General features: G+C 33.7%; 2 protein-coding genes across 2 annotated transcripts; one reads left to right on the top strand and one right to left on the bottom strand.

The window, feature by feature from the left end:
* The first annotated feature begins 17,594 nt into the window (after positions 1–17,594).
* On the top strand, positions 17,595–18,821 carry LOC120090643 (GRB10-interacting GYF protein 2-like). The gene is made up of 2 exons (XM_039048362.1): positions 17,595–17,888; positions 18,324–18,821. The coding sequence occupies exons 1-2, from the start codon at positions 17,595–17,597 to the stop codon at positions 18,819–18,821; spliced, it is 792 nt and encodes a 263-aa protein (XP_038904290.1).
* Positions 18,822–28,731: 9,910 nt separating this feature from the next.
* LOC120091879 (AP2-like ethylene-responsive transcription factor AIL6) lies at positions 28,732–32,824 on the bottom strand. The gene is made up of 8 exons (XM_039050029.1): positions 32,660–32,824; positions 31,919–32,504; positions 31,546–31,628; positions 30,046–30,054; positions 29,849–29,937; positions 29,625–29,698; positions 29,386–29,513; positions 28,732–29,296 (listed from the first exon to the last, which is right to left on the bottom strand). Exons 1-8 carry the CDS (start codon positions 32,802–32,804, stop codon positions 28,857–28,859), a joined length of 1,554 nt encoding a protein of 517 aa, XP_038905957.1. The 5' UTR covers positions 32,805–32,824; the 3' UTR covers positions 28,732–28,856.
* Between the last annotated feature and the right edge of the window lie 39,265 nt (positions 32,825–72,089).

Genomic DNA, 72,089 nt, shown 5'->3' with positions numbered 1-72,089 from the left:
AAGCTAACTATTACAAAATAATCGAGTCAAGTGGTTCAAACATGACAATTGAGTCTTGAACCGCTCTGAAGAAGCCTCGTCACTTGATCGATGTAGCATCTCTTTTAGATCATCGAATAACGCTTAGCGAGTATAAACGATCATGTAGTGTTGATCGCGTGCTAAGGACTATGCGATGAGCATGAAAGTCAACGCGATCGTGCAGCACACATCGAGTAACGCATGCCATGCGATCGTGTAAACAACGACTATGTGATGAGCATGATTATCTACACGATCGAGTAGCAAGCATCGAGTATCGTATACCGAGTGATCGTGTAGCTAGTAACTATGCGATGAGCATACTAGCCTACACAATTGTTTAGCACGTATGCTATAGGTCGAGTATTATATACTTTATGATCGTTTACCCCGAGAGTCTATGCGATCGAGCAGCCAACGCAACACGATAGAGTAACCTCTTTACTCGATCGCGTAGCATTAGCTATGTGATAATTTAGCAAATACTACACGATCGAGTAGAACTTTTCTACATGATCGCTTAGCCAAATATAAATGATCGTGTAGCTCATGCGACCAACGATTCATCTTCTCCCTTGAAGCGAACAACAACTCCTTGCATCTGAAGCTTCATTACAAAAAACTCAAATAAACAAAAACTTGAATACAGACTCAATTGCAAGTTAATAATGCCCAAAAAACACAGGGGCCCTTACAAATTAACTTTTGTAAATGTAAATGAAAGCTTTAAATAGAGTCAATTACCCCGTAAACATCCATCAACAACATCCATAAACACACTTAACACTTAGACGCATTGCAGAATACATAAAACCCACCAAGATTGTAAATGACATTCAATATAGCAATGAATTTTGGAAATCAAAACAACCTGGCTCTGATACCAATTGAAGGAACTCTAATTATAGAGGACCTTAGAGCAGAAGCAGATCGTTCCAGACTCCATTGTGAACGAACTCAAACATTTACAATCATACATAAATGATTATACATTAAAGATAAATAACATCATGCTTCTATTAAAAAAACATAGGATAGAGTAACAATACTTTTGAAGAACTCTTTCTTCATGTATTTCCCTCGATCAGTCACCGCGTCGAACAGCATGAACGCAACGAGCAACTTGAACTTCCTTAATCACCAGGGAGTAAAACTCAATCCTCGAACAGAACTAGACACCACCACAAGATTACCTTGGTATTCTCGGTGTGAGAATCCAGGAGTTGTGGGCTCTGACTGATTTTGGATAGTGGAAAGGAGGAATGGAGGAGGAAACGATCGAGTAAGCTATCACACAATCGTGTAGTAGATAAAGTCTATGGAATAGACTCTACGCTCGATCGTTTAGGCTCTGTAAAGCTATCGTGTAGTAAAACTCCTTTTACTCAATAGTTAATCTGATAACGCGTAATCGTAGAATGAATTGAAAAACTATTTTTCATTTTATCCCACTTAGCCATAATAACTGTATAACCACCCACTAAGGTCAGTTATTTAGAAAAAGAAATCTCAATTATCATATAAGTAATAAATTATAAATGAATACAATAACTAACTTTTCATATTATATTTATAGCCTATAGTTTTAATATTGCATCATATGCAACATATAAACCATAGTTGTTTTCCTATTTTATGACATTTAATATAAATCATATTTATATTAAATTCCTCCAATCAAATAATAATGTAACAAATACATCATATCAATTAAAGGGGACCTTATGGATCTGTAGCTTGAAGCTCCAACCGTACGTGAATAACTGACTAAACTCTTTACGTAGTGGTTCGGATAAGGACACGATAGCTCGCTTTAATGACTTCTCTTCCAGCGCCCTAGCCAAACTGAAACTCGAACAGTCTCAATCGGAGAGGGAGCAAGAGCACCTATGCTATCGCCCGACATTCTTCTTTCATGATATCCACCATCCGTTAACTTTCAGGCACTCCACTAAAGACCGACAGTTGCACTCTTCGCACTACAAATATATTTCTGTGTCCATTGGATATAACCAATCAACAGTACGATGACCCTTTACAAATCGTTCATAAGTACAGCTGGACCAAATTTCATTTGGCTTCTATAATTACATCTAACTCCTTAAGTACAACTGATTCCTCTAATGAACAATAGATTATAGTCCAACTAGGACTAAACCCTTCTTGAGCAAAGAGAAGATGTGGTGCCACATTGTTCAAGCCACGGAATCAGCCCTTAAGGGAGTAATTTGTCTACTTACCCCTGCATCTAAGAAGGAGCGAATTTCATCTTGTGTAGCTGAAGTCTCAACTCCCCAATCAGATGAATCCCCAAAATGGTAGGCTTGTTGAGTCGGCGATCTAGCCATCTTACCCATGCAAATGGAAGGACCGCTCTCATAGGCAAGATTTCACAACTCACTAAGGATTAAGGTCATGTTACCTATGGTCATCCTAGTGAAGTGAAAGTCTCAATTATGAACGACATTATATAATGAGACTAAAAATTTCATGTATACAAACTCCTTTGTGTAGAATGTTCCCGCTCGCATGTCTAATACATGAATGATCAGGATCAGATCATTTGTAGCACTTTACAACATTTGTAACACCTACAAAGCGGACTACACTCGTAGTGTCACAAGGCTAAGGTATCCCTCCTTATCCATATACTACAGACCATTTAGGTTATCACTTAAAGCACGATCCACTTGTATGTCTCCACATACATGCTTAAGTTACAACAATAACCATGGATCTTACTTTATTGGTTTGTGGTTAATGCAACTAAAATATCCAATATTTCATAGGCTAAAGTGAATAAAATATCATATATTATAAATCACAAAATGTTTGTTCATACAAGTGTTTCCAAACTACAAGACCCTATGAGATTTAGGGCATCAACCCCCAATAGCCTTATTTATCGTCAGACTCGTTATAGTGTAGGGAATTGTAAAACTCCCATGATCCTTTAATTTTTGTGGTAGCTTCTTTTGCAATATAGCACTGCCTTCCTCATTTAAGCTAACCATCTCATACTTTTCAAATTTTTTCTTTGAAGACTACATTTCCTTTATGAACTTCACGTAGTTTGGCATTTGTTCCAATGCATCTGCATAAGGAGTATCAATGTGAAGCTTCTTAAAAATATTCAAAAAATTTTAAAAATTGATGATTTACTTTTTTTTTTTTTTTTTAAAGCGCTGGGGATAGGAGATTTTATTCAATACAATAGGTGAAAGTTCAAAATTACTCCTTGATTTGGATGATATAGGAGCATCACTCTTTTTCCCATAATTTACATTACTAGCTGAAGGACTCAATACCGCCTATTCCTCTGTCTGGTATGTTACAAGATGCACAATATTTTTCCCACTTCTCAACGTTGTTGATTTGCACTCTTCCTTTGGGTTTTTCTCCGTACAGCTAGGGAAAGCCCCTTTGTTCATAGTATTTAATGTAGCAGCGATTTGGCTAACCTGAACCTCAAAGTTCTGGATTGCTTTTTCATGACTCGTTATTGTGGTCTCCAAGAAATTGGTTCTGTTCCTTGACTCCTTTATGAAATCCCCAAGCAAAGCCTCCCTAGATGGTTTCTTTTCAAAAAAAAAAAAACTAGAGATGCCTATAAAACATTTTTATTGTTAGCATATAAAAAATTTTCATGATTGCGCAAACCTTGGTGATAAAGAGTGGGTTGGTTCATCTGGTAAGAATTTTGATGGGCTCCTTGAAATTGATTCGCTTGGCGTACATAATTTGCGTTCTCAGGGTTAGGTATCTCCCATGATGTGAGTGTATTACAAGCTGCCATCGATGAAATCGATGGTTAAGTACTTGTAAACAAAAGTTTAATGGCATATGTCAAAGTAGCCATCTGCACCTTTAAAGCATTTACCTCATCAAATTCATAAACTCTAGCCCTTCTAGATGAAGATCGTTCTGAGGGCCAATTATAACTCGTGGCAACCATGTCCTCTAATAATGCCTGAACAGCATCAGCAGTTTTTGACGAAATTGAGCCACCTGCAACAACATCCAAGATGGATTTCATTGTACTGGTCAACCCATCGTAGAAAAACTGGATTTGTAACCAGTCAGGGTATCCATGTTGGGGACACCTTCGCAGCAACTCCTAATATCGCTCCCTTGCCTCGAATAACTACTTATCCTCTCTCTGTCTGAATGTGAAAATTTATTTTCTCAGTCTGCTCATTTTCGCAGGAGGAAAGAATTTGTTCAGAAAGGCTTGAGTCAACTCATACCATGTGGTTATGCTTCCCGTTGCAAGTGACTTCAGCTAATCTTTCGCCTTGTCCTACACAGAAAAAGGAAACAATCTCAGTCTAATGGCATCAGAAGAGACTCCATTTAATTTTATTGTCCTTCTAATTTCTAGGAAAGAGCGAACATGCTTCTATGGATCTTCATGTTGAGTTCCTATGAATGCAAGGTCTCGTGCCATCTGAAATAAACCCGGTTTTAGCTCAAAATTATTGGCATTAATTGGGGCTTCAGCAATGCTCGTCTGGGTTGTAGGGACAACTGAATGGAAATAATCTCTGTTAGTTCTAACAACTCCTCCCTGGTCTCCCATGGCATCGAGCTTAACTCTCATGTACCTTCTTACTATTCTCAAAGTTCGTTTAAGTTCTTAATCACAAGGAACAAGTTCAGCCTACTGACTTTTTCGCATACACAAGATTCAGCAACGACCGACTATAAGGAAAAAAAAGATGCCCAAATTAAGATCAGCTCAATGTTTAGCAATATTAAGCTTGAAAAAAAATGTGTCAGTCCTCGGTAGCGGCGCCAAGAACTTAACGGTATGCACAAGTGCACACAATCGAAGTAATAAATCCCAAATAAGGTATCGTCCTCAGGNGGCGCCAAGAACTTAACGGTATGCACAAGTGCACACAATCGAAGTAATAAATCCCAAATAAGGTATCGTCCTCAGGGACTAGCATGAGCAAAATTTTCCTAACTTAGCTGTCCCAATTCTTTGTCAATTTTATCCAGGCAACCAAAAGATGATTTTTATCTATAACTATAGACAACAAAAGTTCAGTCACACAAAAGAATAATTCAAAGCAAAACAATTCTAGGGTGTTGTTTATTTTAGGGAATACAATAAATATGACATGCAATTGATTGAAATTGATAGATTTAGGCTAGAAGTTCCAAAATCAGGAAATCCTCTCTCGAGCTCAAACCATCCTAATAACTACCCATCGACCCGAATCTCTTCTATCGCTTGAATAGTTATAGAATTAAGATCCTTTCCACCCTTTATCATTCTAAATTCACTCTCATGAAATTTTAAATAACAATATAAATTATTGGATCCAGCAAATTAAATTCTCTCTCGAGACATCTAATTAACTTAAGTTTATTCAATTAGTCACCAGTCAAAAGCATTAGGCACAAATAATGTAGAAATCTATGAAAAATCAATCAATTGTAAATTCAATATTCAAAGTAACATCCCTAAAATCCACAAACACCTTAGAAATAGAGTTAGGTCACACATGATTTCGATAACAGTATTCAATAAATAAATAATCATAATGGCGAAAAATAAATTAATAAAGAAGAACGATCTCCCCTCAATAGGTTCGAATCCTAATCATGATCTTCTTGACTCTCACCACAAATACCGAATTTTTCTTCAAAAAAAACTTACACAATCACGATCTTCTTCCTATCACGATCAATCCACAAACACTCTCAGATCAACTCTCAATCAAAATCTCGAGTCTTCAACCAAAAACGATCAAAATTGCTCTGTTTCGACTCTCGTACGGACTAGAATATATCAAGTCAGCTCTCTTTTTTTCCCTCTTCAGACCTAGCGGTGCACATTCTTATTTATAATATACTCGCAGCATTGCAACGCTGCAAACCAACAATGGAACGTTGGTGTCATGCCAGTTGTACGTTAAAGTCGTAGTGTTGAAATGCTGTCCTATTCCAACTTGCTATCGGGTTTACAGGGTCAAGGAGCAACGTATCAACGTTCTTCCAACACTGGCTCCCTCGAATTGCCTTCTAAATTTGCCTCTTTTCTTGATCTTGGGTCCTTGGTTTCTTCCTAATTCCATAGCCACCCTGTAATTGCTCAAAATTGGAGTTTTGCCCCGGGTTTTTTTTTATCATTTTTGCACAAATTGCTCCCGATGTCTAGTTTCCTAAAATTATTCAATAAACCACGTCAAACTAAATAAAAGTAGCAATATTAGTTCTAAATTTGAAGGTAATAAAATAACTTTTTAGATGCTTTTCATTCACCAGATCCATGAATACTGCAGAAGCATTTATCAATCCGAATGACATTATAATAAACTCGTAATTTCCATATTTAGAGCGAAATGTAGTCTTGGGAATATTACTATATTTAATCCTCAATAGGTGATACCCTGAGTGTAAACAAATCTTGGAAAACACCGTGGCACCTTGCAATTGATAAAAAAATCGTAGATTTTAAGGAGAGGATACTTGGTCTTAATAGTCACTTTCTTCAATTCCTCTATACATAAATGTAACGAGCCATCCTTCTTCTTTACATAGAACATTGGTGCAGCCCATGGGGACACACTCGGTCGTATGAACCCTTTAACAAGCAATTCTTGGAACTGTACCTTAAGTTCTTTCAATTCGATTAAAGCTATTATATACGAATCTTTAGATATAGGAATGGTGTCTGGCTCCAGCTCGATCAGAAAATCAATTCCTTGGGCGGTGGAAAACCTAGAAGTTCCTTTGGAAACACATCCGAGGTATTCTCTCACAACTGGTACTGAGATTAAGGCAACGTTAGTTTCTCTAGTGTCAACTACACTAGCTAAGATACTTCAGGTACCTTTGTTAAGCAACTTCCTTGCTTTCACAGCTGAAATTACCTTGGACAAGACCACATCCCAGTCCCTTTGAACTTAAAATTAGCTTCCATAGGAGGATTGAAAGTCACCTCCTTACATGAACATTCTATGTTGGCCTGGTTGGCAGCAAACAATTATATGCCAAGTATCAAATCAAAGTCACGTGTGTCCAACACTGTTAAAGTCACATCTAGAGTACGGTTCGTTATTTCTAACTGACATGCTTTTATCTTTTTGTTTGTTATCATAACTTCTCCAGACAGAGTCGAAACTGATAAGACATAATTCAAAGGCTCTAGAGCTAACATGGCATGCTTTACAAACAATGATGATATGAAAGAATGGGATGATATAGGGTCAGATAATACCAAGGCATAATGTCCCAAATTGGGAGCATACTTGTCACTATTGTTTTCGACTACTCGACCTCAAGATGGTTGGTGGTATAAACTCGACCGTGCTGTTGTTGTTGTAGATTTACAGTGTGTTAAGCATTCAATGGCTAGTTCTGACCATGTCGACCAGGAACACTAGGGCATCTGTCTGCCATATGCCTCTCTTCTTGACATTTAAAAGATACTCTCGTGCTGACTAAACAAAGCCTCACATGGGACTTCTCGCACGATCTACTTGCAGGCTTATCTTTCCAAGCTCCTTTTGTCTCAGGGTTCCGCTGTTAATACTATCGTAATGGTCTAAACATTCCTGAGCCTTTTTGTGAGGGCTCAAGAGCCTTCTCCTCTGCTTTTCTCTTCTATCCTAATGAGTGTCCAAACCCTTGGGGTATTGGGCGTTCCCCATCCTTCAGGGAGTCCGTCTCTACCGCCAAACAGAGTGCCTCTACATGAGTAGTTGGCTTGAAAGCCCGCACAAAATCACGTATCTCACTTTTTAGGCCCTAGATAAATCATTCAACCCCCTTAACGTTCGTGGCAACCGTCGGAAGAAAAACGAGACAACCTGTCAAACTCTTGATCATAACCTTCGACCTGTTGGGGTTGACGCCCTAAATCTCGTAGGATCCTGTAGTTTGTAAACCTTGTAAGAACAAACATTTCAATGATTAATAATATTTGATATTTTATTCACTCTGTCTATGAAATATTTTATATTTTAGTTGAATTAATCACAAAACAATAAACTAACATCCATGGTTATCGTTGTAACTTAAGCATGTATGTGGAGACATACAAGTAGATCATGTTTAGGTGCCAACCTAAATGGTCTGTAGGATATGGATAAGGTTGGATACCTTATCCTGGTGACACTACGAGTATGGCCCATTTTGTAGGTGTTGCAATTGTTGTAAAGTGCTACAAATGATCTGATCCTGATCATTCATGTATTAGACATGCGAGCGGGGATATTCTATACAAAGTAGTTTGTATAAGATTGGACCATGAAATGTTTAGCCTCGTTATATAATGTCTTTCATAGTAGAGACTTTCATTTCACTAGGATGACCATAGGTAACATGACCTTAATCCTGAGTGAATTGTGAACTCCTACCTATGAAGGCGGTCCTTTGATTTGCATGGGTGAGAATGGCCAGATCGCCAACTCAACAAGCCTACTATTTTAGGGATTCATCTAATTAGGGAGCTGAGAACTCAACTACACTAGATGGAATTCACTTCTTCCCTAAAGCAAGGGTAAGTAGATAAATGGCTGATTTCGGGACTTGAACAATGTGGCGCCACACCCTCTCTTGGCCTGATAGGATTTTAGTCATAGTGGGGCTATGATCTATTGTTCATTAGAGGGATTAGTGGTACTTAAGGAGTTAGTTGTAACTATAGGGGCAATGGTAATTTGGTTCAGCTGTACATATTAGCGATTTGTGAAGGGTCATCGTACTGTTGGTTAGTTATATCCAATAAACACAAAAATATATCTGTAGTGCAAAGAGTGCAACTGTTGGTCTTTAGTGGAGTGTCCGGCAGTTAATGGATGGTAGATAATGTGATTAAAGAGTTTAATCAGTTATTCATATATCGTTAGAGTTTCAAACTACAAGTCCATAAAGTCCCTTTGTAGCTCAATGGATTTAGTTGAGAATAAGTTTTTAGGTTAATTGAAATGTTCAAATTATTAAGAATGAATTTAATTATATATGATATAATTGATATAATGTATTTGATACATTATTGTTTAATTAGGGTAATAAATATTTAAATATGATTCAAATATATTTTCTACCAATAAGATTCATAGTTATTAAATTTTATATAAATATGATTTATATTAAATGCCATAAAATAGAGAAAAAGAACTATGGTTTATATATTGTATATGATGCAATATTAAAACTATAGGTTATAAATATAATATGATAAGTTAGTTATCATATTTATTTATAATTTATTAATTATTTGATAATTGTCCCTTTTATTTAATTTATTAATTATTTGATAATCATACCTTTTTATTTCTAACCACTCTTAGTAGAGAGTTATACATTCAGACCTTTATGGTCGATGAGTGTTAGAGCTCAAGGTGAGTAAGAATATTTTTGTGGGTATGAATATTTTATCTCTTTCATACATGATTATTCAAGATACGAGTATCTATACCTAATGCGACGTAAGTCTGAAGCTCTTGACAAGTTAAAAAAGTATAAGGCTGAAGTTGAAAACTTGTTAGGTATGAAGATAAAACCACTAAGATCTGATCATTGTAGAGAGTATATGGACCTCGAATTTCAGAACTATATGATAGAACATGGAATTACGTCCCAACTCTCGGCCCTAAGTACACCTCAGTAGAATGGTGTATCAGAAAGGAGAAACATAACCCTATTGGACATAATTCGGTCTATAATGAGTTATGCTCAACTTCCAGACTCGTTTTAGGGATTTGCAGTGGAGACTGCTTATTATATTTGGACAACGTTCCCTCGAAAAGTGTTTCTGAAACACCTTTTGAGTTGTGGAGAGGCCATAAAGATAGTTTACGCCACTTTAGGATTTCGGGATGTCTGACCCACGTGCTTGTGGCTAACCCCAAGAAGTTGGAACCGAGTTTGAAAGTTTACCTATTTGTAGGCTACCCCAGGGAAACGAGGGGTGGATACTGAAGGAACTCTTATACAAGAGTATCTATGAGTGAAAGCAGATCTTTCCAATTCATTGTGATAGAATTTCTACATTTACATTCAAACATACAGATATGCATTCAACTACTAAATTACAAGCATGCTTTCAGATATATACCAAGAGAACGAGGACTTACCAGTTGAAGACATTCTTTAGAACAAAACTTACTCTCACATGAATGGACTCCTCGCACTCTCGCTAGAACGTCAGGCAATCATTCAGCAACACCCCGGTCGTCTACCACGAACAGCTTCGCACGAATAGTAGGAAATGGGAATGACACCACCACTCGGAGCCCTCAGTACTCTCAGAGTGAGAATCCAAAGTGTGGGCTCTGTTCGGAATTGGTAGAGGTGAGAAGGAAAAGAATATAGTGTACAAAAATCAAGCAAGTGGGAGAAGAGAACGACTATCGTATAATCAATGTGCTTGATTGTTTAAGCAAGGTACACGATTGTGTAGGAAAAGCTAGGCGATTGTGTTGTCAATTTAAACATTTCAAACTGACCTAAAAGCTGATTCTCAACTTGTATCCAAGCTACCAAGAGGACCTTATAGACCTATGCCTCGATGCTCCAACAGTACTGTAATAGCTGACTAAACTATTTAGCCACGAGATCCACTATCCGTTAACTACCAGGTATTCCATTAAAGACCGACAACTGAACTCTTCTTACCATAGATATATTTCTTTGTCCATCGTATATAACCAATCATGAGTATGATAACTCTTCACAGATGTTCGTAAGTACAATTGGGCCAATTTATCATTTTTCCCCTATAATTACATTTTACACCTTAAGTACCACTGATCTCTCTAATGAGCAATACAACATAGTCCAACTATGTGTGAACACCTCTTGGGCCATGAGAAGGTGTCTGACGCCACATCGTTCAAGCCCCGGAATCAGCCCTTAAGGGAGCAATCTATCTACTTACCCCTGCTTCGGGAAGGAGTGAATTGCATCTTGTGTAACTAAGTTCGCAGCTCCCAAATTCGATGAATCCCCAAAGTGGTAGGTTTAATTCGGTGGCCTAGCCACTCGCATCCATGCAAATCAAAAGATCGCCCTCAATAGCAGGAGTTCCCAACTCACTCAAGATTGAGTTACCTATGGTCGTCCTAGTTAAATGAAGTCTTTGTCATGAATGGTGTTATATAATGAAACGTTAACACTTCGTGGTCAGGTCTTATACAAACTCTTTGTATAGGACGTCCCCGCTTGCATGTCCCTATATGAATGATCAGGATCAGACCATCTGTGCCAAGTCATAACACTTGTAACCATTCCACAAAGCGGGCCGCATCCGTAGCCTTACCATGATAAGGTTTCCCTTCTATATCTATATACTACAAACCATTTTAGTTATCTCTTAAGACATGATCCACTTGTATGTCACCACATACTTGCTTAAGTTACATAATGACAACCAGGGTTTGTGGTAAAGCAAATAAAAACATCCAATGTGAAAAGTCAAGAAGTGAAGTAAATATCATATATTATACATCACAAGCATCCGTATAAACTATTTACAAACTACAAGACACGAGACTTTAGGGCATCATCCCCAACAGATACTTCTATGATTCGAGTGAGAACAAAGTGTTTGTGTCGGAAAATGCTATCTTCTTGGAAGAAGACCACATGAGGGATCATAAACCACGAAGCAAGCTTTTTTTACATGAGATTTCTGATGAGACTATTGAGGGTTCAACAAGAGTTGTTTAACAGAATGATAGATCAATAAGAGTTGTTGATATCGGTTCATCTAGTCAACCATCTTAAGAGTTGAGACTGCCTTAACATAGTAGAAGGGTTATGAACCCATCAGAACACTACTTGGGTTTCACGAAAGCCCAGACATCATTTCGGGGTCAAGGATCCATTGTCTGATAAGCAAGCAATGGAGGATGTTGACAAAGATGAATGGATTAAAGCTATGAACCAGGAAATGAAGTCTATGTACTTCAATAATGTCTGAGAACTTCTGGATCAACCTGATGAGGTAAAACCTATAAGGTGTAAGTGGATCTACAAGAGAAAACAAGGTGTAGATGGAAAGGTGCAGACCTTTAAGGCTAGACTCGTGGCAAAGGGTTATACCCAGGTTGAAGGAGTGGACTATGAGGAAATTTTCTCACCTGCTGTCATATTGAAGTGTATTAGGATACCTCTGTCCATAGCCACATTTTATGATTATGAGATATGGAAAATGGACGTCAAGACTGCCTTTCTGAATGGTAATCTTGAGGAAACCATCTACATGGCTCAACCAGGGGGCTTCATTGTTCCAGATCAAGAGCAAAGAGTTTGCAAGCTTAATAGGTCCATTTATGGTCTGAAAGATTCATCTAGATCGTGGAACATTAGATTTGACATTGCGATCAAATCGTTTGGCTTTGATCAGAATGTTGATGAGCCTTGTGTTTTCAAGAAAATCATCAACAGCTCAGTAGCTTTCCTGGCACTGTATGTGGACGATATCCTACTCATTAAGAATGATGTAGGTTTTCTGACTGACATTAAAAAGTGGCTAGCCGCCTAATTCCAAATGAAATATTTGGGAGAGGTGCAGTGTGTTCTAGGGATCTAGATCATTCGAGATCGTAAAAACAAGAGGTTAGCCTTGTCTCAGCATCGTACATTGATCAAATGTTGATCAGGTATAGGATGCAGAATTGCAAGAGGGGTTTATTACCCTTCAGGCATGGAATTGTTTTGTCTAAGGATCAGTATCCTGAGACACCTCAAGAGGTTGAAGATATGAGATGAATTCCCTATGCTTCGGCTGTTGGAAGCTTAATGTATGCAATGTTATGTACTAGACCTGACATTTGCTATGCAGTAGGGATTTTCAGTTGTTATTAGTCCAATCCAAGATTAAATCATTGGAAGGCAGTCAAAACAATCCTCAAGTATCTTCGAAGAACGAGGGACTATATGCTCGTGTATGGAGATAAGAATTTAATCCTTATAGGAAACACAGACTCTGATTTTCAGACTGATAGAGATTCTCGAAAATCGACATGAAGGTCAGTGTTCACTCTGAATTAAGGGGTTGTAGTTTGGCAAAGCATCAAGCAAGGATGCATCTCGGACTCCACTATGGAAGTCGAACACGTAGTCGCTTTTGAAGCTGCTAAAAAGGTTGTTTGGCTTAGGAAGTTCCTTATAGATTTGGAAGTTGTTCCAAATATGTCTTTGCTGATCACTCTCTATTGTGATAATAGCGGGGCTGTGGCAAATTTTAAGGAACCTCAGAGTCATCGTCGAGTTAAGCATATTAAACGAATGTTTCATTTGATCAGGGAGATTGTGCATCACGGTGATGTGATAGTCACGAAGATCACGTGGGAGCACAACGTTGTTGATCTGTTTACAAAGACTCTCACGACTAAAGTGTTCGAGGGTCATTGAAGAGCCTGGGTCTACAGGACATGCAACATCTTGTCTAGGGCAAGTGGGAGATGATACTAGGGTATAGTGTATGCCCTAGTTTATTGTATATTATATTTTTTTTTATGTATTGTACATTAGTCTCCCAAGGCATTAAGACAAGTGGGGGATTGTTGGGATTGGTGTCCTAATTCTCCCAGAGTCTTGTAATTCATAAACTTTGTATACATTGTTATTAATAAAATAAGAGTTATTTTATTTGCATTTACTCATATCTAATAAACAAAAATCTGTGGTTATTGTATGTAAACGTAAGCATGTATATGAGATATACAAGTGGATCATGCCTTAAGTAATAACCTAAATGGTTTGTAGTATAAGGATAAATCAGGGATACCTTATCCTGGTGACACTACGGATACGGCTAGCTTTGTAGAGGTTTACGAGTGTTGTGAACTACTACAGATGGTCTGATCCTGACCACTCATGTGGACACATGTGAGCGGGGGTGTCCTATACAAAGATTTTGTATAAGACCGGGCCACGAGATGATTAGTCTCTTTATATAACGTTGTTGATAATTGAGACTTACATCTCACTAAAACAACCATAGGTGACATGACCTTAATCCTGAGTGTTTTGGGAACTTCTGCCTATGAGGATGGTCCTTTGATTAGTATGGGTGAGAGTGGCCAGATTTCTGACTCAACAAGCCTACCTTTTTTAGTATTTGTCTGATTGGGGAGCTGGAAACTTAGTTACAAAGGAAAATTCATTCCTTCCCCGAAGCAAAGGTAAATAGATAGATTGCTCCCATAAGGGTTGATTCTTGGTCTTGAACATAGTGGCCACATCCTCTCTTTGGAAAAGAGAACCTAATCATAGTAGGACTATGACTTACTATTCATTAAAGGAATCTGTGGTACTTAAGGAGTTAGATTTAACTACAGAGGCAAAATGGTAAATTGGCCCAATTATACATACAAGTGATCTGTGAAGGGTTATTGCACTGTTGATTGGTTGATATGAACATAGAAATATATTTGTAGTGAGAAGAGTGCAGCTGTTGGTCTTTAGTGGAGTGCCCGACATTTAACGGATGATGAATCTCGTGACTAAAGAGTTTTGTCAGCTATTCACATATCATTGGAGCTTCAAGCTACAGGTTCATAAGGTCCCCTTGGTAGCTCAATGGATTCAAGTTGAGAATCAGACTTTTTAGTTGATTTGAAGTGTTCAAATTAATAAGAGAAAATTTGATTATATATGATATAATTGGTGTGAGGTATGAGATACATCAAGTGGAGAAATTAATGTAAATATGATTTACATTAAGTATCATAAAATAGAAAAAAAAAACTATGGTTTGTATGTTTCATGAGATAAAATATTAAAACTATAGGTTATAAATATAATATGGTAAGTTGGTTATCATATTTATTTATAATTTATTAATTATATGATAATTAATTTATTTTTCTCTAATAACCGATTGATTGGAAGGTTATTGGAAGTTTTATAGTAACCATTAATAAAAAGAAAATTGTTTTCTGAAATTTAAGAGTTACCTCATTTGCAAAGTACTCACGGATAGGCTATCAAGTGAAAGAGTTTCACTAAGCGATAGCATTGAGAGACTACACGATCAGCTAAGCGATCGCTTACCCTTGACTATTCGATAGCATTCAGCTGATCATTGCTACACGATCAACTGGCTAAGTCTATACGATAGGCTCCCGTTTACTAAACGATCTAGCACATTGCCTATACGATAGATCATCTTCTTATCTCCTACTTGCTCAATCGTCTACTTGATTGTAGACCTCCAGTCTCTTTCTCAAGCCAAGATCATACAAAGCCCACAACTCTTGGATTCTCACACTGAGAATACCAAGGTAACCATCGTGGTGGTGTCCTCACTCAGTTCGTGAATCGAATTGGACTCGATTGGGTTCAAGGAGTTGTTGGTTGTTCGTTGTGTTCATGTTTATTGGTTGTATCATTGCATTCAAGTGTGTTGTTCTTACACGCTTGCAAATTGATCGAGGGATTCGTGAAGAATGATTCTTCAAAGGTGTGCATCCTCTATCCCCTGTATCATCGTTTAGCATGCTGTAATTTCTATATTTGCATGACCTTTTAGTTTTCGGTTTGACTGTAATTATTTATGTTCAATGTGAATGGAATTTGGAACGATCCTTTCCGCTGCTCATGGAAATCCTCGTATTTAATTTCCTTCAAGCACGTCCTAGAACAGTATCACGAGTCCCCTTATCGAGGACACATTGAGGGGCAACGTACTGCTGCTAAAGTCCTTCAGAGTGGCAACTTCTGGCCAACTCTATTCATGGATGTTTGCTCCCATACAGTGCAATGCGATAAATGCCAAAGGAAAGGAATACGACAAGAAAAGACGAAATGTCATTGACTTCTATCTTGGAAGTAGAGTTGTTTGACGTTTGGGGCATAGACTTCATGGGCCCCTTTCCAACATCTGAAGGCCACCAATATATCTTAATTGCTATGGATTACGTCTCCAAATGGATAGAGGCTATCTCTTGTGCCAAGAATGATGCGATCATAGTGGCTAAGTTTCTAAAAAAGAATATTTTCACGAGATTTGGCACACCCCATGCATTAATCAACGACGAAGGTACACGCTTCATTAATTGCATCATTAAGAATTTACTACTCAAGTTCAATGTCAATCACAGGGTTGTGACCGCCCATCATCCACAAACTAATGGACAGGCAGAGGTCTCTAACATGGAGATCAAGTCTATTTTGGAGAAGGTGGTGAGTACCTCTAGGAAGGATTGGGCCTAACGGCTAGATGAAGCCCTGTGGGCATACAGAACAACCTACAAAACACCTGTTGGGATGTCCCCGTATGCCCTTGTCTTTGGAAAAGCCTGCCATCTCCCTCTAAAGCTAGAGCACAAAGTGTGCTTAAGAAGTTAGACTTTGATCTAACTAGTGCAGGGAGCCCGAAAGCTGCAATTGAACGAACTCACTGAATGGCACAAAACTACTTATAAGAATATCAAGATTTCTAAAGAGCAAACAAAGAGATGGCATGATGAAAGAATTAGTAAAAAGAACTTTGCAGTTGGATAGCAAGTTTTGTTATTTAATGCTCACCTTCGGTTGTTTCCAAGGAAATTGAAATCAAGATAGTCTGGCCCATTCATTATCAAGAGTACCTTTCCTCATGGAGCGGTGGAGTTAGCAAGCAAAGATAGGTGCAACGTCTCCAAGGTCAATGGTCAATGCATAAAGCCCTACTATGGGGGCTTAGTGGATCACAGCAAGGAAACCATTGACCTAATCGAGCAAGCATGAGTGCCCGCATGGATGCACCTTGTGGTAACATGTCATACTTTTTTGAAGGCATCCATTATCCTATTCTTTACTACTTTCATTACTTAGTTTTGATTTAGTCTTTGTTTTGAGCTTATTGTTTTAAGAATGTGATTTTTCAATTGCGATAATTTATTTGAATGGTTTTATGATAATTATTGTGATGTGTGGGGCACTCATTGTGCCCATCTTCTTCCTAACGCATATGAGAGTCGTTTGAACGTCTATGAAAGAATGCGGATGGACTAAACGTTTAGGGTTTTTAAGCATCATTAATGCGCCGACAGACGAGGAGTCCTTTCGTCTGTCAGGCACTTAACGAAAAGAGAATTTTTTTTTGGGAATTCCAAAAACCTGCCATTTCTCACATAGCGATTGTAAGGTTTCCCAAAATCTCGGCCTATACATACCCCCATCCAGCCTCATTTCCTTCCATCTGCATTTTGAGCCTTCAAGCATTCCAGAACTCTTAAGCCTTATGCATTCTACTCGTCAGTCAACCAAACCCAGCCTTTCTTCTTTCCTCAGCCTTCGTCGAAATCCATGGTCAATCAGTCATCAAACTCCTCTTCCTAACCTTTCTCCTCAGCCAAAGCCCCTATTTCCGCTCGAGAGGCAACCTTCTTGGCCGTCAACTACCGCTTGACCTCTCAACCTAAGCCCTTTCCTTGAATCCCTACCAAGCCAGAAAGAAAAGCCTCCTCCTTCACCAGTGCCTCATTATCTATCCGCCGAAAGAGGCAGCGCAAAGAAAGTGCCCCTACCACCAGTCTTGAGGTGGTATTTCCTCATCCTCCAACCGAAAGAGAACTAAAGCAAAAGACGACAAGGAGGTTTTTAGAAGTATTTTAAGCACTATGGAGCAAGATGGAGGATTATCGAAGGCCGGAGTGGTAAATCAACTGCTACCTCAAGAAGAAGTGGCAGTTACTGCTTCGCAAGAACAAGTCCTAGCATTAGCTGATCCTAAGGAGAATGCGCTAGCAGACTCCAATGAGGGACTGATTAGGGCAGTACTAGAGGATGTGGAGTCAAGGAGAAGGACTGGGCAGCTCGCTAAGGAGAAGGAGGCAGATGAAGTGGCAAAAGCTCAACGAAGAAGGGAGAGAAAGGAAAAGAAGAAGAACGAAGATGATGAGGATGAAGAAAAGGCCCAGCACAAAAAGGAAAGGAAAGAGAGAAGAAAGACCAGAAAAAAACAATGCAAGCACAAAAAAGACCACAGACAAAGGGCTGAGAGCCCTGTTATAAAAGGAGAATCAACCAGCACAAGGGTGGATTAATCTATGGCAACGCCGCCTAAAGATAAAGCGACGATAAGCCAGTCCCCCATTCCACACGACTGCCTGGTCACTTCAGGAGCCCAACCTAGATGCTCTAAGGAAGAAGATGGTGACACACCAGTCACCCCACTTTTCTGGTGATCAATAACATGGACAACAAAAGATAAGGAGGTGGAGACAGTAGATGCACCTCCAGTAAATCCTCAAGTGTCCTCTGTGGACAAAGAATTTTTTTAGCGCATAGAGAATGAGAAGGAAGAACGAGAAAGAAGTTAAGAGAGAACAAAAATAAATTTGGAACAGGGGCGTCTAATCATCGCCTCAATAGATTTGACTAGACGGCTTCATGATGAGGAAGTGTGCCATGTTAATGCATTGGAAGAAGAAAATACCAAAAAGAAGCTCGAGGATGAGTGTCTCATTAATCTTGCCTCTGAGCAGTTTGAGAAGGAGTTGAAGGAGGAAGAGGAAGCTGAGAAGAGAAAGAAGGAAGAGAAAAAGTTGCTTCGAAGGGCAAAGGTCCAGCGCAACATTGAACTCAAACGCAAGGAGATAGAGGAATGGGAAAAAGAAAAAGTTGATCAAGAGAGGGAAATGGTGCGCATGAGACGCCAAAGGGCCCGACTTGCGGTCGTTCAAGATAATGGTGAGGAGAAGGTCGAAGGCAGTAAATCATCGCCAGCCTTGAGATGCCAGAAGGTCAGAAAAGAAATTGATGACCGTCTAATGGAGATGGGCTTCTTCCCGACGCCAAACCCACTACCAAACTTCATCACCAGCATAATGATAAGGCTTAGATGAGAAACATTCTATCAATGCCTATCTATATTCATGCCAAGGGTAGTGAGGGCCTTCTACCAAGGTAGCGTGCGCGAAACTGAGGATGCGGTAATTGTCGAAGGGAGGGTTGTGTCATTCAGCGCCCAGGATATCAATCAACTTTACAAATTAAAAGACTTTCTAGAAGCACCAGGCACCAGGTTGATTGATAATCCTAAAGACGAGCATTTGGAAGATTCTTTGAGAATATTGGCGCAACCGGGCACCACAGGGACCGTCTCCCTGACTGACATTCGAACATTTACGTCTAACCATTTGTTACCTGAAGCGCACCTTTGGGTTTATCTGGTGAAGAAGAGACTCATCACGAAAAAACACAACAAAACCATCTCAAGGGATCGAGTAATCGCGGCATATTGTATTATGCGTGACATTCCCATCGATGTTGGAAGATTGATCGCAAGGCAGATAAGGGGCCATGTTGAGAATATTCGAGGACATTTCTTCTTCCTGTTGACAATTTTCAGTCTATGCCTTTCAGTGGGCTATGGAATTGAGGACGAGCCCAAGTCGGAGGTCCACGGCTTGCTCAACACAAAAATTCTAAGGATTTTGTTGAAATACTCGCCCCACTGCCCAGAGCCTCCACCAAAATGACCCAACATCGATTTGAATGCGGTGTAACCTCCTCGGCTCAAAAGGTGACACAAAAATGACAAAGGGAAGGAAGTTGTGAAAGGCTGCTCTGAACGCAATCAACCTGATGAGCCCATTGTCCAGCCTCCACCCTTGGTCATCCTCCCTCCAAGCCTCATTATCCCTCTATCTTCTCTCCCTGAAACTCTTACACATCTTCTCCTCCCATACTCGGATCACCCATCACCAGCAACTTCATCCAGCCAACCCTCACCAATCCATTTTTCACCGCATACCTTACCTCATGTTGATGACCCACACGATTCGGGTGTTGGCCCCTCAAATCAACCCCAACTCAATTCTGGTGAGACATCGTAGGCATCTTTCCCCCATCACCCATCCATCGCATCCTTAGTTGTTGCAATCGATAAGATGTAAGGCTTCATCTCCCATGAACTTTCCTCCTTCCACCAATCGTTTGCGGAGTTGCACGCTAGCAATGATGTGTTGTGTCAGGCAATGGTCAATGTGCAACGAAACATTTTTTCCATTCGCCAGAACCAACAACAACTAGTTGAACACAACCATGAATACTTTAACTTCCTGACTGCTTACCTTCATAGGCCCATGGTACCCAACCATTTGCATCAGCGGTTGTACTTTTAAGAGGCGCCACCAGCAGCACTGTAACCTTCCCCCAAGCCTCTGCTCAAACCTTCTTTTCAAAATTTTGACAAAGTGTTTTTTCCCTTCCTTTTCAACAGTGCAATAAGGACCTTGCACCTTTCAAAATATGGGGGTGGGAAAGGCCTGAGCAGATGCGTTCAATCAAGAATTTGCACAATATATATATATAATACAAATAAAACTCTTCTATCAGCGCAAAGGAAAAATCCTAACCTGATAAGAGTTAGGTTAATAAAGGAACCTGCTCGTAGTTGAATACTTCGCATGACACCCGTGCAAGTAAGCCAAAACAAAGGTAGGCTACCTGGATCAATGCAATTTTAATAATAAAGGAAAAGACAACTCCAATGTCTTGCTAAAGTGAAGGCTTAGCTAAAAGATAAGAGTTGAGTTGAGCTTGGAACACAACCGTAGTTGAATGTCCACATGACACTCGTGGGGGCAAGCCAAAACAAAGAGTGTAAACAAGATCAACGTTCTTTAAATCATAATGCAAACCGTGCTCGATATAAATAATGCATCCTATTTTGTAAAAGAAAAGGAACGCAATTCAATTGTCAAAATAAGAAGGGAATTTCGAGCAGAAATTTGTCAAAACTAAGATAAGAAAGATCCTTCTGAAGAAACATTCAAAGTGATAAGAAGGAACAACTGATTTTAAAAGGTTGTATAAGGGAGAAAGCATTTTGAGCAGCTAGTCGGCGCATTGCAATGATATAGGATGAGTTTGAATTTCTTAAGTATAGGATATGCTTGAGGACAAGCATAATTCTAAATTTGCGGGTGTGATAACTTGTAGAAATACTTACTTGTACCACATTCTTAGGATATGTGATAATAGATAGGAAGAAAATGTGCCGATAATGGCTAAATTGATATAAAAAAGCAAAGTTATATAAAGATATCGCAAAAACACCCGCTGACCACATTAAAAGAATGTCAAAGTCTATGTTTTGTAGGGAAAACAGGAATCATCGCATGTGAAAATCCTTCAAGGAAAGATGCGAATAACGCATGCCTTAAGATTTTTGAAATCGTATAGCAGATACTATGACATATGTCTTGATCGTTGACCATGATGCAACACTGACATTCTCACCTACCTCAACAAATGATAGCAACCCATCAAAGCGGGATTATCAAGGCAAGCACATATCTCTATAAATAGAACCTCAGCACAGCAAAGTGACAGATAGTGAAAGAGATTAAAAAGCCTAACTTTTGTAGGGAAACTTCTATTCCAAAATTCCAAATCCCCATATAGAAGTCCACCGGAGAATTTACCAGGGAAGAAAGTTCACCAATCCACTCTGCAAGTCACATCACGTTGGCAAGAGTTCACCATCAATCCATTTTATCAAGAGATTGACATTAATCTCACAATCATACTATTCTCTCTGTATTATCGTTTTGTAGAACATCGTTAACTAAGATATTAGTTAAAATTATATCTGAACGATTTACTAATTCAATATTATCATCATATTCATCTCCATCTCTATCCATGTTCATCCATCTTTCATTTCCTTGCTCATAAGTCACTAAACCCCCAAGGTATGGGGGAAGGTTAATTGAATGACTTGATCCATGTCATGAGAGGTTATCGAGTTTGCTTAACACGAGCTTAAAAACATACTCACTTGTGAAAGCAGAGTTAAGTATGATAATAAACTTCTCGGAAGAGAAAGGTGATAGAACTCGTTAAGCAAAGCAAGAAGTACTTCTAGAGATAGAAATAACCTTGCGTTCTATAACACTTCCTTTTTTCACATCATAGAGATATGACTAATGCGGTAACCATTGAAAGGTGTAATCTAATGGGAAGTAAGAACCTCGATCGCATCTCCTGTATGGATTATTGATTTCCAAATAGCCTTCCCCCTAACCCATTCATCTTCATAGATTCTATTAAAAACTTGCCACATTGCTCATCCGTTCACATTTTGCATTTATTAAGCTTTCTGACACATCACTTTTTATTAACGCATTTTCATTGTCGCATTACCAAAATTAATGCATCTTTATTATTATCGCATGATTCATTACTTTACAACACTATCGCATCAAATCCCCGTGTTCGACCATAGGTCATCCTAAGACACTCGCTGCTAGGTTATACTTGGCTTATCAACGAGAAAACTTGTGATCAACGCATGACTCTTGAAACTGTTTGCACACAACCATTATTGCATACTTTCATTAGCTCTCTGATCAACTCCCAATCGAAATCTCGAGTCTTCAACCAGAAAATATTAGAATTTCTGTTTCAGCTCTTGTACGAACTAGAATTTTGGTAAAATCTATCAAAGTCGACTCTCTTTTTTCCTCTTCAGATCTGATGGCGTAATGCTGTTATTTATAATATGCTCGTAACAATGCAACGCCGGCGTCATGCCATGCGCACCGAAGTCGTAGCATTGTAACGCTGTCCTGATTCAAATTGCTCTCGGGTCTACAGCATCAGGGAGCAGCGTTACAACGCTCTTCCAACGCCAGTTCCCCGAATTGCCTTCCAAATTTGCCTCTTTTATTGATCTTGGGTCCTTGGTATCTTCCTAATTCCAAGGCCAACCTATAATTTCATAAAATTGAAGTTTTGCTCTGGGTTTTTTTATCATTTTTGCATAAATTGCAACCGATGCTTAGTTTCCTGAAATTACTCAATAAATCACGTCAAATTAAACAAAACTAACAATATTAGTACTAAATTTCAAGGTAATAAAAGAACTTTTTAGATGTTTTTCAAGGGGAGAGAGAAAAATCATTTTTCCCTTTTTTGTCTTTTTTTTTTAATTCTGAAACTTTTATATATATGTATATATGTATGTATGTATGTATGTATGTATATGTATATATATGTATGTATGTGTGTATGTATGTATGTATGTATGATTTTTAAATCATTTTCCTTTTTCCTTTTCAAATTCCAATTACCTTCTCAAAATTCCAATTTTTTTAGAAAAACCAAATCCCTTCCGAAATCAAACCCAAATAAATTCAAATTTAAATCAAATCCTATCTGATATCTCGGTATCCCAAATTATTTTTCATCTTCTATCCTCAAAACAAATCAAATCAAATAAACTAATTAATCCCAATGGATTAAAAAATAATTAAATTGAAATTAATTGAGCTAATCAATCAAATCTCAAATTCCTATCTATCCAAACAATCTAAAATAAAATAATGCATAATTACATAATAAATCAGGGTGTTACACAGATATTATTATCAAGCAACACAATCTCCAATTGGCTTCAAGGAATCCTAATGAAATCCTAACATATAAACCAAAGTCAAATTCAACATTCAAGCTTGAACCTTAAACAAAAACTAACTTAGAATCTCACCCCCTCTTAAATTAACCTCTTAACCTAGGAAGGTATGTAAAGACAGTAAATGTCGACCCTCTTATGTGATGCGTTGTAAATGTGATGCGATTATGGTGTATGTTTGCCGTGATGAGTTATGCGTTGCACATGCAAGTTTTCCTAGTAAAACCCAAGTATAAATCTCACTAGGTTTCCTGGTAAGTCCAGGGTCGAACACAGAGACTACTAAGTTACTATGCGACAGTAAAATTGATTCCTTTGCGGTGGCAAAAACAAATAAGGTTGTTGGTGATTTGTTTACGTTTGAGTAAAGAGTTGATGAAATCGAGTATTATAATGAGTATGCGATGAACTTGTTAAGAATGGATTTAGCTAACACTTCCTAAGATTGAGTTCAAGTTATGCGATCATGCTACACACACACAACAGCATGTCATCTCTCAATGCAAATACCATAATTCCTATTTCTAGGACGCATGCGATGTATACGATAATGTCGATAGGACTTATGTCTAAGCCTCTATTCTTGTCTATGCGATGATGAATGATGCACACATACACAAGGTGACCGCATACTATCATATCCTATTTCTAGGGTACATGTGATGCGTAATAGCAAACATAACTTATGTCTAAGTTTCTATCTCTTGCTTATGCAGTTCTAATAGGACTCTCTCAAGCCTAGATTCTAATCTAACTCTCTCAAGTCTAGATTCTTTCTTTAGACTACTCTTTCAAGTATCTCTAAAGGGTGAATGACGCATACATAAGACAAGATGATCGCATGAAATGAAGATCTTAGGTCATGCTAGCCAAGTACTTCTCAACCCATTCAGAAAATTAGCTACTCATGCGAAATGTGAAGAGATTGAACAGATGTTGAGATGAGAATTTCATTTTCTATAAATAAAGTGCATAATACAAAACAACAATGGAAAGTAGGGATAAAAAGCCCGGTAGCAATGTCTTGCTTCCCATGGCTTTTACACTGTCTTTTCACATCAACTTTTCCAGAAGAATATCCTTGTTTTCGCAAGTGTCGGCCCTCTCTCCTTTTATAGTGCTATCCGACAGTCTTTCGAGCTATCCAGGAATGTCCTCTCGGCGTCTTCTTCTCTTCGCTCGCCTCCGCCTTCTAAGTATAAGAATAACTACAAACTAACGGCTATCTATTTTGTATATGATCTATCTTCTATATGGCAAACTCCTTTAATGGTGGTGGTCTTCGATATTTATAGAGCTCATGGTGAAGAAGTTTTTCTCTCTAATGATTGCAATGATAGACGGTCATTAAATCTCCTACTCTAATGCGCTGATTAATGGTCACCGAAAAGTTGAGTGTACTTGCTACAGTGTGTCGTTAACGGCTTGTCAACTAAATTCGGATTCGACCATCATTAGCTTTCCGTCCCATCATGATTTATTATGCTTTCACCTTGATGTACCATCTTCTTCTCTTTGCTCGCGAGCGCATACGATCATATGAATTTTTGGTCGCAATCTTTCAATGTGCGCAGACGTCAAATTCCTTGGATCGCAATTTTACTTGCGCCAATGCATTTTTCCTGCACAAATTAAGTAAATTAGCTGCTTTTATGCGATGGGCACATGCAATCGCAATATTCTCAGTTTAACGCTTTTAGACATGATTGTGTACATTTTTATTGCCACATTCCCTCATTATTTTACTTATTTGCGTTGTAATAACATGCATTTCTACCCGTTATCAACATCTATTACCTACCTTTTTTCTGTTAAACCTATTCAACTAGGGTGGCCTAATGATCAATATTATAATTATAACATCCATCTCATTTCTTAAGCCATTAGGAAATAGGAAAACTCTTTACATACTTAGGCTCAACATACAGAAATATTTGCAAACACATATGTAGCCTCTCATTCCCCACTAATATGTACAACACATTGAGTCAAATAAAGTACATAATTAAGACCTAGAAAGACTCTGATCTATTCAGTAAACTGAGGATGTGGCAGACTGTCCGTAGTACGTTAGACACTAAGAACTCGTTCGCCACCTATGGAAGAAAACATTTTTAAAAATGTGAGTATGGAAGCCCAATGAGTGATTAGTTAAGTATAAACATGCTTGGAAACATTACTAGTCAATGAAAAACCAAGAATAGGTTTTCTAAACTCAGAGTTTATAAATATGCTTGGAAATTAACTGGCTTGGCCAAACTAACAACATTAGAAATCATTTTTGTAATATCAAACTAGGGAGATCAGAAAAACCCTGAAACATGGAATCTCATGCTTGTAGATCTCATAATCTATAAAACATTCATAAACTTGTACCCTAGGTCTTAGTTGAGGTAGAGCAAGCTCAATACACTTAACGTCGATAATCTTGGCTAATGTAGAGTAATCTCAATATGATCAATGTCGATAACTCTCATACGTGCACATAGAAATTCTCCCAAAAAGTTAAGCACCCCTGCATACGGCTCAAAGGCTATGTGTGTATCGAGGTGGGTCCCAAAGACCTATTATACTCATTCTCTAGACTTCTCGGATACCTTCATCTCCTTGAGTATTGGCAGTCTTTAAATCAGGGTCGATACTTCAAAGCTTGTAAAAAATATGCTTTTAAAATATAAAGATTTTTCAGTTAATCAATAGACAGCAAAGTATGAAGAACACAAATCTTCCCTTCAAATTATGAAGTTAGGAATCATGCTAATAATGCTAGAATCGTAAAATCATGCTTAAAACATAGCTCTTGGAAAATATAACTCTCATTTATGATAGATCAATCATATTCAACAACTCATCAAGATAAACAATTTATTTCAAGAAAAATCATGCTTTAAAATCATTAAAAGAATTCATTTTAAAAACATATGTCACTCACGGTCACCGATTTGTCCCCTCGGGCTTTTACACTCCACCTATCTTTGTTTGGCCTGAAAATCATATCACAAGCTCAAGGTTACTCCCTAAACAATTATTCAGTGCCAAAATATTTCATAAATAATCCGTAAAACTTCCTTGAATCCCATTTAACTCCAAAATATCCTAATTTTAGTGTTTTAACACCTTTAACCTTAAATTATTTTAAAATATCCTAAAATTGACTTAAATTTATACCTTTCAAGGTCAAAATATCCCAAAAACATCCAAATAGCCCTAAAAATTACTTACAAACTTCAAATAACTCAAAATAGGCATGAAGATCTTGAACTTGGGCCAAGCTTGAGCCTTTGATTCTTTGGGTTGGGTCAGCCTGGCCCTGCCCAATGATAAGGCCGAATTAATATGAAACTTGAGGCCGATTGTTATGCATTGATAGAGTCAAATATATCAGGAGATTTAATGTTTGTTACGAGGGAGTATTTGCATTGAAAAGATTAATCTATTTTGAATACCTGTGATCTATTTTACAATTAGATTCAACTGCACCTTTGGGTAGGAAGTTTGATAAATTACAATTTCTCCCTTGCGATTATTTGTTATTTATTTGATAATCATTTCGTTTTTTATTTTTTTAAAAAAATTAAGTATGGTTTCTTTCAATTCTTTACTACAACTTGCACTTTTCTTGAGTACAAATAATTGGATTCTTAGTCAAACCTTAATAACAAAAATAAATATTTTTAAAACTTTTTTTTTTTCAAAATTTTGCTTTATTTTTTAAAACGTTAGCAAAAAGTAGATAACAAACAAGAAATTTAAATGTGGAATGAGTGTTTATAGGGAAGTCTCTAAGTATCAATGTCGATGAAATTATCGAGATCCCTATTTTATGGGAATATCAATGTCAATAGAAATTTTGGAAAACTTTATATGAATATTGATGAAACTTATTATAGTTGACCATTTTTTATCGTCATTTCTATTAAAAGTGAGACAACATTTAGATGTATATAATTCCTTTCCAAAAGAAGATGTATATTGAAAATATTGTGTAAATATCGATGCGAGAACAAAAATTTAAAAAGAAAATAAAAAATAATTACAACATAATATCAAATATTGGTAATTAATTATAGAAGTAAAGAAGACATAAATATTTGCATACAAAATTGTAAATTGTTTATGATAAAATATACATGTATAAAAAGACCTTGGAGTGTCTAATCTAGAATCTTAATAATCCCGATAAAATTTACAATATTGGAAAATTTGAATATTGAAAAAAAATAGAAAAAGAACGTCTAGAGAAAACAATACAACATATCGGCAATATTTAAGAGAGATATGAACGATATTCGACAGTATATTAATGATAATTTAATGGTATATCCACAATTTTGTTGAGCCACTATAGGTATATCCATGAAGTAAAATATCACTGATAATTCAGCGATAAATTGTGGAATTTTAAGAAAAATGATGTTCCCTCCCAATATTTTTATCGATTACTTGATTTTATGAGTTTTGATGATATTTTAATGAAATGTCACGATAATCCTTTATTAGAAATGACATTAACGTGTGAAACTATACAATTGACGTGTAATCATAACCATAAAACTGAAAAAGCTTTAACTGACATAATTAATTTTTATTTAAAAAATCTTTCTCGAAATTTCATCAAAATGGGAGGAAAAACAAGATTTCGATCCAAATTTCATATTCATAGACTTCTTTTTTAAAAATAAAAACAAAAAATCAAATGAATAGTCAAAGAGACCTAAAAAATTTACCAAGATTAACCATTTGAATCAGATACTCCAATTGTCATCAAATATATCGTTTTAAGATAAAAATTGTTATAGCTTAATACGTTACACCGCTTTCATTCTATTTGAACTTTGAACCATATACTTTTTATCATTTAAGGATATCTCACCTTTATTTTTCTCTCTTTATAACTTAATACATTCTATTTAAATAGATATACTTTACCATTTAAGGTTGTCTCAACTTTATTACTCTCTTTCATACATTTATTGAAAAACTTCATCTGCACCATAACTCCATCGACACGTCCTCAAGATACGAACAAACAAACCACAGTTAAATTTCAATAATTGGGGAAAAAAAAGTAGAAAAGCAGCAAGAATACCCAAGTAGTATATATATGTGAAAGATTTCTGATTTTAATAGCCTATCTATTTCTGAAACAAGAGAGAGATACACCCTTTTCTTTCCACATTCAAACATGTCAAAGTTCTAAAACCATATTGAAGGTGTATTGAACTTTACAAAATTCAACTTTTCCTACAAATAACAAGTTTAGTTCCATACCAAAAAACCCCTCCCCTGACCTCTTCTCTTCCCTTTTTCAAGGGGGTTAAGAGTTTCTACAGTCATTTCATTTCAAGTCATTGGGATAAAAATCCGAGTCGCCCCGCAACACTGTTATCAAACCAAGACTTCGGTCATATATTGTTAGCTGCATTTGCATCGATCATATCAGTAAACACGGAAAAACCTAATACGATTGGTGAGGCCAAACAAAAAACTCGGCTGCTTGAGGTGCCACGGTCCCCGGCATTGCAATACCGGGGCTGGTCGACTCCGATGAGACGATGGCGTTAGGTTGAAGATGATGGAAGTAATTATGGTGATACAGCATGGCTGCAGTGTCATATGGAATTCCACAAGGGATAGGCGGCACAGCCTGCATGGTGGTGCTGAAGTTGATATTGTTGCTACCACTGCTGCATTGGGTTGCTTGATCGTGATTCGGAATCGGCTTCTGATCGGATTCCAGGCAAAGCTTCAGCCTCTTTGCTGCACCCCCAATAGGCAGTGCACTCTTCGCAATAGCTTCAACATCATATCGGCTCATCTCGAAGTTCGTCACAGCATTCAAACCTCTGAACTTTATTGCTGCTATATCGTAAGCCTCGGCTGCTTCCTCCTCAGTGGCTGCAAGACAAGGGCCAAGTTAGCATTTAACCAACAACAGTCAATGCATCAATGTATTTCACACGTTCACTTAACACAAATAGACCTACCAAACGTCCCAAGATACAAGTCCTTGTTCCCAGCAACACGACCAATTCTTGCCTGCCATCGACCCTGCTGATGATGCCTTGTTACACCTCTATAAATAGAGGCACCACGTGAGAAACCACTGCTCTTTCTGATGTCCAAACAAGCACTTTCAGCAACAAAACAAAGAAACCGCAACACCCAAAAACAAGAACAAAAGGAAAAGAAAAAAAAAAAAAAAACATACTACACCGAGAGTTACCTTCGCAAAGAAGCAATAAACTCTTGCTTGGTGACATGTTTCATTTCTTCTAATTCCTTGGCATAATTCGAAACCTAATAAACGAAACCGAAAAAAGAAGGGAAAAAAACGAGCAAACAAATGTTAAAAAAGACATCATGGATGTGCAGAAACAAGAACTATCAAATAGATACCATATTATAATTTAATGAAAAGAGAGCATATATAATATTATATAACATTACAGGAAAATTGGTGGTTGCTGTGGGACCCCAGTACTTCAAAGCTGCCAAATCATAAGCCCTAGCTGCTTTTTCCTCCTTATCATACCCACCTGAAAATATACATAAATATATATATATTTTTTTATAAATATAATTTACAAACTCAATAAATTAATTTCTAAAAAAATGGCAACAAAAAAAGGGAAAAAATTTCATACCTAAGTAAACTGAAGAAGAAAGGGTTGCAATGCGAATGGGAACAGGAAAATCAGCACCGCAGATTTTGTGCAAAGAAAAAGCAAAAAAGCTCAGCTCAGTAAGTCGGTAAACAAACATATTGAAGAAAAGGTCAAAATTTTACGCTAGTCAAAGAAATCAAATGTCATCAACTATAACTCAAACAAACAAATTAATTAAATAGTAAATCACGTGATTAGCATGTGAAAATCAGTTTAGGCTCCATTAATATACCTCCAATTTTTCTCCCAACATTCTAAATTCTAATTTACTTACTTTCCTTACACAATAATATTCCTCCAACAGAAACCAATGGTGTTTAATTCCTTTGGCAAACTAAAACTAACATCATCACCGATTCCAATTCTCAGAACCATTCGTCTATTATATTGTAAACGATCAAATAAGGATTTACACATTGTTCCTAAAATACCAACAAGAGCATAGACGACGACAAACAGAAGTTATGTTTAAAAATGAAGTCTCAAGACTACTACACGAGGTTGAAAATATCAATATTGACGGATACTTATTTTAAGTTAAAGATATTGTTAATAGTATTCAAATTCATATTGATATTGGGCTAAATTTATAAAAGATGTCGAGATATCCATGTGATTTAATATTGCTATCAAACCCTTCAATTTACGAATATACCGGCACATCGAAAAAGAGGGAGAATGAAATGGGTTAGTGGGATAGGTATTGTCAAATCTTGGGGAAAAAAACAATGGTGGTTTGGTCAAACCCTAGTTGGGGGATGAAGAAAGCAAAAGCAAAAGAAAAAGCTTAAAAAACTCTTTCAGAGACAACAGATATATGATCAGAGCCAGACTAGTGTTTCAGACTCATGAATGGATGCCTCTAATTAATTAAAATTAATTAAATAAATAAATAAATAACACTCTCTATTTCTTTTCTCTAATAACTGTGGATGAGGGTCGCATCAAAGTGACCACTAATTAATTCTCTCATTACAGAGAAAAAAAAAATAAGACTTTAAAAAGATGAAAGGGGCAGATGAAACAAAATGGCGGCACATCTGATCAAATCAATCAAGAAAAGGGGGGAAAAAAAGAAAAATTATGAAAAATTAAAAGAAAAGAAAAAAGAAAGAAGAGTTGGAACTGGAAATGGGATAAAAGTACACATTACATATACCATCAGTCAATCATAATGAAAAGACTGATGATATGAACCCAAGTTCTTTTTTTTTTTTTTTAATATTCATTTATCTCTTTTCTTTTTCTTTCTTTCTTTCTTTCTTTTCTTTCAGATCCACCATTAAATGAAATCTCTGAAACTCCCTCATGCATGCAAAAGCCTTCTCTTTTTCAATTTTCTTTTTTTCTTTTTCAGCCTTTTTTTTTTTTTTAATCTATCTAAGTATGAGAAATTTAATTGAAAACCCATGAATTTAAAAGAAAAAAAAATTATAGAATAATAATATAAAGAAAGAGAAGAAGAGAGAGAGAGTTTACCTTGACGTCCTTTCCTAGCCTGACCCTCTCTTCTACAGCTGTTATCCCACAGATGCGCTTCGTATCTACCCGTCCATCTGTGCCTGCAACAACAATCAAACACCAACATCTTTTACCCAAACAAAAAACTCCATCTTTCATCATCTTCAAAGATGTTCGATAGTACAAATTTTATAACTAAGGTTTTTAGAATGGGAGATTGAGTTTATTGAAACGAGGGTATGATACTATAATCATTAAAAAGAACAGATTTTTTTAACACCCATTTCACAAAATCACCACAAGACACCAAAAAAAAAAAAGGGAAAAAAAAAAACAAGCGATCCATCCACTAAGGCAGAGAAAAAAAGAAAGCAATAAAAATAGGACAAACCTGGTGACTCCTCTGTAAATGGAAGTTCTCTGGCCAAAAGTATCAGCAATTTTCTTATTGGATTCAGAATCTAGAGGCACAATAGGCGCAGGAGCAGGAGGAGGGGTATCGGAGGAGTGAGCAACGGCGAGTGAGAGAGCACCAGTAGGACAGTTAGAGAAAGAGGGCAAGTCATTATTAGTGAGTGAAGAAGAGTCGATAGAATGAGCAGAAGGGATGTGGGTTCTAGCAATAGAAGCAGAATCATCAACTTCAGAGCCAGAGTTCGTTGAAAAAGCTTGAAAAGCAGCAATGGTTTTGAGATCTTGTTGGTCGGGAAAGTAGTGGGCGGAGGCCGGATGGTCGTAAATATGAGTCAAAGAGGAATCTTGAGTGTCGGTTTGGCTGTCGGAATATCGTACCAAGGAGGAAGAATCGCCCAGGAAATCTTCAAGCTTGGGTTGATGATGATGATGATGGGTTTGTGGATGAAGAAAAGTATCATCTTCTTTGACAGCTACAACTTGGTTGTTTTGATCATCTCCATCCATGAAGAAAAGTTGAGATGATTTTGGGTGAGAATTAGCATTGTTGTTGCTACTCCATCCTTCAAAAAAAAACAAAAAAAAATTGTCAATAAAGTTAAAAAAGAAAGGATTTTGAGTAATATCTAAAATGAAGTGGGTGATTTGAAGAAATGGATATTGAAAAATAGTGAAAACCCTGTAGGGGAAATAAACAAGAGAAAAGGTATATATTTACCATTATGAGAGTAGAAGTTGTCGAAGAGATAGTGAGGGGAAGGGGTGGAGGAGGAAGATTCATAAGGAACGAAGGGGGAGTCAGTGGAGCGAAGCATTTCAATGGGGGAAAGAGAGAAAGAAAGCCAGTTAGTGGCAGGAGCCATAGTGTTTGTGTTAGAGAGAGATGAATTTCAGGGAGAGAAGCGGAGGAGGGAGGAGGTTAAAGAGAGATAATAATCAGATCAGAAGGTGTGATTGTTGAGGTGAAGAAGAGAAGAAGGGGGCGTTACAGAATTAGAAGAGGAGCATTCCATATCAGAATAAGTACGAGAATCACGAAGAAGAATTAAGAAAATGCATGCAAGAGAGGGAATTAAAAGAGGAGATGGAAGGCAGTGGAGGAGGAAGAAGAAGAAAAAAGGGAAGGAGGTGGAGAGTTATAATGGGAAGAGGAAAGCGGTTCAAGTTGCCAAACCCAACCGGCATTCAACACACTCAGAAGCGACTTTTGGCACTGCGCTTAAGAAATTTTGTCTGAAACAAGGTCGCGAAACATCCGGGCTAGTAGTGCAAAATGTAGCTACCACTACCACCCAAAACTTAACATTAAAAAATTTATAAAAATATATATCATTTTTTTAACACTTTATCTATTTTTATAGCAAAAACAATGTTACTAGTTTAGTGATAAAGATAGACCAGGACATGCTTCTAGCTATGAAATACAGGTACAGATACACCTACGTGATATGGATACGATTGGATACGATGATTCGTCAATTTCTAAAAAATTAAGATACGGATAAGTGGAAGGATACGTCATTTTTTATATATTATTTTAATATATATTTTTAAAAAACGAGGATAGATACATTTTCTCTTGCTTAAAAAAATAGGTTGTCTAGTTTTAAATTGAAAAAGTTGAGATGAGTTGTTTGTCTTTTTTCTTTTAAAAAAGTAAGCGTAAAAATAGATACATGAAATCGCTCGTCAGATATATATCTGAGAAGTATCGATATCTGATACGTATCTGGTACGGATTCTTTGTCTCGCATAAAATATCTATGCTTCATAGACTTCTATTCATAGAAGTCTAGTTTATCGTGGTTTATTACTAATAGACAGTTGATATTTTGTTATATTTATAAATATATTGGTCATTTTCTTTTATTTTAAAACAACCTATTTGTTATGGGTTATATATATACTCTTAATTTTAACTTGACTTTTTTCTTCAAATATGTTGAAAATATATTATCTCATGTGATGTGTTAGGAATTATACAACATATTGTCATCATATTTTGAAGTGATTCTAAAATAATTAAAATCATTTTTTTAAGGAAAAATGTTGTTTTGAATCATTCAAAATCAATCTTTGATGATATGAAAATTGTATCTAAAAATATAAAAGAAAGTATTGAATTAATTTGAGTGATTAAAAGCATATGTCAAAATGATTTTAACAATTTTAAAATCACTTCCAAACATGCACTAATATAAAGAAAAACAACATTATAAATTTTGATAAAGTTATTCGGCAGTTAATTTGTGTAATGACGAAGTCATTTTTGTAAAAGACTTTATTTTATTGAAACTACTGAGTTTATGAAAGTTTTTTTTTTTTTTTCTTTTGTTAAAATTAATAGCCAAAAGGTAAAATTTATAATAATAATTTAAATTTAGAGTTAAATGTTATAGAAATTTAAAGTTTATGGTTTATAATACAAAGCTCACACATTTATAGTCAAAATTAATTGTCTTTTCAATAGAAGGAATCTCTAGATTATTAATTTTCTAGAGATACATTATAATATATATCCTCAAACTTTGTTTTTTCTTTTTTTCCCCTTCAAAAATATTTACTTTTTCAAAAGTCATAATTTCAATATTATTCATAAAGTAGAAATTTGTCAAATTGTTGGATGACCATTAGAATTTTATAAAGTATAGAGGAAGTGACATTAAACAAAAATTGGAATGCGATTAATCCAACAAATCTTATTTTAAATCTCAATTTTCATTCAAAATTTAAATAGATTTCTAGTTAGAGTATGTTTGTAACCTTTATAAAAGTATGTTAATAATGCTGAATATTTTACATGTTTTTCATTGTTTTAAAATATTCTAAATTTGCTTCTAAATGAATGTTAAGAAATAATAAAGATAAGGAATACGAACTGTTTTTTTAGTTTCATAATTCGTTGTCTAATTCGTTCTATGAATTTTTAGAGAGGTTTAATTTGAAATAAATATTTTATTCGAAAAATGTTAAAGATTACCAAGAAGTTATTAAGCAAGCTGCTTTAACTTTTGTGGATTCATTGGACACAGCCCTAGAAATTCAAATTACCCAACTTTTAATTAAAGTTATTATTTTTTTTTTTCAGTTTTATTTCAAATAACTCTCAATTTGACGGGTGAACTTTCAACTTTTTCATTTTCAAATCATGTTATTATTTTGTCAATTTTTGAGTTCACACTTCTAAGAAAAAATAATTATCATTTTTTTAAATACAATTTGAGGGTATGATGATTTGAACTATAGATCTCGTGGTTAGTAACATATTCGAATGTCAATTGACTTAAACTCAACTTGATAATAATTATCACGGAAAATTATCATAAATGACAAAACTGCTGAAAATATTTACACATAATAGTAAAATAACATATTCTATCTACAATAGATGACGATAGATCGCGATAAACTACTATCTGTATCTTTCATAACAAAAGTAAATACAGATAATAGTATATCGCAGTCTATTATAGATATACAGTAAAATATTACTATATTCGTAAATATTTTTTTTTATTTTCTTATATTTGGAAAGAATCAAATAATTATCAACTAAATATTATATAAATACCGAATATTTATTGGACATATTTATAGTATCCAAGTAGACACCTATTCAAATAAATGTTCAAGAGTGGGTGAAATCACATTACATTTAAAAAATAAATAAAAAAATGATATTTATAAGGGTTTAGAGAATAAAATGAAAAAAAATTTGAATGGTCAAAAAGTGAGATATTTTTCTTTTTTTGGTAGGAGTAAATATAAATTAAAGGATGAAAATTACTTGACCAATGAATTAGAGTGTTAATTTTACCCACTTGTCATGCATGCACATCACCTACTTATGGCTTAATTACTTCTCGTGAGTCCGTGTGATTTCTGTTCTGTGGACCTTTCTTTTTCTTTTTCTCCTTTTTTTTTTTATATATATATATATAATTATTATTATTGTTATTTGTTATTTTTTGTTTACTGGTGCGTTTAAAGATGAAATCAGGGAAATGACAGTTAGAAAAGAAGGAAACCAATGAGAAACATATCCTCTACTTGTATATATTTGTTTCTTTCACTTTTTGTATGAATTTCATGTCTCCTTCGAGGATGAAAATATCCATCGATATATCTATATATTCATAAATTGATGGGTTCAATATCGATATTAAATATATACGAATATTTTTTATAAGGACTCGTAGAATATAAAAATTCCATATATTTAATTCAATATGAATAGAAACATCTTCGTAACTTTGTTTAAAAGTAAAAACAACTTACTTATGCGCCATTTAGTAACCATTTTATTTTTTAAAATTAAGCTTATGGACACTACTTACACTTTCAAATTTCTTCATTTGTTATCTACTTTTCACCAATAATTTAAAAAACAAACCAAATTTTGATAATTAAAAAGAGTTCTTTTCAAAAAGTTGTTTTTGTTTTTTGGATTTGGCTAGGAATTGAGCTATTGTATTTAAGAAAAATGTAAATTATGGTAAGAAATATGAATGATCTAGGCTTAATTTTCAAAAACAAAAAAAAAAAAAAAATTGTTATCGAACGGGACTTTAGTAATCTATACAAATTTTCTAAATTTTTTTACTTACAAAAATATTCATCAATATTGATACTTTGTTAATATATCAATCGATGTATCCGTAACACTGAAATATCAATTCATATCAACATCAATATTTTAATAATTACAATTAAATTAACATTTTAAAAAATAAAATAAAAAGGAATTTGATGCAAAGATTTAAAGATATGCCCATAGAGCTAGATCATAGGAGATTGTAAACTATGTAAATCTAGTTAGTATCATCAAGGCTATATGAGTTGTCTAGGTAATCATATATCATGTTAAATAAACTTAAATGCACTTTATTATAAAACAAATTAAAGGGAATTTAAACTCAACAAATAGAAAAGTCAGCGACGAATAAAAATTAGTCAATGACTAACTAACTGTGTGATTATCATTGGTTAAAGGAAGAATTATAAATAGATGAAACCAAAAACAGATCATCTATTGTGATACTGTGTAACTCTCGAATAGTTCAAATCAATTTCCAATGCTTTACTCTAAAAAGGGTATGTTAGCACATTTGTTAGGTAAAAGATTCGTGGTGATAAAGTAGATTTTGGAATATTCTTCTCCCATGAAAAAAAAAAAAAAACTCAAATTGAGACCTTTTCACCTTATTGTTTCTATTAGCCGTTTTTCTTAAGAGAGTTCGTCTTTTTTCAATCTTATGGAGAAAGTAAAGTCGTAGCAAGTATTATTGAATGCCAATTGTCCAAAACAAAGCTCTAAATTTCCCAAAAATAAACTACTCACAAGATCCAAACCACATCATTATCATTTCTCTTGAGTGATGTATGGAGAAATCATCAACACTCATATAGACAAAACCTAAAATAATCCTATTTTCGTTCCAAGTTTCATAATTGAGAATTGTTTACATAATATAAGATTAAGTATTAAAGTATTCACAATTATAGATTCATCATAACCAATTATTATCTTATGTAATTTTTATATTCAATGGTAATTTTACTATCGAAGCAAAAGATCTCGTGTTTGAACTTCTATAATGCTATTTATTTTTCAAATCATATGCATTTCTACTTGTAAAGTCTTTTACAAAATTTTAAACTCATAAATAAATAAGAGTGTTAACGAACTAATATAATAAAATTGAATATATTTTACTGAATGATCAAAGTAAAATATCTTCATTCCACGAAATAAGGACTTAGGAGTTAATATAGATATTGAAAATATTGAAAATATCATAGTCTATTTGGTTCGTAATCCAGATGTTTTCAAATTCACTGAGTTTGATGAATTACGTGTTTAGCAGACAACCCGAATTTCGTTTCTGAAAATTATTTTCATATTCTATGATCCGGACAGTGTAAATTTTAAAAAACAACTTTCTTATATTTTCATTGTATCTAGGATTTGATTTTTAAAATTTAAAATGCATAATTATATTAAATAATGATAAAAACATTTAGAAATATAGAATGTCATATTATAAACTCGATTCAATCTTTTAAAATTAAAATAAGTATTATGTAGTATATTATAAATTAGGTTAAATTCCAAATTTGGTTCCTATGATTTTGGTAAAATTAAAAGTTAGTCCATACGGTTTTAAAATTTAAAATTTAGTTCATTTGGTTTGATAATAACTTCATATATAATCTCTATGATTTGTTAAATCTTCTTAAATAGTCTCGACTATAGGGACTATTTATGAAGCTTTTATCAGTCCATAGGTGGTCAATTCTAATTATAGACTATGAGACCTAAATTGTAACTTCTTACATATTATTGAGACAAAAAATTTAACTTATCCTATAAATTATATAATATTACACAATAATAATTATACAATATTTTTAACACAAAACTATGTTCATAAGTAAATTAATAATAGTTTATTATCAACTAATATTCAGTGAGTAACTATAATTAATTTGTAATTGTTTAAATTATAATTCGATTTTTGAATTAAATTATAATTCGATTTTTGAATTTTACTATCAAATATATATTTAAAAATATGAAATACAACTCAGATATTTTCTATGAAAGAGACGATTTATTTCTTAAAACAACATACATGAACGTAAACTATACGCATAAATTGCCATCCTCATTCTCCATACACCATTTCGTTTATATTTATATTTATTATTATTATTATTATTATTATTATTATTATTATGCACGGATCGATGATTATATAATGTCATATGTCGTTTTGTTTTGTTTCATTTTAGAAGCAATTTATCTTACAAATTAACCATGTAAATGAGATTTATAATGTAGAATTGACTATTTAAATAAATTTTTTTTAACGTAATTAAATCGACTTTTTATAAAGAAATTAAATGAAAAATAACTCTTTATGATGAACTTTAATTTCCTGCGGGAATTCTTTGCTTCTGATCTACAAACTTAAATGTGATAGAACCCAAATAATATAATTATTCACTAGGATCTCCTAAAAAACAATCAATCATATAATTGTTCTCTAAAACATCACAAATAAATCACCAAGCAATCAACTAACAATGGATAGCAATAAACCACAAAATTCTGGGAGACTAGAAACAAAAACTATACACGAATTATACATGGAAAACCTCTTCGATGTGAAGAGTAAAAACTACGGGGCTTATGAGCAGTCAGTCCTTATCAACTTCTCTTATTATGATAAAATTAGGGGAAAAAAACTCAAATTAGTCATACAAAGGTTCAATACCCACCAATACTTTCATACATAAAAGATGAACACTTGAGAGATAAAAAGAGAATGAAAATCACCTAGTTTTACAGGTTCTGTTTGGCAGTGATTACAGACAAACCAAAAATTCAAACAACGATCCAACCGTTCACAACAAGGTCCTATGTGTCCCGAACAGGCTGACCAAATTTCAACACGATCCAACGATTCAAACTCCAAAAATCAACAACTTTGTGAAACTGTCGCTGAAAAACCGTACTGCTATCTATCTTTCGATTTTATGCTTCTTTTTTTCACTCTTTTTTCCCTTAGGTCATTCTCATATCACATAATAGAAAACCAAAAGCTTACAAAATGGGTCAATTTAAAAATTAGCCCCAATTTGACTCACAAAACAAGTTTAAAATAAAGTCTTGCTTGTGCAACAAGTGGGTTAGACACCCATAATAATCTCCCCCTCCAACCCAACACGGGGAAGATTCAATCACATCCATGGTCACTTGAACCTCATCTCAGCAATCTTACTACAAAGCTCAATCTTGCTTTTGATATCTACCTTAGTTAACACATCTGTCATATTCTTGTCAGTGTGGACTTTCTTCATATTCAATCTCTTCTCTTCAATTATATCTCGTAGTCAATGATATCTAATGTCAATGTAGTAAGAGCATGATACATTGAATTCTTGCTCAAATCCATAGCACTCTGACTATCACAAAATATAACATACTCATCTTGCTTCAAATCCAACTCTTGAAGGAACCTTTTAAGCAATAACATCTCCTTGTTTGCTTCCACTGTTGCAATATACTCTTCCTCCATTGTGAGCAATGCTACACATTTTTGTAGCTTGGATTGCCATGAGATGGCTCTCTCTGAAAATGTAAACACATAATCTGAGGTAGACTTTCTATTATCAAGATCACCTGCCATGTCTGAATCAGTATAGCCTTCAAACATAAGTTTGCCACCTCCATAACATAAACTCAATTTGGTGGTGCCTCGCAAATATCTGAAGATCCACCTCACTGTTTTCTAGTGAGTCTTACCTGAGTTGGATAGAAAATGACTAAATAGATTGATTGCATGTGTAATATCAGGTCTAGTACACACCATAGCACACATCAAAGAACCAACGATAGAAGAGTAAGGAATGGATGACATAACTTCTTTCTCTTTCTTTGTAATAAGGAAAACTCTCTTACTTAGCTTAAAATGAGTTGCTAGTAGTGTACTAACAGGCCTAGCATGCTTTATATTGAACCTTTCCAACACCCCTTCGATATACTTCTCCTGGGATAACCACAATTTCCTAGCTTCGAGCAATCTCCATACCTAAGATTTTCTTTGTTGGACTCAAATCTTTCATGTCAAATGAATTGGACAAGTCTTTCTTCAAATTTTGAATCATATTTATATCTTATCCAACTATTAACATATCATCCACATATAAAAGAATAATGAAGAAGTTGTCTGTAGAGAGCTTTCTAAAATACATACAAGAATTAATTGTAGTTTGTTTATAATCATTGTTTATCATAAACGAATCAAATTTCTTGTACCACTAACTTGGTGTTTGTCTAAGCCCATAAAGACTTTCTTCAACTTGCAAACAAGGTTATCTTTCCCTTTTCCTTCAAATCTTTCAGGTTACTCCATATAGATCTCTTCATGCAAGTCACCATGTAAAAAGATGGCTTTTACATCAAGTTGCTCTATCTCAAGATCAAGACTTGCTGCTTATCCCAACACTGTTCTAATATATGTCATTTTGACCACTGGAAAGAAGATCTCATCAAAGTCAATGCCCTTTTTCTTGTTGCATCCTTTAACCACTAATTTGGCTTTATACCTCATTATCTTCTCACCATCCTTTTTGTACTTGAAAACATCTATTTTTCAATACTTTCTTGCCTTTTGGAGACTTCATTAACTCATAGGTTCCATTTTTTTTCCAAGGAATTTATCTCCTCCTTCATTGCATCGAGCCACTGGTCTTTTTCATTATGAGACAAAATCTCTTGATAGTTCTTTGGCTTTCTATCTTCAGCAACTAGAATGAAATTTGAGCTTGGATACCTTGTTGAAGGTTTACGCACTCTGATGGACTTTTAAGTCTGAGTATCCTCCACTTGGGGAATAGATTGCTCCTCCTGCTCATGAACTTTTCCATGAATCACCTCCTCATATGCATCTTCCTCATGAATTTATTCATCAGATGAAGACACATCAAGATCATCATCATCAACATGATCTGGTACATTACCATCAGTTTGTATCTCACCAACATTCTCATTTGTCAGCTGAACAACAGAACGAGTAGAAGTAGAATCATTAGTAGTAGCAAAACACAACTCTGAAGTAGAAAAGTACCATGTACTAAGAAGATCTATAGCTTTCTCGTGCTCAAAGAATACTACACCTCTGCTTCTCACTGCCTTTTTTTTCTGGATCGTAGAGCCTATAACCATACTCTTCATCCCCATACAAAAAAAAAAAAAAAAACACATGGATTAGTCTTCGAATCAAGCTTTGATCTCTGTTCCTTAGGCACATGCATGCATGCATTGCTGCTAAAGACTCCAAGATGCAAATAAGTGGGATCATGCCCCTTCTATGCTCTCTCTAACGTGTCTTGACCAAAAGGAATTGATAGAGATCGATTAATCAAATACATGACACATTGCACTGCTCCACCTTAAAATGTCTTAGGAAGATAAGACATTTTAAGCATACTCCTCACGTTCTCCATAATGGTTCTTTTTATCCTTTCAATAACTCCATTGTGTTGCAGTGTTCGCATGTCTAATGCCATGTTATGAACAATAATACTTGAATTCATTCGAAGTATACTCACCACCATTATCAGGTCGAAGATGCTTCAATTTTATTTCGGTCTTCCTTTCTACCAGGACATGAAACTTCCTAAAAATCTTGAACACTTGGCTTTTTGTCTTCAACATATGCACCCAAGTTTTTCGAGTAGCATCATCAATAAAAGTGACAAATATTTATTGCTACCAAGTGACTCTACCTCAATAGGCCCACATATATAAGAATGAATTAACTTCAATTTTCCTTGCCTTCTGATGGACTTCCCAAAAAATGAAATTTTATGTTGCTTACCTGTCAAACAATGATCACAAGGGTCAAGAGAAAATGTTTATCAATAGGGATAAGAGATTTACCTACCAACAATTTAGTCCCCTTATCACTCATATGCCCTAGCCTTCAATGCCACAAATTTGGAAAATTCTTTTCTTCTACTGCATTCAACTCAGAAGAACATAAGCTCAAGTGTGTTTTATACAAAGAGCAACACAACTTACCTCGAGCAACTATTATTGAACCCTTAGACAATTTCCACTTACCATCACAAAAGGTATGTTGAAATTTTTATTGATCAAGGATATTTGCAGACAACAAGTTAAGGCGTAAATCAGGAATATGACGCACATTCTTTAATGTAAGCATGCACCCAACACTTATCTTCACATGAATATCACCTAACCAACTATGCTAGCTGAGCTCTCGTTTCCCATCTTCACACTACCAAAACCACAAAATTGATAGTTCATGAAATACTCTCTTTTGGGAATATAATGGTATGAAGAACCTAAATGTACCACCAACTCTATGTTTGAACTCTCTACCTGATGACACTTACTGATTGCACAAATCAAGGTGACAATATTATCACTTTGAGAAATAAATTCTGCAGTAATTTTATCATCTTCTTCTTTATGTGAGTCTTGCTTCTTACTTTGTTCTTTCTTCCAACGATAGCAAAACTTTTTTATATGGCCAGACTTGTTACAGTAATGACATGTCCTGGTCTATTTGTCTCGAGACTTAGACTTCCCTTTTGAGTTACCACGATCTTTAGGTCCCTTACTCTTGTTTCTTCCACGATTCTCAATAACAAAAGCATGTAAATTATCAACTCTCATCTCCTTTCTTCTTATTTCTTCATTGAACATGTTTTGTTTGATAACATCCAAAGACAAAACACCTTTTGGAGCTACTAAAAGTCACAACCAAGGTTTCCAGATACCCAACAAAGAACTCAACAAGAACAAAGCTTGTAATTCATCATCAAGATCAATCTTCATAATAGTCAACTTATTAATAACATCTTGAAAGTCACTCAAATGCTCAGAAACATACTTCTCTCCCTTCAATTTCAAATTAACAAGTTGCTTGATTAAAGAAGTTTTGTTATGTGCGGACTTCCTTTCATAAAGGCCTTCTAATTTCTTCCACAACTCATATGGGTCATACTCCTTAGACACATGGTTGAAAATGCTAATATCAACCCACTGCCTAATAGTTGCCAAAGTTTTTTTCTTTAACTTTCCCTAATCTTTTTCTTCCATTTTCTCTGTTTTTGTAGGTTTTGAAATTGTGTCGTCCTCTTTTGTGGTTATTTCAATTGAATCAAACAAATATTTTCAATATAACAAATCCTCGATCATCGATCTCCGAATGAAATAATTGGTTGATGTCAAATTTATCATTGAACTACCTCCACCATTACTAGTAGACTCCATAACAATGATTAAATTAAGAATCATTTCTGATACCAACTGATAGGACCCAAACACTATAACAACTCACTAGGATCTCCTCCAAAACAATCAACCAAATAATTCTTCTCTAAAACACCACAAATAAATCACCAAATAATCACCAAGCAATCAATCAACAATAGATAGCAATAAACCACAAAATTCTGGAAGATTAAAAACAAAGAGCACACACGAATTATACATGAAAAACCTTTCCATGTGAAGAGTAAAAACCATAGGACTTATGAGGAGTCGACCCTTGTTAACTTCTCTTATTATGATAAATTCGAGAGAAAAATCTAAATAAGTCATACAAAAATTCACTACCCACCAATACTATCATACGTAAAAGATCAACACTTAGAGATTACAAAAAAAAAAAAGAATGAAAATCACTCAGTTTTACAGGTTTTGTTCAAAAACAATTACGGACAAAGCAGAGTTTCAAACAACGATCCAACCATTCAAAATGAGGTCTAATGTATCCCAAAAAGGTTGATCAAATTTCAACACGATCCAACGGTTCAAATTTCGACAATCAACAACTTTGTGGAAGTTATCGTTGAAAAACCGAACTGCTTTATTTTCTATTTCTTTTTTTCACTCTTTCTTCCCCTAGGTCATCCTCATATCACATAAAAAAAACATAGGGCTAAAAAGATGGATCAATCTAAAAATTAACCTCAATTGGACTCACAAAATACAAGTTGTCTTGCTTGTGCAACAAGTGGGTTTGACACCCACAACAAAATGAAAATATTTTAAGAATAATGTGGGAACACCAAGAACATAAAAATATGTCATTTAATGACGTATCATATCTTGAATGAAAGTAGTAAATACAACTAGTGTACTAAAAAATTTTCATCACCGACCACCACATGAAACTTGAGCATCAATTTTCTTTTCTTTATTATTATTTTTTGGGTTAATATTTAAAGAAAAAACAAAAACAAAACTGAAGTTATGTTATTATTATGCGGGGAAAAGAAACGTAAGAAGTTTTGAAATATGGGTGTGGACATTTTGAGAACGTCAGCAGAAAATGGGAATCCTAGAAAAAGAACCAGACAAGTTTTCTTTGGTAAATTCTTGTAATTTAATTATTTTTTTTAAATTTTCAATTCATTCATTATTCAATTATTTTATTCTTTTAATTAATTTATTTCAGAGTACCAAACTGGTTTGAAAATCGAATATTGGGAGGCAAATATTGCAGAAACCACAAGCTCTCAAATGCTCTCAAATTTAATATGCATGTGCTCATTAAACTACTACCACATTATCATTATTATTATTATTGTTATCAAAACTAATTCTCACACTATTCATTTATTTTTAAAATAGTTCTTTCATCCACCGGTTTTATTACTTTTTTCTTTCACATTCATTGACTTGAGGATAAATGGCCAATGGATTTGGCTGTTAGTTTGAATTTTTACTATGTTTAAGGTAATTTAGAAAGTGAGACCACGACGACTTTTTTTTTATTTTTTTATTTTTACATTGGTTAGTGTTTATCGGTATTCAACATTTATACGGATAGGTGGACTCCACTTTAAAAATCTGTAATTATGTAATGCAATATAAATGACGAGCATGATGTGATCAATTGAATTGTGTCCGAAAATTACTTTGTACCATTATCGTTGTCATTATGATTATGGTTATGATTACCATTATTGTAACTGTTTCAAAGAGAAAAACGATGAATTTTGAGACAACTATTGTCATTGTTATTATTTGACTCTCAGAGCTAAAGGTATAGTCATAATGGTAAATTTGACAATTTTTAATTTTAAGTAAATGCGATCTAACTACATTTGCGATTGAGACCCATTACAATTGATCTGTCAATGAAATTTGATTATGATTACACTAATTTTCTTTCCGAATTAGTAAACTTGGCCTTTATACAAACTCTTATCACATTGTTTCATTTCATATCCTCAAATTTCGGTATATTGTACTCTAATAATAAACTTTTGATTATCTTCATAAAATATTGTTTAAAACTCGATAAAAGTCATCGATGAATCAAAAAGCTTAATATTAAAATTTTAAATTAGATACATATAAAGATCAAAAGTGATTCTTTTTTTTTTTTTCCATAAAGATGTATACTCGAATCAACATTGGGTGAATAGTATATTTAAATACATTATTATTATTTTGTAAAATTGTAAAAACTATTTCTAAAGTATGGTGGCATTGGTAATTACACCCTCAAACTTTCAAGATAAAAATTAGGCCCTCAAACTTGTATAAATGTTAAAATTGGACTCCTAAATGATAAAAATTGAATCCTCAAATTTATATCATTGTTACAATTTTTATAATTATGTAAGTTTAAGAATCCAATTTTAAGACTTATATAAGTTTGAGTGCTCGATTTTTACCATTGAAAGTTTGAGATGATAATTGCAGCCACAGTCATACTTTAAGTGTAGTTTTTACAATTTATCCTAATTATTTTAATAAAGACCTATGAGAAATAGAACCTTAAAGTTTAAAGCAACCTATGTACTAATAGCTTTTATCATTATATTGTGTTGGTCAAAACAAGCTCTAATAGTCAAATCAAAATATTGTGAAGAATGAAAAGCACTTGTGCATGTGACTTGAAAATTGAATGACCTAGATTGTAAGTTTGATATATATAGCTAAAAGGTTATATTAAAGTTGCTAGCTAGAACTTCCTTTAAATTATACTATAGTTTTTTGTACTTTAACCTATATATCAATTTGATAAATTTGGTCATGTACTTTTCAATACATTTCTGATTTTCTTTCTATAATTTGAAATTTCATAATATCTTCTAAATATTTTAACTAATTAATTCCATGAAGAAGAAAAGCTTTGTTATTTTTATTAACAAGTATAATAAAATTGTTGACCACACAAACATAAAAGTATAAAAAGTATAAAAGCAATATGATAAAACAAAACAATACACATCAAATTTTTAAAATTTTCAAATTAGTTATATGAAATTAATTACTTTATAATAAATCAAATAAATATTTCTATATAATTTCAACTCCAAAGTCGATAAGAGATAATTTTTACCAATAAAAAAAAGTTGAAGGACAACTTTGAATAAAAGTAGTATATAGATTATAAAGTAAGAGAATCATATTTTGATAGAGAGACCTATATGAATAAATTAATCATTTAATTAACTAAACTTGCCTCTAATTTTGGGGCTGCTCTATACTTATAGATTTAACCGTGTTTGAGGGAAGCTTTTTGTCTTGTGCAAGCGGTCAAAGGGTACCCTAATTGCTATATATATATATATATATATATATATATATATTTGCTTTTCTAATATATTTTACGCAATATTAAACTTTTAAGTTTCTTCCCTTTACTTTTATAAATTTCATGATGAAAAATATATTTGTTTATTATTTATTTTATTCCCACGAAATTATTTTTTAAAAAATGGTTAATTATATGTTTAGTTTTTGAACTTTAAAAAGTAATTAGTAAGTAATTATAAAAAAATTATAATAAATATCTTAATTTGTAATTTTATATCTAGTAAGTTTCTAACTTATTCAATGTTTTTTTTTAATTAATAGATTTATTAGACTAAAAATTGTAGTTTTGGCTTTTCGATTTGATATTGGATACGAAAATTTAAAATTTAAAAACTTTATGAGATGCAAAATTATTAGTTTAGATATTTACTAAAAATCATTTGAAGGTCAAGGATTTGTCAAATAATATTTAAGGATTTATTAGATACTTTAGAGTTAGAAAATTCTATTTGAAATATGAAAGCTTAGAACATAATTTAACATAAAAAAATTATGGGTAAGAAATAGAAAACTAGACTGATTATTATGAGTGAGGCCATTTTGTAACTACCTTTATTAAAAAGAAAAGGAGGGAATTACAAAAATAGTAAAATACAAATATGATGTTTTATCTTTCATCACACAAATTTTAAATTTGAAAAAACAAAGAATTTAATATGACGTATTGATACAGATAATAGTCTGCCACCTATAGATCGTAAAATTTTATTATATTTATAAATATTTTGATTCATTTTTCTATATTTGAAAACGGTTTTTTTTTTAAATAATAATAATTAAAACTATGACAATAAAAATCAAATAGTGAAAAGAAAACATGTAAAGTAACAATTTAATTTTAAATTTTAATATGTAACGACAGACCTCCAATAATTTAATTCATAAAATTCTACCAAGCAACCATTTATTTTTAAATAAAGTAACAATTAAAATTCACCGGTAATTATTTGTTTTTTTATTTCTAAAAATTAAGCTATTTATTTTCCTTTCTTCATAATAGATTGCATTTTTCTTTAGTAAAAAAGTTGAATTTTTAGCAAAATTTAATAAACAAAAACAAGTTTCTAAAAACAATTTTTTTAGTTTTCAAAATTTAACTTAGTTTTTTAAAAACATTAGTAAAAAGTAGATAACAGATCAAAAAAATTTAAAAATGAAAGTGATGTTTATAGACTTAATTTTCAAAAACTAAAAAATCAAACGAAGACTTTGTAGTTTAAAGTTATAGAACAACTTTATCTCCAATATGAAAATTTTCATTAAAGACAAGCGTCAACTTTTATGATGTAACGAACAAAGTTTGCAATATATTGGTCTACCTACCAATATTTAGTAAAAATTAAATTATATGAATGAAACGATTAAAAAATTAAAAATATAGGGACAAGAGTATATTACATTTGAGATTAAAAAAACTAAATAACTATTTCAATGATGAACCAAGTGTTCTTTTTATAAATAATAATAATAAAAAAAAATAATATTATTATTCAATTTTAATTTATGTACTTTCAAATGTTTAATTTTAGTTCCTATAATTTTAATAATCTCAAATTTAATCTCTCAAAAATTAATTTTTATAACATAAAGAAATATAATACGTAGAAATGTTTCTAAAACTTATAATGCAAATGTTAATAAATAACGTCAAATCAAACATGGCTAAGTTATTTATTTGAGTACGTTTAAAGTTACGAGATCGTAGATAAAATCATCTACTTTTATTCGAACTAAAAAAAGACTAAAATTAAATATTTGATAGTAAAAACATTAAAAATCTAATAAATCTCAAATTACTTAAACCAAAATGGTAATTTTGTATTCGAAAAAAGAAAAGTTGGGAGACCAAAGAGCGAAAAAGACGGAAACAAGAAAGAGGGAGGTAAGGAGTATTATTAGTTCGGCACTGTGAAAACCAAGTTTCTCTCCTCCCCGCCCAATTTTATGCCAAGTAATTCGGCACTCTCTTAAATTATTATTATTATTATTAATCCTAAAACCAATTACTTAAAAAAAATCAAAATGAAAAGTTTGTAGAAAGCAGTGCCAGCGTTTTAAACTATGTGTGTTTTTATGTTCCCTCCTATTTTTTTTTTACCTTTTCATTTTTATCTACCCCTTGTTGCAAATCAACCCCTCAACTTTCAAATTTTACTACTTTACTTCACCAAATCCTATACTTAACATTGGTACAATTTGTCAGATGATATAATATTAAATTTACTTTCTATATTAAGTTTCTGAATTAATTGGTGATTTAGTATAGTATAAGAACAGAAGCAAGAGATGTAGGATGTCTCGGCACAAGTGAGGGGATTGTTAGAGTATATAATACTAAATTTAGTTTTATCCTTAATTTTAAGTTTTTTTGGTCAATAATGTTTTTACAATTTTTTCATTGATGTTTTAGATGATAGTTAGTCATGTTTGTTGAGGATCTCGCAATGAAAGAACTCAAGAGACCTCATATTCTTTATACGATAGATGAGTTACTTTTTTTATTGTCAATTAATTTTGAGATGGAACCACATATTGTGTTTAATATGGTATCAAACCGCATAACATCCAAACATATATTTGATCTAATAAAAAAAATAATTTGAGATCCGATTAAGAATGATGAGCCCAATCCAAAAGATGCATCATTTTAAAAGGTTTGTTTTATGTGAAAGATGCACATCTGGTATTAAATAATAACACATGTGTGTTTACTTGTTTTGATATCAAATTTATTTCGGTTTTTTTTAAAATAAAAGGAAAATTAAGTTTATTTATTTTCAATTTATTATTTGCTTATTTCTATTTATAAAATTATGTGAAATATTTTTATATATAGCAAGATACATCACTATCTATTAGTAAAATATATTGTCATTGATAGATATGTATTAGTATTTGTCATTGTCTCGGTGATATTTTATTATATTTGTAAATAAATTGTTTCATTTTTTTATATTTGAAAACATTCCTTTTTTTAGTTAAAAATTTTAAAAAAATGGAAAACATTTTCTTAGTTTTTAAATTTTATCTACGGATTTTAAAGATTACTTTAGTACAAAATAATAAACTAAAAAAGATGATATAAAATATAGTCTAATATCACGAAAAACCCGAAGTGCAATTTTATTGAGTTCATAGCGCATTTAAATAAAACTCATAAATAAGATTAAAAAAATATCACATAAGACAAACTTTAAATTGCACATTTTTGGTTTAAAGTAAGGGATTTGTTCTGAATTGAAATTTCCATTAATAAAATAAAATAAAATATTTTATTTCCATTAAACTTGGATTTGGATTTTAATTATTTGGAAATAGCTTTTTGTGTTATATTATAGGAGAGAGAGAGACAAAGTTGAGTGGAGCTGTTGGTAAATAGACCTACACACGAGCTTTGTGTATTATAATCATTATCAATAATGCAATCTTCATTTATACAATTTCATAATAATGCTAATGCTATTTTATCAAACATAACCCATATCTGTTTCTAAACTTGATGATCATAGTTAATCGTTTTAAATGGTAAAATTGACGAAAATATTTTTAAATATAGCAAAATATTATTAATTAATGTAGATATTAATAGATGTTTATCGGTATCTATCCTTATCTATAATAAATAATGACATTTTACTATATTTGTAAATAAGTTAATTGAGCTATATTGAATAGATAATAGAAATGTAAGATTTAAATAAGTTGAGGATTTAATTTAAATTTTCAAGGTATGAAATTTATTTAGATAAAATAGAATAAAAATTGAGAATAAATGGTTTGGAATTTCCCTTAGTTTATTTTTAGAAATAAATGTGGAATCTACAAAAAGAACTTTATTTTGTTTGTAACCAAGCCACCGGAAATTCATCATCCTCTTTTAATCAATGTACTCCACGCCGGAAATTAATCTCATTGATTTTGACCTATTTCTATTTTTTATCCCTATATTCCCTTTATAGGTGGTCTACGTGCTCTTATTTTATCAAGTTAGCGTTTGTCCTCTTTAATCACCAACTATTCAAAATCACTTTTAGTTATTAAATCTTCGTAAAAATAATAATTCCATTGGTAATAATTCAGTCCTATATTTTTAATTTTATATCAATGTAGTCTCAAAATTATGATAAATAATAATTAGTCTTTCTATTTTAAAATTTATAATGATTTGCTCCTTTTTATAAAAATTAATATTATGAATTTAATGAGATTTATTGTATAAATAAATCGATGAACTGATTAGAGACTCAATGTTTTTGTAAAATACAAAGTCTATATCATAAAATACTAAGAATTGATATCTAATTTTGATGAATTTTATTTACGTGAGATACTAAATTGTTATAAATTTAAAAGTGCAAGGACCAAATTGTTAAATACCAAAATTGATAGACTAAATTGTTACAAAATTGAAAGTACATAAATTAAATCATTACAAACTAATGTTCAGGGACTAGATTGTTACTTTTATGAAATTTTTTACCCAAATTCTTCAATAACTCTTATTTAACACCTCTTTACACTTATGGTAAATAACATAATAGGACTTCGAGTATATGATTTCCTGCGCTTGGCTACATGTGAAATCATCGATCATCAGAAAAGAAGTTAAATCCATAAGTTAGGATGAATTTTGATTATGTCAATGTCTTAATTGTTCCATAGTCGCACGGGGGGCTTTTGGAGGCGAGAAAGTGAGATGAGATGAGTTGAGATATGAACTCAACTCATTATTTGGGAGGTCAACTTCGTATGTCACCAAAATTTTATATCATATCCACTAATAGTGCACTCAGCATTCAACACCATCGATGTCTTGTTACTCAAATCCGACGACCAACTTCAACGATCATCTTTGACGGCCAACTCTGAAGATCAACTCCGGCAACTACATCTGACGACCAACTCCGACGACCAACCGTCGACAGCAAACTCCGACGACTACCTTTGACAGCCAACTCCGGTGACCAACCTCGACGACTAACTTTGGCAACCACCTCCGACGTCCAACTCCTGCAATCACTGCTTGTTGCCAACTCCAGAAACATTCAACCACCAATATTGACGACCAACTCCCATAACCTTCGACGGCAGTTACTCCACCAACTCCGACAACAATTATTTTAAATTATGATTACTACAAATTTGGATCTCGTTGGCACATGAATTTTTTGTTTTGTTGACACTCGTGACATAAAACTATTGATAAAACCTTAATTTAAAGCTTAAAAACAACTATTAATTTTAAAATACATATAAACATAAATAAAAGTTTATATTTAAGTTGACACACAAAATTGTCAATAAAAACACCTTTGTTGATACAAGAGTACATAAATCCTGCTCAAACGTTGATTTTTTTTTTATTAGTTCATAGTATTTTATAATCGTTCTTTACAGCGATTTAACATTAATAAAGTCACTTTTACCATATAAGAATCAAATAAACTTGTATGTAAAAATATTTTGAGAAAAAATTGTCAAACACATGAGTATTTTTATTTTAAAAAGTTTTTATCAAAAATGTTAAAATAAAAATGACTTAACTAGAAACGTTACATGCACAAATTTGTAAAATGATTGCTTAAATTAAAAAAAAAAAAAAAAAGAAAAGAAATGCATGATCCAAAAGTAAACCCAAAATGTCATTTTTCAAAATTTCCAACAATACATGTTTACTTAAAAAAACAATAAAATAAAGTACAATTTATAGTCTATTAAAAAATAAATATAAATTTATTGAATAAAATAGTTTCCAAACAAAATAATCATCATAAAATCAGATAATTAATGTAAAGAAAAAATTGCACCAAATACCCATGACATGAACTTGACACCCCAAACACTCAAAATTCAAACATATGAACTCAATTCAGTGCCTTAAAAGCCCCACATGATCATATTATATACTAAGAATGTTGGAAACGGCAGGACCCTTAGAACGACGAACAGTAAACCGTCAAGGCATGGCAGTCAAATGAAGAGCAAAACCTGCAAAACAGAAACTGGTTATAAGCTGAGTCATGGAGCTCGCTTTCTTTCGCGGCTCTGCCCAAGTGTTCAAGCAGGTCTGAAAATTGCCATGCATCCCAGGATAAAACAGCCAAAAAAATCCGATCGAAAATGCACTGTTACCGATCGGAACACACGCCCTTTCTAAACTCACTGCTTGAAAAGCTAAGATGGAGGAGGAGAGGAAAAATGAAGTGAGAAGTGAAGAATGAATTGTTGAAGGCCACGCCTTTTATAGGCCTTCAGTGTCGAACCGTAAGGAGCGAAAAAGACTCTCCGCCTTAGAATTTTTGCGGACGGAATTGAATGGGCGGATGAAACGGAACGGATGAACGCAGATGGAGCGCGAACTTCGTCAAACAGATCGTTTCCTCCCCTTTTTCGGTTAAAAAAATAATATTTTTATTAAAATTAATAATCACAGGCACACGTGTCGCGTCGCGCCTCGCCACACCCAACCGAACGGACAGCGGCGTGCGTGTAGGACGTCCACCGAACTCACATTGGTTTATCTCTTTACTCCCTCCAAAACATGGGTACCCTTTGGGGCCCAAACCCAAAACTCAATATTGGTTCCCTCTTGTTTTGAAAGTTAAATTTTTAACCAACAAAGAAATTATCACTAATTAGTTGAATTAATATGTCATGTTATGCAAACTAATTTTTTCACCATATGACTTCTTCGAATCAACAATTGACATACATTAATGTACAACTTTTTTTTTCCCCTAAAAAACCAAGCCCAAATTTGGTTGATAGTAAAGACCATAGTAAGAAGGTAATGTAAACATGAAGCGGACATTACATTTTTTCTTTTACTATTATTATACGTGTTGAGAATAGTAATTATTATCGATAAATATATTTTTGTTCGAATTATTCATTTTAATACAAACAATAATTGTTTCTGTCATAAGATCTAAAGAGGAGCATAATATTATTGTTATCTATCATCATCGAGTGTAACCTCTTTTTTCATAATGCGTCTGGCATCTCCCAAATAGTTTGTCTGGATGTTAGGTTTGATGTGTTCTTATTTTAATTTAAATGGTTTTTGAGTGTGTTACGTTTGATGATCCTACACTAAAAAAATCAAGGTACTTTATGATGTTTGTAAGATACATGAGTTAATATACGATATCCATCACATTATTAATTGATTTTGAGATCAAATCCTGTATAATCTGATACGAGGTTGACGAATTCTATTAGATAATATAAAATTAAATTATTTTCATCCATCAACTTAAGTTTTTGGATCCAATAAGTGACTTATTTCTTTTTTTTTTTTTTTTTTTTTTTTTTTTTGGAGTTAGTTTTATGTCGTGTGTTATTTACTTTTATGTTTGTATTTTGTTTGTGCATCCATTTCTGTATTTTGCTTGAATTGGAAAGGAAAACGGACTTTGCATGGAAGAAGGAATTTAAGACATTGAAAAGTTCGAAAACAAAAACCGCCCTAAGGTTTTGCATAGCATTTATGGCAAAAAAGTCCAATGAACCTACGACGTGTGGAAAGAGATGAGTATACAAAGAATAGATCGGGGAAAATTTGGATAGGCAAAAGTTTGTGTAGACGTGTTTGAGGTGTGTTTGGTTAGGAGAAATAAAAGGGTTTATAAAGAACAACAGTTGGAGGTGCGTGATTTGAGGACACTACGGCGCTAGGTTTGTTACTTATATTTTGACGTTTCCATCTTCCTGTAGCCTATATAATAATAATGATAATGATAATGATAATAATAATAGTAATGTACACAATCTGAATGTATTCATTATTCAAACATAGTCTCCTTTCTCTGTATCGGACGTGTGCCCTTTCCTCCATTGCCCTCCACATTTCCTTTGAGCCATATTCTCCCCTTTCATCTCTTTCACAACTCCACCTCTTTTCTTTGGACTAGTCCCAGTTTTACGACGGTTTGCTTTTTCGTTGTTATATAGAGACCCCACAAACAAATTTTATCTTTTTGAATTGACGTATATATTATTAAACATTGTCACGTCATAAAAGGATTGATTAAGATTGAGTTCAGAGTATTGATGATTTTCTAAGTTCGCTCTTCATTATCCTCATTATGGTCTTATAAGGATGTATGTTTGTCTTGCCTTTTGTTGTTTGTTTGTGCATGTATATTGTTAGTACAGTGATATTGGATGTATTTTTTTCTCTTTGTGGCGACATGTTGGTCATTATATTCTACATTTTGTTTCTGGTTGTGTCAAGCAATTGAGATAGTCTTATATAATTCAACTCATATAGTGTTGAGAGGTTTGTTAGTTGATCTAAAAGTATGAAATCTTTTTTATTTTTCAATGTAGGATCCTCAACATGTCCTTTTAAGATGGTGCCTCTTTTGAGTTCACCATTCTTGATAGAAACCCACGTTTTTTTTTTTATTTAACCAAATATCCGTTTGGACTTTATGGACTCTGATACTATATTAGATAACATGGAGTTTCATCTCAAAACTAATTGGCAATGAGAGGATTGTAGCCCATTTATCTTATAAAGAGCGTGAGATCCTTTCAACATGTTGTTCCTCTCTATATGAGGTTTTCACTATAGTTTTTTAGACTAAGCTTGCATGAGTCTCGGGAACCTTACTGTATTCTTGCAATGAGGTGTTCTCTCTAGTTTATCTCAGTGCAATGCTAAAGTTGAAGAGATGGATTCTCATACTTAGGGTTTTCTAACAAGACAAGGAATTTAGAGCGAGTCACATACTTAGGGAGAGCCTAAGTTATGGTACACTAAAAGATAGATTGTGTGTGAGTTTTTGTAGAAGTTATTCAACAAATAAATATTGCATTGTAATTAGCTTTAACTTTATATTAGTGAAGTCTCTTTCCTTAGATAAGTGATATTGTACTGAATTGTGCTACTAATTTATGTCTCTCTATATCTCTTTCTATAAATTAAGTTAATTTGTTATTCACTTTTTCAAACAATCATTTTCATTTAAATTCTTTTAATAAAATCCAGTCAAAATATACTTCAAAAAATCATTTTAAGAAAGTTATCCGAACACTTCATTTTTTTTTTCAAAATTAAACATTTGAAAAGTTAATCTAAACGTATTTCTCGAACATGTAACATTAATTATTCAAACCATACCCTATATCCGTACAAAGTGGCAAGAAAGAAACTCCGAATAAACAAAATCAGTAGAACTCGAGATTCTTAACATCTTTCTAATTCCATATTTGCTTTATGAAGCTACTTTTTCTTTATTTATTTTATAATAAATAAATTAGAAGTATGTATTCGTGTATAGTAATCCAAATAATCCAATATGAACATCACACCTCTAGGTGTTAACCATTGAAAATGATATTTATTTAAAAAGGAAAAAGAAAAAGAAAAATTAAAGAAATGATTAATGTAGGCATGAAAGAATCCAAGTTGGTGCATGTGAAATTTCGTATAACACGTGGTGTAAGCAGACAAAAGGAATGTGAAAACCCCCCTTTGTAAGTAATCTTTATACACATAAATAAATAATAATAATAATATCAATATATAATATTTTATAAATATTTGCTTTCCTAAACTCATCCACGTCTCTCTCTCTCTCTCTCATTAAATCAATTCGCCACACCAAACCAAATTCCTCAATCTTCATCCTACAGTATTATGTATCCTGCCACGTGGATTACACGTGGTCATATACTTTTCAAAGTAACATGCACCCATCAAATCATCTCTCTCATCTCTCTATAATCATCCATGTGCTGACGTGTACCTTCATCCCCTAACTCTTTTTAATATCCATTCTATATTTAGCATATTTCGCTAAATTAATGTTACCATAAAGTATAACATCTAATACTCTAAAGTTCTATATTTAATCATATATATACAAACCTCGTCATTTTCCTATTTTCAAACCAAACAATGGGGACACACATATCTTTTAATTTCTTTTTTTTTTTCGGGTATATATATTAAAATTGGAGTTTGTTTTGATCTCTAAGTGATGATTGAAATTATTAGCACTGTATTTATTATAAGATAAAGACAATCCAAGATAGATATATGCTTGGTAAGGATATTATGTGTCACAATTGGACAACTATCATAATAATATTAATAAACAAAGTTACGATCAAAATTTGGAAAAAAAAATGTAAATTATGTTTTAAGGATTTAAATTTGATAATGATTTTGTTTTTCATTTTTAATTTTGAATCTTAAGATTTTTTTATACTATTTATTTTTTAAAATAATTTTTGAGCACAAGTTTTTTATGTTTTGTTATCCACTTTTTTTTAAAAAAATTACAAAAAGAATACCATTTCTAAAATTCAACTAGGAGTGCGAAGTGCAGAAAACAAGTATAAATTTTAAAAATTTAAAACTATAAACATAATCTTTATGAAGCGAGATCTTGAAAATCAGTTTTTAATTGTTTTTTTAGAATTTAGATAAAAAAGACCATAATTAAGAGAATGGTGAGAAATAAATTTTTAAAAAAATTTAAAACTTCAAATTCAAATGGTTTATTTTGCATTTTTAAATAGTGTGGAGGTGTTGTGAATAAAATTTAAGGTATTCGTTGGTTTTTTATTCTCATTTTTTAATGATTTATTGATTAGATTTTACATATTTTAACTTAATTAGTGAGGAAGTATTAATTTGACTATTTATTGGATGTTTATATATAGTTTCAGCCGAATGAAACTAAAGCATTTACTATGTGAAATTGAATTATTTTAATTTGCATATAAATTACGTTATTATTTCAAAAAAGATTTATCTAATAAATAAAGTTTCTTTCTTTTACTTTGTCCAAACCTAAAAAGAGGATAATAAAGGGAAAGAGCAGGGCTAGGAATGTTTTAACTAATAATTACCAAAATTTGTCGTAAATAGACTATATATTATTATTATTATTATCAATAAAATGTTTTTTTCTTTGAAGAAAACAAAAATCACATTAAATCAGAGGCCTTCTCAGCCCCCATCTTGTTTACTTATTTATATTTGAATTTTTTCCTACGAAAAAAATAGATGTTTATCGGAAAGAGCTCATCATTGCATACACAATATTTATATGATAAATTATTAATTTTTTGAAATAAAAGAAAAAACAATATATCATTCTTGAAAAACTCACAAAAAGGAAAGCTATTTATGATAATATAATGCTTTTCATTGGTTCAATTATGATACAGTAATAATATTTGCTCCTTTTTTTCTTCAAAATAGATACATAGTATTTTTACATGAAAATTAAAATAAGAGTAATTTTGTGCAAGAAGTTTAGCTAAAAATTAAATAGTTATAATCTTGTGTCCATAAAATTTCCCCATTTATTATTATTATTATTATTATTATTTTAAATTTTCAAATAGTTGTGATTGTTTAGACTTATTTACATTCACCCCATTTAGGCATGCGGGCTATCCTAGACTTTTGACCTTTTTTTTTTCAATTATTTTATCTACTCTAATAACCACTTGGCCAATGCCATTTTCTTCGTTAACTCTTCATTTAGTTAAAATAAAAATCGAACTACTCCACTTTAAACACTAGGTTAATAACAACATTCTTCTCTTATTGAAAGGAATAACTTTATTTAAAATTAACCATGAAAGATATTAAATTTTTATCAATAAAAAAGTGATCTGTTTAGAGATAACAGAAACTCATCTAACAATATTAAACCTTCTCATACTAAAGTAGTAAACGATTATAAATGATCAACGCTTTTTCGTATTTAGTTGAAAAATTTGTTTTTAGAACAATTGCAAAATAAAAGATGCAAAAGTAAAAGGAGGGGATTGGTTCCAAGTCATCCCTCTTATCTTAAGGGGGGATTAGGGCAAAGTTAGGGTGTAATTAGGGGCATATGGACGCGTGCGACAAGAACAATAATAAATAATAATAATAATAAATCAGGCACTTTTGACCTTTGACTGAAGGCACGTGCGTTGCATCTTTAAAATTTGAAATTTATCTCGAAGGATTCGGTGACGCACGTGCACTTCTTCCCATTTCCGCCACCCTCTCCCTCTGACATACACAATTTTAATAATTGTCTTAAAATCTTAAAAACTTTGCCTTCCCCCCCTCTCTCTCCGTCCTTTTCTCCTTTTCTTTGTCGTTTTTTCTCATTTCTTAAAACAATTATTATTATTATTATTATTATTTTTTTAATCTATAACCAAATGCATTTGAGTTGAGGTATTGTTTCTCACTTGAGATATATTTTCAACTTCTTAACATATTATTATTATTTCATTCCCAACAAAAACCAGTATAGCTAAATTAATATATAATATGTATTTGCGATTAAAAGAATTTTTTCTTTATTATACTAAGAAAAAAATTATTTCATAAATTGACATTTTCATTATATCAGTCAAGAAACATAGAAAATGAAAGTAGAAAAATGTCTAATTTATTATTATCATCTTTGTGATTTTAAAATGATCTTTTATCGATATTTTTGTCTACATTTTTCTTAAGTTGATATTAACACTTTCGTTGACATCGACATTCTAAAATTTGATAGCTCATAAATATAATTTTTTTTCCTAATAAATTATATTTCTAGAATATTCCCTTTTCTATAATTTTATCTTAGCTATTCATATACTGCTCTTATCCTAAAATATAGTTGTTTAAGTTTGTTTGATAATGATTAACCTTCAGTTTGTTAGTTGGGTGAGGGCTTGTGTTACTTCACCTAAGTTCTCTGTGATGATTAATGGTTCTCTTGAAGGGTTTTTTCCTGGTAGGAAGGGATTGAGGCAGGGGGATCCGCTGTCTCCTTTTTTGTTTGTGATGGTGATGGAGGTCTTGTCTAGGTTGTTGAATAATCCTCCTGTGTGGTTTAGGTTCCATGATCGGTGTGAGCGTTTGGGCCTAACTCATTTGGTTTTTGCAGATGATTTGATGATTTTCTGTGTAGCTGAGAGAGATTATTTGGAGTTTGTGAGGCAGGTATTGACAGAGTTTGCAGAGTTATTTGGCTTAGTTGCAAATGTTGGGAAGAGTTCCATGTTTGTTGCGGGTGTGGAGTCGGGGGAGGCGGAGGAACTAGCTGCATATATGGGTGTCTCTCTTGGTTCGTTACCTGTTAGGTATCTGGGTTTACCTTTATTGGCGGGTCCGTTGAAGGCTGTGGATTGTGCGCCTTTAATACAGAGGATTACAACTCGTTTAAGAACTGGGCAGCGAGGTCCTTTCTCTTTGTGGGAGGTTGCAGCTTGTTTAGGTCTGTTTTACAGTCCTTTTAGGTTTTTGGTGTAGAGTCATATTCGTGTTGCCTGCATGTTGTAATCATTGAGGTTGTCGTCTGTTACGTTAGTTATTTATGGAGGGTTGTGTGGTGATCAGGGTGGTGCACGGGTGGTTATGGGATGAGGTGTGCTTGCCGTTGGGAGAGGGAGGAGAGTTGGTGTGAAAATGTGGCCTCTTGACACCAGGTGTATTATGAAGCTGTCTAGCTTATCTTAATTAAGTGAAGGTCACTTTGGTGGTGTGGGTGGTGAGGCATTGTTTTTACGTGGGCGGTCGTTTGTGGGCTGTTCGGAGTGATGGTAGGAGGTCCTTGGTGCTTGAGGGCTATCTTGCGAAGTAGACATAAATTCAAAGATCTGGTGCGTTTGATGATTGATGATGAGACGGTCTTGTTTTTGTTTTGGTGGGATCCTTTGCTGCCGGGGGGCACGATTTTGACTCATACGAGTCTACGGTGGTTCATGATGCAAGGAGTGTTTGGAAGCGCGGTTGTCGGAGTTCATGGATGGTGAGGAGTTGGAGGTGGCCTACAGTGTCTTGGAAGCTGTTTGAGATCTGAGGTTTTATCCAGGCAGTGGGGTTTAGGGTGAGGGGAAGGATTATTGGGTTTGGGTGCTGAATGGCTGGTCGGTTTTTTATCGTAGTGCTTGGAGAGTATACGTCTTCGTCGTCCAGGGTGTCTTGGGCTGGTTATTGTGGGCGGGGGGTGGTATTCCGCGTCACTTCTTCTGTACGTGGTTAGCAGTGAGGGATAGTTGGGTACGCGGGATTGGTTGAGGAGTTGGGGGTGTATTGTCAGGGGGGGGGAGGTGGGGTGGGGAGGTGTGGATGTCGCAAGATCATTTATTTTTGAGTATGGATTTGGGAGAGAGGTGTGGTCTAGCGTGTTGCGTCAGTTGGGGTTCGACGCATCGGGTGGCTGGTTGGGATATAGAGTTGAGGTGGTTGTGCCGAGTGGGGTCGGGTAAGAGGGTGCGTAGTAAGTTGTTCCGTGTTTTCTGGTGTGCTTCCATATACTACATCTGGTAGGAGCGTAATCGGCGGCTGCATGGAGGTCGACCGAGGTTGGTGTCTGCTCTGGTTCACCTCATGGTCTCTACAGTTCGTGCTCGTGCTACTTCCTAGCGGGTTGACCTTCTTGGTCTTATCTAGTGTGTGTACGAAAGTTTTTTCTTTTTGAACTTCACGATGTTCTCTGGTTTGTTGTAGCCCCTAGTTTGTGGGGTTTTGGGTTCTTTTCTTTGTCTTTCACCTTGGTGGTTTGCGAGTTTACATTTATGTGTTGGTTCTGTTCTGGTCTTATCCTGTTAGTTTTGTTTTAGTTTTGTTGCCATGTCTTTGCTTGTGCTTTGTTGCTTTGATGCCTTGATCCCAGGTTGTGAGATTTTCTTTGTTGTTGTATCATAATATCACCTATTCTAAAAAAAAAAGTATCGATAAAATGTCAAAGTGAATGGATATTTTTTAAAAAAAATTATAAAAACAAAATAAAAAAATTTAAATTACTAAATAACCGTTTTACACTTTGTAAATAAGTTAAAAATTAAAATGCTTATATTACATTATATTCAATTAATGATATTTTGTTTATTTTTAGATTTCATTGTTTTTCATGGTATAATAAAAATGCAGATTCACCTAGTTCTTAAGTCGATAAAATGTTGATGAAATATAAACATGACACTGAGATATTATTACATTGATCCGTAATTAATTAGCTATGCAAAATCATTCATATTCATATTAAATTTCTTATCGTTTAAGTGACGAATTAAAGAAAATATTTACTAATACATACATATTTAAATCTAGTAACTAGATCTAAATATGTATCAGTAAAAGCGTTCCAAAATGTTTGGATGTAGACAATGTTGTCTATTTGGCAAATATCTAACAGTGTTAAATTATTAGTAAACTCAGAGTTGAATTTATAGACTCTCATTTTTATTTTATTATTATATATTGCTGACTTATGCCAAAAATGGTTGAAACTCAAATTAACATATTGGCTTAGTCACACTTCCACCAAACTTTACTGCCAAAACTGAAGACAAAATATTTTGTCCAAGTCCTATTTCATTTTTGTTAAACTTATTATAAACTACGATATGAAATTATATGAATATTTTTTTTTATGAATAAATGTATTGCATTAATTTTCTTAATGTATGTTTATTACCTTTTTAGGGGCAGAATGAGAGTCTTTGTATATTTGGAGTTGTTGAAGGAGCAACCCTGAGCATAGACCTTTCTGCAGCCAAACAAGGCTCAAGCTTAAATTGGAACTAAAGGATCCAGGTTGGGCTTTAAGCCCATTTCCATCTAGGAGTGGCCCAAAGGATCAATAAATATGCGTAGCTTAGGGCTGTTGGGATTGGTTTTGAAGGTTGTTAAAGTAATTTTGAAACAATTTTAACTGTTTTAAGTATGGATATTTGTAATAGCTAGGTAGGAAATTATTTCAAATGGTAAAATTTGTGAAAATATTTACAAGATATACCAAAATTTTAGAACAATCAATGATAGATACTGATATATCACTAATAGACACCGATAGAAGTCTATATATTTTAGTTTATTTTTCTATATTTAAAAACAATTCTAGGTAAAATAAGGGAAAAAAAATCTAAAAATATATCACAGATTTAAAATATTTGCAAATATGAAAGTGCAACTAGTCAACTTTTGAATTTTTTCTAATTTTCAATTTCGTCATCGGTCTTGTTGCACATTTTTTTTTTAATTTTCTTCGATTTTTATTATTTTATTTTATTATTTTATTTTCTTTCATTTCTCTGGTTTGCTTCTTCATCTTTTTTTTTTTTAATTTTTAAATTTATTTTATTTCTTTGGTTTTTGCTTCTTCTTCTTCTTTTTATTTTATTTTCCTTCCTTTATCTGGTTTTTGCTTTTTTTTTTTCTTTAAAAAAATTTCTTTCCTTTCTCCAGTTTTTCCTTTTTTTTTTTTTTTGTAAATTTTTTTTATCTCTTTTACCCAATTTTTGCTTCTTCCATTTTTTTCATAAGAATTATGAGGTTGACTTTCGTATTCAATACTTGAAAGTACCAAATTCATAAGTGACTTAAGACCAACAAGCCAATCATCAAGTTTGATTATTATAACGAAACATTAAATATAAATAGCAAATGAAAACAGATTTGAAAGAAACTATTTTTTTAGTCCACAAATTTACACCATCTTTAGAAGCATTTCTTAAAAGTTTGAAATAAGAAATGAGAATAATTTTAAAACAAGTTTATTTCTAAAAAAATGAGAAATGCGAACGTTATCAGATAGGTCAATAGTTCCCCCCCTCCTTTTTATAGGACTTTAAGAGTATGATGTCTATAAAAAATAATCTTAAAAAGATGGCCCAAAATGAAGGGCACAAATTGAAATATTTGTGTATTTATGTACCGTAATATTTGTTTACAAAATCAAACGAAGAAGAAAGGTTTGGTTTGACTGTTCGCTATTTTTACAGAAGTGCCCTTGAGAGGTATCAAAAAGAAAAAGGAGCATACGAATGTTTGAAAAGGACAAAAAAAATGACAATAAGGTAGTCAATAGCTATCATTAATAGAAGCTACCATTGATAGTATGTTATCAGTGATAGAAGCTAACACTAATAGCAAGTTATCGATGATAGAAGCTACCATTAATAACACATTATTGATAATAGAAGCTACCACTGATAACATGTTATCGGTGATAGAAAGCTATCACTGATAGCATGATATCAGTGAGATCATTGATAGCATCTTATCAGTGAAAGAAGCTATCACTGATAACCACGATATGAGTGATATTAGTGACATCGATGATAGAAGTTAGGTGAAATCTATATATCAAGTTTATTTGAAAGTTCATAACTAGTTATAGAAGTCTATCATTGCTAGCCTTAAGTGTTAATATTTATAGATTGATTTTAATTGATGAAGGTCTATTAATGATAGCGACTGATAGTTGCTATCAGTGATAGCCACGATAGAAGATTATTAGTGATAGCTACTGTATTAATATTTCAAAGTTGATAATCATTTATGAAAATCTATTAGTGATAGTCACTAATAGTTTTCTATCACTTATATAGCCCAATCTTTCAAAGTTGTTGATTTTCTTTCAATATTAACAACTATTTATAAAAGTCTATAATTGATAGTCATTAATAACCTTATTACTATTTTACGGTTGATTCCAATCGATGAAAATGTACCAATGATAGCCACTGATAACTGATAGCAAATTAAAAGCTAATATTTCAAGATTGTATTAATATTTCTTAAATTAACTACCATAGGTAGCAACTATCAGTGATAGCAATTGATAGCCGCTACTAATGATAGCTTTCAATTTGAGAAAATCGGGAAGAAGCGAGCAAAATGATAGTTAGGCGTGAGTTTTTTTAGTCTTTTACCATTTTTTTATTCTATATATGCAATTATTTTATTCTTGTACTATATATTCTATTATTTTTTAGTTTGAATTCCATTTATCCAACTAGCTTATTTGATAAAATTGATTGTTTTAATTTAGGTAATCAATAGCTTTTGAGAATAGATTTCCTAAGAATCTACCGTCTCCACTATTCGACTTTAAAAATCTCTTTTTATCTTCCTAAGATCTGCCTTCACTAACAAACTTTTCCATATGCGCAAGTATTCTTCAACCTTTTTTTGAGTTATAAATTACGTCTTTTTTTTTTAATAGTATTTATCAATGTTACATTAATTTTGTATCAATAAGTATGATTTTTGGAGTATTGATAAACAAAAATTGTAAGAGCTTTATATACAATATTGCACAACCATATAAAAAAATGATAAAAAATGATTCTCATGTTGAGAGAAATTAGAATGTTCATAATTATTATTACAATGAAAAATGGAGAACCTCTTCAGAATTCTTATAGTGAATCACACTAATATTATTAGTTTCGCATTCATAAATTTAAAATTAAGATATTATAATGTTAAAATTTTAATTTAACAGGATTTACCAAATAAACTTTTATTTTCTTATTGTATGTTTTTATTATAATTGAAATAACATTTGGTTGTATTGTGAATATTATAAGTAAATAGATGCCTATGCTTAATGTCCTAAAAGACCAAATGCCATTCTCTTATTACTCCATACGTCTTTCTACATGTTGTTCATATGTGTCCAAGTATGCCACATATGAAGGACTGTGAGGTCCATAGCAGAAGTGGGATCGGTCCCAGTTTTAAAATTTACAGAAAATTAAAAATACAGAGAATAAGAATTATGCATAATACAGAATTTACAACATGCTATACTAGAGAAAGAATTAGGGTTTGAAGAATTAACTTACCCGTGAAGCCAAAAAAGTCTTCATGAATTTCCTCCCAATTGGTCACGAACTCTTTGTATAGAAATACGAACAAAAATTAGCAAACCCAACTTTGGACACTACCACAAGAGGGCCTCCTGTATTCTCTGAGGGGTTGAGAATTAGTAGGAGTGTGTGGATTCTGTTATGATTTTGGGAGAGGGAGATAAAATTTGAGAGAGGAGAACTTCCTTTCTGTGTGTTTCTTAGGAGAGAACCAGAGCACTATGTAAGGAAGAAGATAAAAGATCTTCACAGCCAACTACTCACTCCCAAGTCTGATTGAGAGAAAAACTAGGGGAAGGAGTTATAACTCCCTCCTTAAATTAAATATAAAATTTAATTTAATAAATAATATATATATATATATATATATTATAACTAACTTATTATATATTAAACTATATGTTATATCGAATATAACACATAACCTGTAGTTTTTATATTGTATCAAATACAATATAACCTATAGTTTGGATTTCTCTTAATAATGCATGATATTTAATATAAATCCAATTCATATTAAATTTAATTATATGAATCTCATTCATACAATTAGTATTTGAATCATATTCAAATATTCAATTCCTCTCAAAATAAACTTTATATTATAATGTATTCAAATATATCATATATAATCAATTTCCTCATTAATTTAAACAAGTCAAATGAATTTAAAATTAATTCTCAATAATCCCTGTTGAGATACAAAAGGGACCTTATGGACCTGTAGGTTGAAGCTCCAATGGTACTTGGATAATTATTTATACTCCTTTAATTAAATTATCCTAATTAAATTATCCAACATCCATTAACTGCCAGTCAGTTTACTAAAGACCGACAACCGCACTTTTCGTATTACAGATATCTTTCTGTGTCTATTGGATATAACTAGTCAACTGTGTGATGTCCCTTTACAAATTGCTCGTAAGTATAGCTGGGCCAAAATTATCGTTTCCCCCTATAGTTACATCTAACTTCTTAAGTACCGCTGATCCCTCTAATGAACAATAAGTCATAGTCCATCTATGACCAAACCCCTTTCGGACCAAGAAAGGGTGTAGTGCCACATTGTTCAAGCCCCAAATCAGCCCTTAAGGGAGAAATTTATCTACTTACCCCTGAAGAAACTCTTATAAAAGAGAACCTATGAGTAGAAGAAAGATCGTTCCAAATTCATTGTGATAGAAATATAAGCATTCACAAATATACAAACAAGTTGTGCATTTCAAAACAAATTATAACATGCTTTCACAAATTAGATACAAAGGAATGAAAGACTTACCTTTGAAGAACTCTTCTTCTGTCTTTCTCTCGCTCTCGTGAAGCCTTGGATCAACACCTCTCGCTGTCTCTACGAACACTCACCCAATCGTCTAGTGTATCGCCTAGTCAATCACGAACAACCTTCTCCACGAACAAGTAACAACTTGGGACACCACCACTCAATGACCTTGACATTCTCGAAGTGAGGATCCAGAAGGTGTGAGCTCTATTGGATTTGGTAGAGGGAAGGAGAAAACAACGATCGCACTCAATGACCAAGCAAGTGGGAGAGTAATATGTCTATCGTATAGACTTGTGCTTGATCGTTTAGTAAAGGTACACGACCGTTTAGGAAAATTGGCTTGATCATTTACACGATCGTTTAGTGAAGCTCGCTTAGGCGTGCGATCGTTTAGTAAAAGACAACACGATTGTTTAGACAAAAGCGCGTGTACACAATCGTTTAGACAAACACTAACGAACACTTTAAGCTGTCGTGTAATCTCTCGTGAGCTAAACGATAGGCAGTGTACTCAAAATGAAGTGATGCAACAAACCTCTTCCAAAATGAAAACATTTTTCATTTGATCCTTCAGTTATGAAAACTGAATAAAACCTCCCACTTTCACGCACGGTTAAGGAGAAACCACCAACAATTATCTCATAATTGTTTTAATTATAAATAAATATAATAACTTACTTGTCATATTATATTTATAACCTATAGTTTTAATATCACATTATATGCAACATTTAAACCATAGTCCTTTTCTCCTTTACTTGATATTTATATTTAAATCATTTTCCTCCCATTAATGTATCTCATACATCATGTCATCTATATCATATATAATTGAACCAATTTAATCATATCATATATAATCAAACACCCTCTTGTCAAATTGAACATTTCAAACTGACCCAAAAACTGATTCTCAACTTGAATCCATTGAGCTACCAAGGGGACCTTATGGACCTGTAGCTTGAACTCCAACGGTATGTGAATAGCTGACTAAACTCTTTAGCCATGAGATCCACCATTCATTAACTGCTGAACATTCCACTAAAGACCGACAGTTGCACTCTTCTCACCACATATATATTTTTGTGTCTATTGGATATAACCAGTCAACAGTACGATAACCCTTCACAGATGCTCGTAAGTATAGCTAGGCCAATTTACAGTTTTGCCCCTGTAGTTACATCTAACTTCTTAAGTACTACTGATCCCTCTAATGAATAATACATAATAGTTCTACTATGAGTGGAAACCTCTCAAACCTTGAGAAGGTGTGTGGCGCCACATCGTTCAAACCCCGAAATCAGCCCTTAAAGAAGCAATCTATCTACTTACCCCTACTTTGGGGAAGAAGTGAATTCCATTATGTGTAGCTGAGTTCCCAGCTCCCCAATTAGACGAATCCCCAAAGTGGTAGGTTTGAGTCGACAATCTGGCCACTCGCACCCATGCAAATCAAAGGACCGCCCTCAAAGGCAAGAGTTCCCAACTCACTTAGGATTAAAGTCATGTTACCTATGGTCATCCTAGTGAAATGAAGTCTCTGTCATGAATGACGTTATATAACGAAACTATACATTTCGTGATCCGGTCTTATACAAACTCCTTTGTATAGGACACCCCTGGTCGCATGTCTCCACATGAATGATCAGGATCAGACCATCTGTAGCACATCACAACATTTGTAACTATCTACAAAGTCGGCCGCATCCGTAGTGTCACAAGGATAAGGTTTCCCCCTATATCCATATACTACAGACCATTTTGGTTATCATTTAAGGCATGATCCACTTATATGTCTCCACATACATGCTTAAGTTACAACGACAACCAGGGATTTTAGTTTATTGGTTTGTGGTAAAGTAAATAAAACATCTCAAGTTTCATAGACATCAGTGAAGAAAATATCTCATATTATTACATCACAAACGTTTGTTTAATATAGGTTTTTACCAACTATAGAACCCTACGAGAGTTTAGAGCATCAACCTCAACAATCTCCTACTTGTTCTAAAGCGAGTGGGGTGTACATAATAACAAGTACAAAACAATAAACTAGGGCACTAAGGCCTAGTACAAAAACACTTGCCCTAATCCAGCCATGGGTCCCGTAGACCCATGCTTTGAAGGTGACCTTAAAAAACTATAGCCGTGAGAGCCTTCATAAACGCGTTAGCAACGTTGTGCTCCGAAGCGATCTTTGTGACTATCATGTCCCCTCGATGCACTATCTCGCGAATGAGATGATACTTCCGCTCTATATGTTTGCCGCGCTTGTGACTCCTGGGCTGCCTGAATTTCGCCACAATACCACTATTATCACAATAAAGGGTAATGGGCCTAGACATGTTGGAACAATTTCTAGATCAGTCAGAAACTTCCTGAGCCAAACGGCCTCCTTAGCAGCTTCACAAGCTGCTACATACTCGACCTTTATCGTGGAGTCGGTGATGCACCCCTGCTTAGTGCTTCGCCACACTACAGCTTCTTTGTTAAGAGTGAACACTGAGCCTGAAGTGGATTTTCGAGAATCCTTATAAGTCTGAAAGTCAGAGTTCATGTATCCAGTAAGGATCAAATCCTTAGATCCATATATGAACATGTAGTCCCTCGTTCTCTGAAGATACTTGAGGATATTCTTGACGGTGGTCCAGTGACCCTGTCTTGGATTAGACTGATATCTATTGACTATCCCCACAACGTAACAGATGTCTGGTCTAGTACACAACATCACATACATCAAACTGCCAACGACAGATGCATAGGGGACCCATCTCATCTCCTCAACCTCTTGAGGTGTCTTAGGACACATTTCCATAGACAATGTAACTCCATGCCGAAAAGGCAGTAGGCTCCTTTTGGAGTTCTGCATCGAGTACTTGAGCAACATCTTATCAATGTACGATGCCTGAGACAGTGCTAGCACTTTGTTCTTTCGATCGTGAAAGATTTGAATACCCAGAATAAACTAAGCCTCTCCCAAATCTTTCATTTGGAATTGGGTAGCTAGCCAGTTCTTAACTGACGTAAACGAGTAAATCATATTTACCTTGTTTTTCCTTGGCCTTAGCCTTTTTCTTCTCCTTTAACCACCGAGAACAATTTCGCTTCCAGTGCCCATTCTGGTTGCAATGGAAACACTTTCCTTTGTCAATTGGCATTGGTCGCGTTCCTCGCCGTGCGACAGGTTGCGGGTTAGTAGGTGCCTTCCCTTTCCTCTTACCACCTTTCTTTTTCTTCCACTTTGAAGTGTTAGAAGAAGAAGGTGCAAACTTTGTTCCTGAGGTCGAACCCCGATGGATCTTCTTTGAAGATGAAGCAAAATTTGCCTCACCTACCATATTCTCCTTACTTTTATGCAAGGATTGGAATGTTTGCAACTCATTGAGGGGAGTTGTAAGGGTATAGTCAATTTTGTTCAGCACAGCATTGCTGACAAAGTGCAGGAAGCTATCTGTCGACGAGTGCAAAATGATGCTAATCTGGCTGCGCTCATCGATGCATGACCTATTTATCGCCGCCACATTGAAGTGGATCATCATGTTCAGAGCGTGTTCTCGAACAGATGTACCCTCCTCCATTTTGGAGTTGAAGATGCTTTTAAGAGCTTCATGCTTGAGCTGTCCAGACGGTTGTTCGAACATTCCTTGCAGAGACTCCATGATCTCACGTGCTGAGACCATAGGCTCATGCTTCTTGGCCAAAACGTCATTTAGACTGGCCAAGATGTAAGCTCGAGCCTTCTCGTTCACCCGTGTCCATCTCTTATAAGCCTCTTGAACATTTTGAGTCGTAATAGGAGTACACTCCTCCGTTAGGATGAACCTCAGGTCATCGTTGACCAAAAAAGTAGTTAACATGTGTTTCCAACTAGCGTAGTTTTCGCCAGTCAGTTTGTTGGCGCTTAATAGAGCTAATGTGGCTATAGCCATTGTAATGTTGCTGAAAAACATGAACAAACTTAATGAGTCTATGCATTACCACTTTTAACACCAATTTTAGTTTTAGAAAAATAGTTTCCATGTACCCTAAGTGAAAAGATATCTATTACGCAATGATGCCCCAATGAGGCAGGACAAAAGTCACCGGTGGGGTGATCAGGTGCCCCTTCACTGGGATGAGACATTTCCAACCATTAGAAAGAAAAAACTCCTGTAACTGACTCTAATAGTCACCATTTTTTGGTCCAGAACTGTTAACCTTTAACAATTTTGTGTAAGTGTAACCCCTCATTTTCAGCCCTAGAGTCTTGCCCTAATGTGCCCATTGTATGGAAAAAGTAGATTAGGACAAGAAATAAAGTGACCTTATCCTATACAAGAGATCAAATAAAGAGTCGTGGAAAACTGGCATCCTTTAGGGGGGCACTCCCAGGGTGCCTCGAGGTGATGCACAGAAACGTTATCCAACCTAATGAGCGAGACCGTGGGATATGTTGTCATACATCCTGCTCCCACTTACTATGAACATTCTCTCCAGTTACCTTGGTATTGACCTACCCAAACACCATCCTTTAGGGGGACACTTCCAGGGTGCCTCGAGGCCGAGGATAGATCACACAGTGTGAACATTAGGGAGAAACGTGAAGAGGTTTAAGTGAAGTATGATATATCCCAAGTACCTCCCACTAAATGTTCTACCTAGGGGTTTATTTACTTAGACAATCCGACTACTGATTTTATCTAAGTGAGTTTAATTTTCTAAAAAACAACTCTTGTCTTTGATAATTAAAAAATTTTGAATCAAGTCCCATTAAACTCTTTAATAGACTATCATCAAATTTGCATGCATACATCAAATCTATCTAATTCACCTTTTCAGATAGGTTCCCAGGTACGGGTGTTTCCTTTTCGTCAGCTTAAGTACCCCCATCCTATACAGAATCTGCCTTAGACAAAAGGTCCCTTATAGATAGATTTGGTACATATTTAATCTTTTATTAGTCAATTTAATCATATTAAACTGATTAAAAGATTAAACCTTAGGTTTCTAATCTCATTAGAACCGTGATTTTAGGTCTATCTCCATCAAATTTTAAAACTCTTTTAAAACATGATTCAAGCCTAAGTCCGCATGCATGTCTTTCTTATT

This window comes from Benincasa hispida, chromosome 11 (assembly GCF_009727055.1).
Source record: "Benincasa hispida cultivar B227 chromosome 11, ASM972705v1, whole genome shotgun sequence".
Taxonomy (NCBI): Eukaryota; Viridiplantae; Streptophyta; class Magnoliopsida; order Cucurbitales; family Cucurbitaceae; genus Benincasa; species Benincasa hispida.
This window is presented reverse-complemented; position numbering and strand designations above follow the sequence as displayed.

Excerpts from the sequence above, each read along its gene's own strand:
- LOC120090643 (XM_039048362.1), top strand. The coding sequence starts at position 17,595 with ATGGAGCAAGATGGAGGATTATCGAAGGCCGGAGTGGTAAATCAACTG. Across the intron at positions 17,889-18,323 it reads ATGATGAGGATGAAGAAAAG|GGGCGTCTAATCATCGCCTC; the intron begins GCCCAGCACAAA and ends AATTTGGAACAG.
- LOC120091879 (XM_039050029.1), bottom strand. The coding sequence starts at position 32,804 with ATGGCTCCTGCCACTAACTGGCTTTCTTTCTCTCTTTCCCCCATTGAA. Across the intron at positions 29,699-29,848 it reads CAGCAACCACCAATTTTCCT|GTTTCGAATTATGCCAAGGA; the intron begins GTAATGTTATAT and ends TTCGTTTATTAG. Across the intron at positions 29,297-29,385 it reads CTTGTATCTTGGGACGTTTG|CCACTGAGGAGGAAGCAGCC; the intron begins GTAGGTCTATTT and ends CTTGTCTTGCAG.